This window comes from Pygocentrus nattereri, chromosome 13 (genome assembly GCF_015220715.1).
Source record: "Pygocentrus nattereri isolate fPygNat1 chromosome 13, fPygNat1.pri, whole genome shotgun sequence".
In the NCBI taxonomy this organism is placed as follows: Eukaryota; Metazoa; Chordata; class Actinopteri; order Characiformes; family Serrasalmidae; genus Pygocentrus; species Pygocentrus nattereri.
The window spans coordinates 15,768,549-15,838,115 of NC_051223.1; the positions used below are offsets into that span (position 1 = coordinate 15,768,549).

General features: G+C 38.6%; 1 protein-coding gene across 1 annotated transcript; it reads left to right on the forward strand.

The window, feature by feature from the left end:
• The first annotated feature begins 18,612 nt into the window (after positions 1-18,612).
• Positions 18,613-57,386, forward strand: hectd2 (HECT domain containing 2). Its single transcript, XM_017681939.2, has 21 exons — positions 18,613-19,077; positions 20,315-20,441; positions 25,777-25,915; positions 26,019-26,121; positions 28,793-28,882; positions 29,046-29,110; positions 29,222-29,267; positions 30,312-30,421; positions 32,397-32,545; positions 33,859-33,982; positions 35,382-35,478; positions 37,296-37,403; positions 37,703-37,835; positions 40,544-40,632; positions 43,944-44,102; positions 47,178-47,252; positions 47,425-47,512; positions 48,032-48,138; positions 52,304-52,419; positions 53,421-53,564; positions 55,263-57,386. The coding sequence occupies exons 1-21, from the start codon at positions 19,000-19,002 to the stop codon at positions 55,381-55,383; spliced, it is 2,268 nt and encodes a 755-aa protein (XP_017537428.1). The 5' UTR covers positions 18,613-18,999; the 3' UTR covers positions 55,384-57,386.
• The last annotated feature ends 12,181 nt before the right edge of the window (positions 57,387-69,567 follow it).

Below are 69,567 nucleotides of genomic sequence, written 5' to 3' on the forward strand. Positions count from 1 at the left end.
ATAAAAAAAAGCTTAGAATTCAGGACCAATGCAGGAAAGCAAATATTAGATGGTGGAAAGATGCATTTAGAGATCAAAACAAAGCAGAGGGAGAACTGAGAACAGTTACACTCAATTCAGCTGCTCAGGCTGTGAGAACTGGCTAAGGAGAAGAAGAGCCCTGTGACTGGACCCTCACCACACACACATTCCAGCCAAGTCAGAGCTGACTGGAGCGCAGACTGTCAAAGGGCTCTTTATGCTGCACAAAGGATAAATAAACCGGGTGTCAGAAGTGACAGTTTGCAGATTCTCACTCCGATTTCTCGCTTTATACAGATTCCAATGGGTGTATAGTTCTAAAATTAAGAGAAATAAATCAAATCTATTGAAAAGCATATCATTATTTTTCCATAATGTATTCATCTGTAAATGATCTGAAGCTTTCTCAAACTTGTGCTATATGCTATGTCTGTGTTTTCACCAGAAATCCTTTCTTTCTGCCTCATTACACTTATACACTGTTATAACACCTACTGGTTTCTTAAACATTTACTACCGTTATAATATTACACATACTCTTTATTATTCCACACATATTACTGTTATACCATTAACCTTTACTGCCTTATTTCATATTTACTATTGTTATGACATTGATACTTATTGCCTCTCATACTCTATACCATTAACTTAATGATCTTCATACATATTTAGCACACTTATAGCATTAATCCTTGCTGTTGTATTACATATTTACTACTGTTACAAAATAACACATACTGCCTTATTACATATTTATTACTGTTATGACATAGCTGCTTTACTACTCACACACTCTTATAACATCATTACTGGTTTATAACACATTTACTACTGATTCAACAGTAACCCTTACTTTATTACATATTTATTACTGTTATACCATTACTGTTACTGCCTTATTACACATATAATACTGTTATAACAATAACCTTTACTGCCTTATAACACTTTTACTACTGTTGAAAGATAATCCTTACTGCCTACTTACACATTTACTACTGTTATAACATTAACCTTTACTGCTTTATCATTTTCTAACATAGCTGTAACTGCCACATAACACATTTATTACTGTTAGAATTCTAACTGCACTCACATTTACTGCTCTTATGACATAACCCTTACTGCCTTATAACATATTTACTACTGTTGTAATGTTATTACTTCCATATGACACATACCTGTTATAACAGTAATTCTTGCTGTGTGTTTGTTTGTTTGGACAACAGTGATATGCAGCCACATGTGCACTTATATAATTTGATTTTCATTTACATTCTGAATGGACAGGTTTCATCCACACTGTTCTAATGGCAGAGATTTATTTTACAGTTAATTAAATTCAGTCATTGTGAACTGTGTATTCCACAGCACAATGTATGCTGTAAGTGTTCTAATTATTTGACAATGATGGTGTTTATAACAGGTTAACTGTCCAAAACATCAGCATTTCTATTACATAATTAAACTCTAAGGCCTGTATGAGTCCCTCAGTGAATACAAAGTATTAAGACTAATAATAGAAGGAGCTTCACTCATTAATCCAGCTGCTGTACTTTGGTTAAATGGATCTCAGGACACAAACAGTGCTGTTGTAAACATTTATTTGATGTTTTCAATTTAAAGGGTAAGTGACCTGCTTGCCCATATCCTACATTTTTCTTCTTGTTTGTATTTTCTTTGATTTCATTTTCCAAACTCTTTCCTTGTCTTAGAAAAAAAGAACAAAACACATCAAATCAAAACAGCTATGTTAAGTGTGTGAGAGGTGTTTTTATTCACTATCCAAACCAGCAGTGAGCCTACATGTGTCTGCTAGGATTCTTTTTTATGTAAGACTTTTTGCCTTACAATGTCCTGCAGGTACCTCTTTCCCATAAATATCTTTTAAAAAATACATTTTAAAAATGTATTATTTCAAAAGTATTGTACAACAAGGCCTCAGGCCTCAGGCAATGTACTTGTGTCCATTTCGGGTATTAACTTTTTACGATCATTAAACACTTCAGTCGTCTGCTTCCTATCACCACCACTGTAAACAAACAAGCATTTTACTTTAAACTACTCTAAATTACTTTGTTTACATCTTAACCATTTCATTATGTTTGGACCTTGGACAGCAGGTCTTGGCCACTTGGTTAATCATCAAAACAAACTTAACCAACATCTGATACTGTGATATATATGAATATTGAGTTTTATCAATACCACCCAGAACTACGACATACAGGTGCTTAAGTTAAATGCAATAGTATGAATGTGTGTGTGTCTATTAATCTATCAGAACTGTTTAGCTTTATGTTGCTGCTAATTGATTCTTGGGCAGATGCAGGATCAGTCGTGAGTCAGCTTCCCTACGAGCTTTGCAGAGAGATTTCCCCATTGGATCAAGGTCAGGATTATAAGTCATTCTTTGCTTCTCAGATGCTGTGTTATCAAACAAAGTCAAGGCCCGCTCAGCAGTGGAGAGGACTTTTTGTTGCTATGAGACAATGTGTCCAGCTGAAGTTACGTTTCAGAGCTGACAGGTTATTTATAGAATGTGGAGGGATGGAGAGTTCAAATGAAGAGGCTTAAACAGTGGTGCATGAACATGCTTATGTGGTATGCGAAGAACAATGTCTCTGTGAAAAGGGCTGAAGACAACTGGCCGCAGCAGCGAGGGCATTTCTGCAGCATTGAATCTGATGGCTGTGTGGAGAATGCACATTCCTGTCACTAAGGGGATTTTAGGGCTTGTCTCATTGAAGACTTTGCCGCATGTGTTGACAGGTCTTGGTGTTCTCCTGAAACCCAGTCTGTCAATTGAAGTTCTTATTTATCCCTTTTTATTTAGTTCATTTTCCCATTGGACTGTGTAACATTACTCAACAAACATTTTATTTAGCAACACCAATTTATAAAAGAGTCCATTGCAGATGATTCGTGAAGCACTGTGGACTGTCTTGCTGATCTCTGGAAGCCTTATATGAGTCCTTTCAGGCTGCAGCAGTGTAGCACCACCCACTCACAACCTTTAAAAAAAATCTGTACCTTTTACTCACTACATTTTCAACCCAGACTAATTACTCAACGTATTTCATATTTATCTATCACTTTTTAAATGATCCATTAACATACATATTTAAAAAAGGATATGGGCCCTTTAAACAAAATGTAAGAGTATACACCATGTGGGATTAAGGAGGAGTAAGATGAAGCTGTGTTCGCTCAGATGGTCATGTAAGGTAACAGAGGAAGCAAAGAGGAATCTTAAACTTGCTGTGACCAACATTCTTACTTCATCACCTCCAAACCAGGCCTATGGATGGCTGCTACATCATGAGAAGTCCTCACTCTGTCTGGAAGGCCACAGGCTCTGCTCATGAGTGCTCAGAAATGAACAGAATGATCTGTATGCTTACAATAACATTCAGTATGGGACAGTCCTGTTGAATCATGCACATCTTGCATTAGCAAACTTCCACGGGACCACTGGTGGCCCCAGCTGTGGCTTACCTGAAGGCACGTCACCCCACTGCATCACATTATCTTGTGAAGGAGAGAAAAATAATGAATAATTTTAATTCATAAATGCCAAAATAAACACAATAAGTAACCATTTAAAAATGCGCTGTGTGTATATGCATGCTTTAAAACAAATTATATTCCTGTGATAATCCTTTCATTATCACAGCAAAACACGCTTTGTCAAAATCTTGAGTTATTCATCTCATTATCATGACATAACAAACAATAAGACAACGCATCTTTGAGATGTCACTGCATATAATGCTGTGGTAATGGCATAAATGTCTCAAGATCTCAAAACAAGATCTTATGTTGTGTCTTCTGATGTAATTATGAAATGAATAATTTGAGATCTTGAGAAAACAAATTAAAAATAAACTCGGTTAAAAATTGGGTTATACAATAACATGCAAATCCATGGCCGATTATTTTGATCATTTTTTGTATTGAAAATGATTTTATATTTTAGGAGCAGCTCATGCAGAAGTCTTGGTAGTTCCAAGAAGTCAGAAACTTTTTCATGCAATTGTACATACAGAAAACATTGCTTGCTTTGTGTCTCATATTATTGATAGTAAATATTTTCATTTTTCAAAAACTCCCACATTTAAATCCAAATGTCCAGGATACTAGACACGGAATGTAATATGTTTCCCCATGAAAAACACATCACATATTATTTAGTAGGCAGCAGAAAATGTTTCCTAGTGAATTTAATGTGTGCATTTATAATGTCTGGAGACTGAGGAGGCTAGACACCTGAGAGAATTACAATGAGAACTTTATCCAATTATTAGAATAAATACAAATTGCATTAATACAATAGGTGTTTTTATGTTTGTGAATGTGTTTATTTACCCATTTCCAATCTTCTCTTTGTGGCAGCCCAGTATTACTTGTAGTTATCATTCAACACCTGGTTTAGCTAATCAATACTTCATTAAGTTAAATCCAGTGTGCCATGATGGAATTTAACAAATCAATGCGATGTTTGGAAGTGTCCAGGAGAAATCTGGAACCAAACTTTGTTCTTCAAACTGGGTCATAAAAACAACTTTCATAAAAAACACACTAACTTCTAAGATAAATGTGTTTTGTGTGCCACTGTGTGCTTTTTGCGCTTTTGCACTTTTTGGAGTCAGTTGCAACATTTTTAGCCGCCTTGTCTGGAGATGAGTTTGTGAGTTTTGCAGCTGGGCATTTACATGCACAACTGATTCTGTCAAGACTAACAATCAGTTACATCATTTTCCCATATTTTCCCATATATACACATATCTTTTCTGTCATAACAAAACCTTTTAACTTCATTTTTGTTGTTTTTCAGTTTTTGACACAATTTGAAAATGCCTGTTGCCCTTTACATTGTGAATAAATTTCATGTTGAATTTGAAAAAATAAATGGCCTAAATCACTTGGGAAAATACACTCATCCTCCACTTTATTAGGTACACTAGTAAAAGGTTGGACCCCCTTTTGCCTTCAGAACTGCCTGAATTCTTCGTGGTGTACTTTCAACAAGGTGTTAGAAAACATTCCTCAGAGATTTTGGTTGGTTATTTGAGTTCCTGTTGCCTTTCTATCATCTCGAACCAGTCTGCCCATTCTCCTCTGACCTCTCACATAAACAAGGCATTTTCATCCACACAACTGCCGCTCAGTGGGTATTTCCTCTTTTTCGGACCATTCTCTGTAAACCCTAGAGATGGTTGTGTGTGAAAATCCCAGTAGATCAGCAGTTTCTGAAATACTCAGATCAGCCCGTCTGGCACCAACAACCATGCCACGTTCAAAGTCACTTAAATCACCTTTCTTACCCCATTCTGATGCTCGGTCTGCACTTCAGCAAGTTGTCTTGACCACCTCTACATGCCTAAATGCATTGAGTTGTGGCCTCGTGATTGGCTGATTAGCTATTTGTGTTAACAAACAATTGAGTACCTAATAAAGTGGCTGGTGAGTGTAAGTCTTCATCATCAAACTCTGGTCTTTATCACACACAATTGTTAGTGCATACCATGTCTCAGTCAAATGAGATTTGTGAGGGCCTTAGAAATATTTGCCTATACTCATTCGGCTGGAAGAGGTTCTGAAACAAATTCTAATGAGTTTGGACTTCACCAATGAACTGTCGGGCAGATAATGTACAAATGAGGGAAATTCAACACCGTAGTTACCCTTCCCTGGTGTGATCAACCAATAAAAATGACTCCAAGACTCAGGCATAGAGTATTCTGGGAGATCACAAACCACCCCAGGGTAGCATCTAAGGACCTGCAGGCCAATGTTCATGAGTCCACAAGCAGGTAAATGCTGAATAAGAATAGTATGTGTGAAATTATAGCATGCAGAGAAGCACTACTCTCCCAGAAGCATATTACTGCATGTTTAAAGTTTTCTAAAGACTACTTTAATGAGCCAGATGATTACTGAAAAAATGTTACATGGATGGAAAAGGAAAAACTGGATCTTTATGGGTTGAATGAGAGATAAAATGTTTGGTAAAACTGAATACTGCATTCCAGCATAAGAACCTCATCCTAACTGTGAAATACAGTGGTGGCAGTGCCATGATTTGGGCCTGTTTTACTGCTCAACGGGGTCACACCAGTTCTCAAACTTTTGCCAACAAAAAAGGCAACATGTGTTAAGCTTGACATTTTGACAATAGAAGACCCTGTTGGTGCTGTATAGAACCATTTTCAAAAAGATTCTATATAGACCCATATACATGTTCTCTAGTAATCTGAAAAAACAATTCACCAGGCATTTAAGCATGTAGTGCTTCTATACAGAACTAAAGAACGCTTGAAGCTTAAAGAACCATCCTTTTTAAGAGTGTACATTCACTGTAGAAGACAATATGTTAAAAAATGACATCAAACAAATGGCATCCAAAAAGACACTAATTTTACTGAGCACTATGAAAGATTAAAATGTTATATTTTGCTGTATTTATCTTGATGGGAAGTACAAACAAGAACAATATTAAGCAATCATCTAATTTATAAAATACAAAATTAAGCCCCCTTAATATCTCTATTAAGAGTATAAGATTACATAGAAACTACTGGTAAAAGATCCAGACAAAAATCTACGAAGAAATATTAATAAAAATGAAACTGCTGGAAAAAGATAACATATTAAAAACAGACAAACAAACCAACAACAGCAAAAACATGTGGCCAGAAATTGTTCATGTGAGATTAGGTTAGAAAAAGGTTTTGGACTATGTAACACTTTCTTGTGTGCTGTCAAGCCATGCCATATTTTAAAAAGTGTCATCAAGCTGAGCTGAAGCTGCAATATTGAGAGCATTCAAAATGTGTTCAGTTTCTTCGAAGTGTTTCTCTCAGCCTTCTGTCCCAAGCGGGGAGAAATGCTCCCAAACAGGAAAGAAAAATATCACACTTTTTTCCTGTTTCAGCTCATTAAAAGTGTGGGATGCTTTACTGATCAACATCTGCTGATTTGTTACATCATTTAATCCATTATAGTTTCCCTATCTTTTGTTCTGTGGTATAAACTGTGTCCCATGACTGTGGTTATTTTCTCTTGTCTCACATTAAACTCACACAAGACAGACCCTCGCAGAGCACTCGTCAGTACAAGCACCTCTTTTGCATACCGCAAAAGAGCCAAGAACATGGATGCCTTGCTATCTTGTAAAAAGACAGGCCACTGTGTCCGCACATACCGTACAGTCTAGGCTTACTGAAACAGCATAGCCTGAACAACCCCCAAGGTTGGCTGCGGACAGTCTAACACGCTCACTTTGGAAACACTTTTTGTTTTGTTAATTAAAATGTTATGGTCCGGTTTCAGCATCCAGCAGCGTGGTAATCTGAAGCCATAAACAGATCACACAGTAAAGCTGAGTGTTGAGCCCTGTGGCTAATCTTAATGTCAGGTTGAAAGAGGCAGATATAGCAGGATGGCATCAACAGTGCAGAAATGCCAACACTGTGTGCGCCCTGCTCTCCAGCCCTGGGCACAGAGACACAGGCAGCTATATGCGCTCACTCAGGTAACACATTGGGACTTTTCCTCTGACCGACAAGGAACATGGTATGCTCAGAGCAAGAGGGAGTGGGAAGTGTGAACATATACAATGCATCCTCTAAAAGCAGTTCTTGGCTTGGACCGTTCTGATTCTGTTGGTACTGTTCTATGAAAACATTTAATTGGAGCAGAATTTTTTTTATAAGATTCTTCACACTCATATTTGCCAAAACGCTTCTTTAAAATAACATACATTGAAAAAGTTTGCTGCTGGAGGTGAGTAAACTCCTTAGCCATGCCGGAAAGTCTCTCAGTGAGTGCAGAGCAAACTTCTTAGCATGAAGTAAGATCTCTCAGCAAGTGCCGAGCAAACTCTTTAGCTATGAAGGAAAGTCTCCCAGCGAGCACCAAGCAAACTCCTAAGCTGTGAAGTAAAGTCTCTTGGCTGGCAGCAAGCAGACTCCTTAGGCATGAGTGAAAATCTCTGGGCTAGTGAATTGGCTTTGTGGTTATCACTAGAGACTTCTAGTTTCCTGTAGGCCACCTTTAGATTCCATTAGAAATCCATCAGGTGCATCTGGAATCAGTCCCAGAACACCTGTTAAACCGTTAGACTCCTTTATACTGTGATATCAACCCATCAGGAAAAGACAGAATGCCACTAGTGCAGCGAGCAGACTCTTTAGTTGTGAGGGAAAATAAACTCACGCCATCTCATGATCGGCAGAATTTCCAAAAACACATTCACAAACAATACAAGACAATATAAACAAAATAAACAATACTTGTGTAAAGCATAGGGTGTCCCCAGAACTTTTTTATAGGGATGGCCAGACAGTGCAACTGAAAATTGCGAGGTGGCACAGCAAAACCAAAAGCTGCACCTGAATTACAAGAACTCTATTATGCTGTTGTGGTATATAGACGAGTTGTACACTGTGTTAAACATGAGAGTAAGGAATACTGTGCAGTGATTGTATCAGGGTGGCCATGGCCTCCTTGGCCCTCCCTTAACAGTGCCATTGGAAAAGCGTATCAGAAGCAACTCCCATACATAACCTTTGTATTTATTTGCTTTCTACTTTGTCACTGTGTAGCACTGATGAACGCCTGTTGGCTGAAATGTCTACTCTCTTTTTAACTCCCCGTGCACTTTTTGACATCACAGCCTATTTTTGCAGCCTGTTTGGCACTTTGTTTTGGTGCGTGAGTCATTTTCATGCATTGGCTACATAGACTTGTTTCTTCACTTATAAGCACTGCACTCGAGGTGGAGTTTTCATACCAGGTTTTTAAGTTCTATCAAAAACAACAAAAAAAAGGAAAAATATGAGCTTCCCTTTACCCCAAATGTAGCTGAACAACCATTACGTGTTTGAAGTTTCTTTACATTTGCACTGGAGCTATGAGGCTAATGTCACTAACAAGTAATAGACCAAGTTAGCACTCTGCAAACTGCATGCCTAAATAATCACACACTTGTCTTAAGCTGTGTTGAGTTGTTAAGTAACCACAACTAGATATGCTTATGTGATTTTTGATGCTGTGAAATACTGTTTTCTATAAAAATGGGCTAAAATATGTTGCTAAAAATAGTAGTACGAACCTCCTTGAAGCCTGAATTTTGCCTGTACTTCTGTCAGTTACTATGGAGAATAGTCTGTCACTGTTAAGATTAGTATTGTTACTTAACTGACTGCAACTGAAGTAAATGACTTATCAGGGGCAACTATTAACAAGTGTATATCAATGGCAGATCACAAGCCCATGACATGCATGTAGTGTGGTTTTCTTTGTTGCCGTAAATGTAAGAGGAATTTTACAGCGCAAAATGAAATAATGCAACAGAGAGTTATCAAACAAATGAAACCATGGGTAACTTTTCTGAGTAGAGTTACAACTTTGTTAACCTAAGTTTTGATACTCAAGATGCGACTAATCCTGTGTGCATGCACATGAAAACGTGATGTTTGTGGTGAAAAGCCAATCATATGAACCACGAGGAGCTTATTTATTTTTAAAGAATAACAGTGATATTCTTCACAAACATTATGAAGTCCCAGAAGTTTGGCCCAGATTGGTACTAGAGCTGTTTCTGATTCAAAATCTTGAACCTATACTGACCTAGAGCAGCAAAAGTTGCCATGGTGATGTCCTCAAGAGAATCCATGTGACAAACAAACCTAGTGTCATGCTAATGCTGTACTCAGACACTAGAGCATTTTTAGATCATGTATAGATACTTAAACACTACTCCAGAGTTATGTATTTAGTACCAGGGCTCTTCACTGCCAAATATTCAGGGACAATTTAACCTGAAACCCTTTTAAAGGGGTAGTGTTTTCAAACGAAACACTGAGAAACAAGCTGCAGTAGACTAAAACCCCCAGGCATGTATATTGAGCTGAGATGTTAAATTTGTGTATTGTAACTTTTCTGAGGCATTTGGTTAGATCTGAGCTGTTAAAATGTCTCTGTTCTCCCCAGAATTTACCCTGCTGCTGCTGCCGTCTGCAGTCGCCTCATCAATAAAGATGAGCTCCACTGGCAGTCGCAGGTGGGATGCTTTGGATCATGAATCAGAAGTTTTTTTTTTTGCACTCATTTTCCTCATTCCGTCACTCTGGTACAAGCTAATTGTCCTTTCATTTGCCCTTCAGACTTTATGCCAAAACTCTACAGACTTTTATAGACTTTTTCACACACAGTAAGCTGACACAACTGCCAAAATAATAAAAAAAAAAAAAACAGTTAAACAAGTAAATAAGTAAAAACACTTTTATAATTGTTGATATGCTTATGCATCAATCAGGATCAAAATCCACTGCACCTCAGGTTTTGGAAATACACATTTTCATCTAAACCAATGGCATCAATTCAACTGAGGGACAAAAATCAGCAAGTTCATCAACTTTTCTAACAAACCATCAGAGCCTATGCCAGTGTATTATCCTCTTTGGGGAAGGTTTGGAGTGGTCTTGTTTAACAGGCATGATTTAACATATTTATTGGTTACTGTGGTCTTCCATTGTTTGCTTAACCTAAAAATCTTTCAAACTTCAAGTATGCCTCAGCTTAATCTGCCATCCTGCAAGACATATGGAAGACAAGCGTCTGGTCTGACACCCAGGTGGTGGAACAAACTTCCACTGGCTGTCTGAAAAGCAGAGTCTCTCACTTTTTTTTACATTGTTGGGGCATCAGCCATCTTCTTTGGAGTGGTCTGCTGGGACAGCAGCATGACAAACTCATTAAGAGGGCCAGCTCTGTCCTGGGTAGCCCCCTAGACCCAGTGCAGACGGTGGGAGACAGGAGGATGTTAGCCAGACTAGCATCCATGCTGGAGAACAGCTCCCACCCCATGCATAAGACTCTGGCAGCACTGGGCAGCTCCTTCAGTGACAGGCTGCTTCACCCCAAGTGTGTGAATGAGCGCTTTCGCAGATCCTTCCTTCCTGCTGCTGTTAGACTGTACAACCAGCACTGCTCCCAGTAGCACCCCCTCCACCCCCCACTAGATCTCACACACCAACAGAACATACTGTAATTTTATCACCTTTTCCTGTGTGCAATATAATCAACACTCCATGTGCAATATATTCTTAAAATATCTCTATAGTGTAAATACTATTGAGCTTTCTATTTATAATTGTTTATATTGTTAAGTACCTCATGTGCAATACTCTATGTAAATTTCAGGCAAAATATCCTTACAATGTAAATATCTTAGCTTTTTTATTTATTTATAATTCTTTATTTTTTGTGAAGGATAGTTCATTTTTTTATCTTATCTTTTGTGTTTAGTTCTAATATACATTGTCTAACAAGTACCAAGTAACAAACAAGTAAAACCTTGTAAGTACTTAACAAAGTGAATTACTTGCTTGTTAATTCTCTTCTTGTTACTTCTTCTCTTTTTCTTGAGGACGGTGCTGTCTCTTTAGCTGCTGTAACACTGAAATTTCCCCGTTGTGAGACTAATAAAGGACTGTCTTATTATATCTTATCTTAGAAATGTATTGTATTGCGCTTATGCTACGACTTCATTCTGTATTTTGCATCTTTCTTTCCAAGTTTGAACACTGGCTTTTGTTTCTGGTAGTGTCTTAGCTCAATGGTAGTTTGGACTAAAACCCATCTGTACTTGCTAGGACACATTCTCTGAATGGAGAACAAAGCACTTTTGTGAGTCACTCTGGACAAGAGCATCTGTTAAATGCTGTAAATGTAACCTTGTATTCACTGTTTCATTTCAAACATATTGGGGGTATAGAGCCAATATTATCAGTGTCCAGTTACTTACTGCTCCTACTGTTAATTACATTTACTAACACAAACCTTTTACCATTATACCAAACCTGACCATGACTGTTCCAAATGTTTTTTGGCACTTGTTCATGCGATGTTTCTTCTGAAATCAAAGGTATTAGGAGGGGGTTTGTCCTCCCTTTACTTCAGGCTAAGATCTGATCAAAGATCTAATTAATAGGACTAAGAGCATTAGTGAGATCAAGCACTGATGTTGGATGATTACTTCCTGATCACAAACCACACTCCAACTGAAAATAAAAGCAGAGAGAATCATTTCTGGCCAATTGTCTAGCTTCTTCTAATCCAATAGCATTTTTTACTTTGTTCCTCAGATTTATTTCTCATTTAACAGACAAATGTTCTCATAATATCATAGCAGCATTAAATTCAGAGGCAGAACAAAACATTTCTAAGTTAGGAATCCTAAATGTCTTAATAAAACAATAGCAAATCAGTTAGAATACAGGTTGTATGTGCAGAGCAGTTTTATTAGAGCAAATACAATACTTAATCATCACAAGCAGGGGTCAAATGGGGGCAAATCCACTACCAAATATCAGGAAAAAAAAGAAGTGTCAACTACTTCTTGTTTTCCAACTAATATAAACCAAAACAGCATGTAATTAAAAAAACATGTAAAAGCATGTAAAAGTAAAAAAAATCTTTGCTTTTTCACCTCATTTTATTTTCCATTTTTTGGCATATGTTCATTTTTGAGACATGATTAACTAGTTTTTTGTCATTTCACTCAAGCATCTTAAACAACATGACAGAAAGATCAACCAAAAGTTGTTAGGGGGACCTCCTGGTGGACATGGACAATATGTTGCTATGTCACTTATTAGGTAGTGGTGAGGTATTGGTTGGAGCTCCATCACTCCAAAGAACACAAGTTGCACTGTCCCAAACCTGGAGGGGCTTTACGCCCCTCTAGCTGATGGCTTGGCATTGGGCATGTGCATCTGCTCCAGAGTGTCAATGTGTTTCTATGGAGATTTTACAAGCTGCGTGTGCACGTCTGGGTGCAGCTTAGCTAAATTAAAAAATCAGAAGGTTCATCTGGATCAGTGTTTTCCAGCTCTGGTCCTGGAGAGCTGCCTTCCTGCAGAGTGTAATTCCAACTTGTATCCAATAAGCTGACCCACCCCTTATTTAACTCTAACACAAAGGGAAGAGATTGGCTGGCTACAACAGTGGTTTTAAGGTCTAATCGTGTACCTTAAATAAGTATTTCCCAGTGGAAAAGTAGATGCTTGTATCTTTTTATAAACAATTTTTAAAAAACAGATCCACTTAATAAAAAAGCCTGGCGATGAGATGGGTTGTGTGGAGTCAATACATCTTAGAAAATATAATTTTAGTGGATTCTAGTACAGTTATGTTCCATAACTAAAGGTGACTGAGATGTACCCCTGAGGGTACCACAACAGTGACCCCCCCCCCATCCCACAAGGACACACAAGGACTTACAACAGAAGCTGGATCAAAAAATTCATGATTATTTTTTACAGTTCAGAGCTTTTTTGCACATACTATGCAGTATTTTTATTAGTCTGTTGCACCTGGCCCTAGGGAGTCTGCACCTTCTACCTGATGGGAGCAGCATAAATACATCACAGAAAGGATGGCAGGAATTACCAATGATGTTATCTGCCCTTTGCCATACATATTTATTAAAGTTGTCCAAAGGCGATATGTGCTGCTTGCCAGTGATCTTGCTGGCAGCATTAAAAACTTTGACAAACTGATTTTCTGCCTGACAGTGTTCAGTTTGAACACAGAGTAAAACACATCTAACTATGGTCTCTCTCTCCACCTGCTGGCTGAGTGGGTGTATCAGCTCTAGAGCAGAGTGCACTGTAGAGCTACTGGGAATACTATACTATCCTAAATTAGGGGTAGATGATCAGAAAAGCCCAAGATTGCCCAGAGGAAAGAAAAATAATAAAAGATTCTTTACAGTGGCCGTGATAAGCTCCAACACAAATTTAGCCATTGCATTTACTGTCCAAAATGATCAGCGAACCTCCATGTATCTGTTAAGTTTTTATATAGAATATTCGTGATGGTAAAATTTGTGGTCCATTTAAAAATATATAGATTTTCTTTCGGAACTATTTTGACTTACACGCTTGTGAATGGATTTGAATAAAAATATATTTTAGACCAAAACCCTATTGCAAAGCCACCATAAAACAATGTGTCAGACATCAGGCAGTGAATTCATCACCATTTCATATAATAACTTTCTGTGAGGGAGCCTTCAGAGGCATTAAACTCTTCAGGCATTAAACTCTTCATCTGGTTCCTATCACCACCACTGTGAACAATTCAGACTCAGTAAGTGTCTTTAGAAGGAAGCATTTCACATCAAATCACTCTGACTGTCATTGTTTAACCATTAAAGCTCAACCCATTGCAGACATTTTGAAAAAATAAAGATGTTCCCCTTTAAGGTTTCAGCTGCTCAGACACTTCTCTTCAGAAAAAGAACCCAGGAGTCTGCTGTGTGTCTCCTTCAGGTTTTTTAGTAGAGAGCTCAGTCACACATTGTGCTCACACTTATCTTCAGCTAAATTCTGATTATCCTCTCCTGCATCTTGTGTCTCGTCTGGCTATTCCTGTCGCATGTCTTGTGTAATGCTGTTTCTCCTAAGGAGAATTTTTTTAGAAGCCATCTAAGCCACCATTTCAGTAATAATGTTTTTCTCTGGGTGGAATCGGCTGATTTTTTTTTTTTTGAACAAGCATTAAGCCAATTTATTATTTTTCTTTTTAGCTGATCTATGTTGTAGATTTATGATGCCAATAATGTGAGACAGGTGAGTGCACTGGCACTGTGCATGAATGATACTGCTACACTTACACCAAAATATCATAGCATAATTATGCATGACTCAGTCGCTTGATGTTACTTTCGATGTAGCACTTTATTAGATTTAATATCATTTAAATGGGTAACATATTTTTTTGTTTATGAATTTAAAGCCTTTAGAGGCATTAAACTTAATGAATTAAAAAAATCTGTTTGGCCTATTGAAGATTAAACAATGTTGTATCTATATAGTGATAAAGTGACGCTGGCAAATAGAAAGCGCTGTTGCTAGTGCATGTCATATTTTCACTTAGTCAACACCAGTGGTCTCCAGCCCTGGTCCTGGAGAACTACCTTCCTGCCCCGATCATTACCTACCTCTAACACATCTGATCCAACCGATCAGGGGCTTGGGAAGAGGTTGACCAGCTGGAGCAGGTGTGGCACATTAAGGTTGGAAAGACTAATAAAAATCATTCCATGGCTGAAAACAAACCATAAAAACGCACAGGAACATAGCAATGCATAGTTGCAATGTCTAAATTGCAAATATAACCATTTTATTTATTGGCCAAAATGAACAGTTGACCTAAATGTGTCTTCTGAGTTTTTATATGTGACGTTGATGTTGGTAAAACAATGATAAATCTGTCATGAAGGACTTTGTAAAACAAAAAATAGACCAGAATCTTACTGCAAAACTATCATAAAAAGCTGTAAAAATCATATTTTGCACACTTCTAACCTAAATATGAAAAATACTGCTGTTGATGAGAACTAGTTATCGCTTTTCTATTATCTTACAAAACAACTGTATGAATAATGCTTATTTTTAGCAGACAGAAGGATCTGACAGAAGCTGCAGTGGCAAAAACTCTGATGATGAACTGATGATTTCTCTCTTGGTTTCAATAAACCAAAGCATCTCATTTATTTCCTTTGTTTGCCTTAATTACTCTTCTCACTTCTGTTGCTATCCATGATTCACACTCCTCCCTCTAATCTGCATTTTCCTGTGCGCTGCTCTCATTATTCCTTTGACTCTGATACTGTGTCTATAGGCTTCACTGCTGAGCTGTAGCTTTTCTGCTGTTTATGCAGAGCAGTTTTTTCCAAATAATGTAAAAAGATATGAAATACCAGAAAGAAAGACACCTAAATAACGGATTCAGCACGGTACAGCTGATGTAGCTCTTGGTTTATTGAAATATTTTGCTGTGTGTTTGTCCGATTAAGAAATGCTATCCTACGTTTTTATGTCACTACCAAAACACAGTGTTTTAGTCCGTAGGCGGAGCCTTATTTTAGCCATACGCTTGCATTTTAGAGTAGGAAGTGAGACTGCATCTCTGTCCCTCATAGCCACATGGTGAGCAGTTAGATCCCATTGGTTTGAAGTACAAGTCTGAAAATCAGTGTGGAACAAGAATTTGCATACAGCCACACCTTTTTTCCTCAATCAAGTAAACTCGATGAAAATATTGTGATTTTATGTTTTACGTCTGCTAGTCATGCACTGGCTTCCGTTTTTGAGTTAAGCTCAAAACTGTCACGACTGAAACATTTGGTACTTTTTTATTGTGGAGCTTAAGTACACAATGTCTTTAAAGTAAAAGAGGGACAGAATAACAAATACTGAGAAATTCTGAAATTTCTCAGTTATGCTGCTGATATGCAAACAGTCCAAATTGTATTTTCAACTCTTTGAACAATTCAGACTTTGAACAATTCAATAGAATGAACCACATACATACTGAGCCTTTTAACTGATGTCTCTTGCATGCAGATGTGTTGGTTAGGAGTTCCAGAGGGATTCCTGATGCACAGAATCTCACAACCTCCTCATCAGACTGCCTTTGCTGTATTTGAACTATCTGATGTAATAATAAGTACAGCAATGGTAGCAAAGTATGACAAACTACAACAGTACACTCTCAAAAACATGGTTCTACAAAGGTTTCTTAGTAAAAGAAACTGCATGCTGGTTCTTTGCATTGTGAAATGTTTTTTTCAGACTGGTGGAGAATGTGTTGTATATGGTTCTATATACCACCAAAAAGGGTTCTGCTATTACGATGTTAAGCATTATTCTATATAACAATAGAACTACCATTTTAGTGCTATATAGAGCCATTTTCAAAAGGGTTCCACATAGAACCATATATGTGAAACCATATACCAGATATGAAATGTTCTGTTCTAGAGAAACTTACGGAGTAAGAAATGTTGACAGTGATGATGATAGGAACCAGTGTTTAATGCCCCTAAGAACTCCCTCATAAAAAGTTTTTAGGTGAAATGGTTGTGAAAACATTGTTTCATATAGTATACATTCTTTTACAATAGTTTTGAGAAGGTTTGGGCATAAAACATATTTATAAAGGCAAAACAATTTCCAAAATACTATTTGTAAGGCAAAATGGTCCCGAAAGACAACAGAATTTTTGTATTTATCACTATCTTATCATAAGCAGTATTATCAACATTGCATGTCGTGTTGCAAATAAAGGTGTGTAAGAGTGACGGGTGGTTTTGGACATGATTAAATATATATGATTAAAACGGCTATACTTGTGTTGTAGGTATCATGGCCCCTGGCTCCTATCGCAACCACTGTAAAGAAACCTGAGCCTGTAAGTTTCTGTACAATGAACCACTTCACATCAAACCAATCTGAAATACTCTGTTTACATCTCACTGATTGAATTACTTAGATTTCCCCTTTAGTAGATGTTTATTAATGGTCACACTATTTGACACTTTTAAATCTACTTTTATTTTCATCATTTTAAAGATTTAAAGATCTCTCATTTTAATTTACTTGTTAACCTGTGATGTAATGATAAGTGCTATAATATATTGACTACAAAAATTGTAGATAAATAACCTCTTTCTCCCTCTTATGCAATTGCAGTACTTAAGCTTATTATTTTATTGAATCAAAACTGAGCCCGTGTCGAAGTGTTCTGTGTTGTAGTAGTTTGATAACAATGATAAAGATATATTTTTGCCTATACACCGTGGCCAAATTGTAAAACAATTAAAGGCTGATATGGGTTTAAACCACTGGATGGGAGTGAGGGTGCATCCATACATCCAGTATAACCCATATATGTATAAGAGACATTTTAAGTAATTCAATGAATTTAATTCAAAGGGTATGGGAATATATATATATATATATATATATATATATATATATATATATATATATATGTGTGTGTGTGTGTGTGTGTGTGTGTGTGTATATATACATACATACACACACACACACACACGCACACACACACAAATCTTCGAACAAACCTGTGCTCTTCATAAAATACTACTTTTTGGAAATTAAGTAATTCTTGTGTAACAGATGCTGTGAAAATGTATCAAGTGCTCAAGTATGGCAGTGTTTGTGTCTCAGAGCGTTTCCACGCGAGAGTTTCCCGACCCAGGACCGTTTGCTCTGTGAGTTTGCTCAGGTGTGACAGGTGTTTTGAAGCCCAGGAGATCCAGTGATTCACTGTGACTAACACCACTTTTTTCTAATGCTTTTATCCATATCAATCTATCAGGGGGCCTCATTCAAGTTCGGAGGCACGTGCCCCACCATAAGTTTGATAGATATGTATGTTTTATATTTTTGGTTTTATTGTGTTGTACTACGAGTTTCATGATATGTAGTTGTGGTCATTGAACATTATGAGTCAACCTTATTCTTCTAATTATGGCATGACATCTATGCAAAACCTGTATATTACAATCTAAATCTATGCACTTATAATCATTAGCTACGCCCTTGCAGCACACACACACACACACACACACACACACACACACAGACAGAGGCCAGCCCACTCTCTCACACTCTTACGCAGCCTTAGCAGCTCCATCCTCCTCACCAACATGGCGCCAGCGTGCAGCTGCCTCACACACACTCACTCAAACACACACACACACACACACACACACACACACGGCAGCGCTCCGCTGAGTGTCTGAAGTGAGCGGCGACTCCGAGTCCGCTCTGCTTTCCGCTCTGCTTTCCGCTCTGCTCTCGGTTATTTTCTCACACGGCGCTGGATTTTCGTCTCTGGATGGCGAGAACGTCGTAGAGTTTCTAGTTTCTTCTGGAAAGTCCAAAAACTCACCTGCTAAGCCTGAATCTCCGTCGCCGCGGCTGCGAGCTGTCTGTCTGCCAGCCTGTCTGTCTGCTCCATCTGTTTACTGCTCAGTGCTCTTCAGGACGGAGTTTTCCGCCTTACTTTACCATTAACACGGACTTTTCCTCCACCATCCGAGCCATGTGACTGTGTTTGGAAGAAGAAGGGGTCTTCACCCAGGAGGACATGCGTCTGAAGATGAGCGAGAATAACTATCCGCTAGAAGACAGGGACAGGGACCGACTTCCTCCCATTCTAACCCATGTAAGCCTCGCTCTCCTCGCTCTTGTGCAGACCAGTGTTGTTTAAATGTGACTTTTCACTTCAGACTCTGCTGCTGCTCTTCATCGTATTAGCATTACTTTTATTAGTCAGTCCCATCTGCCCTGTTGAAAACGCTGTAGAAACCCAGTTTTGGTTCTTCAGACGTTCAGCAGGTAGCAACTCACTTACTTGAAAGTTTTTCGCTGGAGTAACAGTGGTTATTCTTTAGTATTGCTCCAAAGAACGTTTTCACCACTTTGTTTTTAAAGTGTGAGGGAACATTGGCAGGTTGAAGAAAAGTCCCTCAGACTCGGTTCTTCACAGATGGGCAAATGAAATGGTTAGAAGTTTCATAGGCGGCTCTGAAGTGGGGATGCACGGTAATATCAGAATCAACATTGAACAGATGTTGATGTTCAGTTATTGTGCTCCCGAAGAGCAGAGCGTGATGGTGAGCTACAGTGCTCAAAATATCTTTTACTGCATTAATGCCACAGAAATAAGTGTTATGTTTTTATAAATGTTTATGTATCAGCAGATATATGCATAAAAATATCACATATCAATGATGGCACACCAAAAACGTTATAACCATATCGGTACATCCTTAGAGTGAAGTAACAACTCGTAGTGTTGCAGTGTACTATACTGAGTCACGTTGCTTTGAGTTTGTAAGTGCACATGCATGGACGTTTTAAGTTCAGCTATCCAGAAATGTTCTAAAAGCATCATAAGACCTGGGTATGTAATACATCACCCTTTAAACTACTGTTATATATTTTTTTTTGCTGCATAAAACTTGTGTTACTGATTAAACCAAAGGGTGGGAACATCTGGCTAACACTTGATTTATTTTGTTATGTAAGACAGCATCCAGAATATCTGCCTCTGATGAGGGCAAGCAAGGGGAAAAAGGTTAAACATTTTTGCTGTTCCACTGTTTTTGCCTCAGGCATTGCTTTGTTTATCTGCCCCAACGGTGATGCTGAGATTAGAGGCCTTTGAATTGATTAAACTACTCCTGGTCACGCTCCACATCCTACTCACAGCGCTACACCGATCTCAGGCTTTGAGGTGGTCCTCTTTGCTGCGGCACACAAAGTAAATTAGAGTTTTCCACCCATTTGCCGTGTTCAAGTTAGAACCCATACTTATCATTTGTGGGGCATGTATTTTTTGTCATAATTCATGTGCATTGTCTCAGCTTTGTTTGAATATGGGTTTGTTCCCCTGACAGAGTTTGGATCGTGGACCGAAGCTACCTTTCTCTTCATATGGAAGCTTCATCTCAACCCTAAACCACAAGAGAGAGTCGGGTAGTCACAGCCTGTCCACTCAGCTCCTCTTACCAGCAGTCCGACAAGGTCAGACCACATGCCACCTGCTGCTGCCTCAGTTTGCTGGTTCAAGATTCATCACTAATAAATTGAGAAGAATGTTGATTTAAGGGCGTTTTCACACTTGAGTCCACACCCAGGACCAATTCTGGGCTCGTTTTGGGGGAGGGACTCAGTATCGCTGGTTTGCTTTCGCACACAAGAACTCCATCTGAAGCGTGGATCGATTGCACAATTCCATACCTCACTTTTCTGCGATGTTTGTTTATATACTAAAAAAAATTGAGAGTTTTTGTGAGTTGTGGCCATTGGCCCTTGAATGCCTTCTTTGCTCCATGTCTTTCCGTCTCCTCTGCTGTCCATAACAGTCTTTTCCTAGATATCATAGAACTTGAAAATGGAAGTGATATGATAAGTCAAAGCAGTTGCATTGCAAAATGAACCAATCATCAACTCTACACCTGGCGCCTGAAGTGGATAGCTTCCACACGTGCAGCAGACCGCACCAGAGAGAACCGGAGATCGGTTCTGTGAAAACAGCTTTCACATTTGACCAAAGGTACCAAACTCAAGAGGTCCAGGGTCTGGAAAAAAATAGTGTGAAAACGCCATAACACTGCAATATTTATATATATATATAATTTTTTATTATTATTTATATAATATAACTGCAATGTTTGATACATTTTCACTGTTTTTTTTTTTTAATTCCACATTCACAAAAGTCTTTTTTTTTTAATTCATTATTCACAAATTCAGAAGTAAAAGTTAGAAGAATCAAACAGAAGGCAAAAAATAAACAAATAAAATGAGATGCCATAATGAGCTGACATCCAGTCAGATCAATGGGCCTCATTCACCAATATCTTCTTCATTTTTTTCTTAAATTTGTTCTTAAGAACGATCCTGAAAAAAATCTACGTCTGGTTCATGAAGTGTTCTTAAACTGTAGAATTGTTCACACCTTTGTGCTTTTGACTGTTTATAGATTCTGTTCTTACCTTAGAAAACACTGGTTAATGTCTTGTGAAAACTGTGTAAGTGGGTTTTAAAAAAAGTCTTAAGAATGTTTGGTGAATGAGGCCCATTTTTTCTATACAGTTTATGCTGTTAGTATTCTTTATAATTTGCCCAAATCTGTCTTTTTTATGATAAATAAAGTTGATGGATACCCATGATGTATTCAGAAACGCACATTGCGATCTAATTTATCACGATAAAGATAGCATATCCTCGTATCGCCCACAGAAGCTCCTACTAGTGGATTCGTAACCTGAAGGTCATCATGACCTTAAATGCATGTGCAATTTTAAAGGTAAAGCTAATTTAGTACAGATTCAAAAATAAAGCTCCTGATTGCATATCAAAGTGATCCCTCTGGCTGCTTTGAATTAATGAACAATTGAGTACTTCAAGCAGATGTGTTTCGCTTTCTTTGTCCTTGAGATCAAAGATGCAGTGGGAGACTTGAGGATCAATGCATCCTGTAGAAGAGCTAGAAGGCTAATCAGGCCCAAGCTGCTCCTTCATGGCTGAGTGAGGAAAGGAGCACTACTGAAGCTACTGCAAGATGTCCTAAATGGCCAGTCACATGTTCCCACTTATCTTCTGATGATTCTGAGCTTTTGATGATGCTGTCCAGTGTTGCTAAAATTGTATGGCATTATTTTTTTCCCCAAATATATAATGATTTTACAGTATCAGGTGATATACAGAGACCACCCTCCCTTTATTCAATTTCCATTCAAATAAGCCTTTAGTTATTCATGTTATTCATTTTTCAGGTGATGTTCTGAGGAGATTAGATTTAAGATAATTACATGAGGTAAGGGGAAAGTCAAAGGAAAGTAAGAGAAAAAACAGAAGTTTACAAAACTTCTGTTCAAGAGTTCAAGTAACTGTTAGTTATGATGTAAGTGTTACTAACAAGACCTGGTAGACCACCAAAACTGCCACCATCAGGTAAACAAGGTTTCCTCTTTGAGTGAGGAGAAAATCAAGCTCCACTCTTGCTTCAGATCTGAAAAAAATCCACAGGCATTTGTCCATCCTTCCACTGTGAGAAGACAGCTCAACACTGTGGGTCTGAAAGAATATCTAGTTGTTAAGAAGCCAGAGAAATACAGAGAAAATAATGTCTGCAAATCAAACAAAGAAGCTGCTGGTGTTCTCAGAACAATGGGCTGACCATCCCAGAGTCCAGACTTCAGCATCATTGGATGTGTTGAAGATTAACTGGATCTTGAAAAGCAGGAAGCGCAACCAACTTGTAAGACTGAACTTTGGATGTCTGAAAAAATATCCCAGATTTCTTTGAAAAACTGATAGCAAACCTCCTGAAAATAATGGAAGCTGGAATAAAGGCAAAAGTTGGACACAGTAAATACTGAAAACATTTATATTACATTTAGTTGCTGGGGTTTCTGTGTTATTTTCTGCTAAATCAGTTTGTTCTGCTTTTTTCCTAAAGCTGACACAATGACACAAGCTTGTACTTAATGACTGGTTTTGCCTGAAATTGAAATAAATGATGGGTGGTCTCTGGCTTTTGTACAGTACAGTACAGTACAGGGGCAGTCGTGGGCTGGAGGTTAGGGAACCAGCCCTGTGACCGGAAGGTTGCTGGTTCCATCCCCTTGGCTGACAGTCCATGACTGAAGTGCCCTTGAGCAAGGCACCTAACCCCCAATTGCTCCCCGGGTGCCGTGGATAGGGCTGCCCACTACTCCAGGCAAGTGTGCTCACTGCCTTCTAGTGTGCATGTACGTGGCTGTTTCACTGCATGGATGGGTTCAATGCAGAGATCTAATTTCACAGTGTGCAAACACGCACAGTGACATGATTGTTAATTCTGTTCTATTCTACTGCATTAATGAAGATAATGAGTGAGTCTTTACAAAGCATGTTTTGATTGGACCTCCATGTTCTCTTCTGTTTCACTTCAAATAACACCAATAGATAGAAAACACATTTCTAAAAGGGAAACTTCTTAAACTTGTGACAAAGGCCTCAGCTAATAGCATGCATTGCAATTGACCAGGTTTTTTGTTATCAGTATTGTTGTGGGTCACTGAGTTCTGTTGTACCTGCTGCCTGTTGTTGTTTCCTCTCAGAACTCTACACTATCTATAGCTGCTGTCCTTTGTGTGCCTTTGATGGTCAAACTAGCAAGGTGAACAAGTCCCATCATGTTATTTTGTTTAATGACAGTGTCTTGAGCTGACATTGATTAGCGGCTACTTCTGAGTGAAGAGGGCAGTTTTTTGTTTTTTAGTTGTGCTGGAGGACGGTGATGCGAACTGATGGCTGTGTTTATTTTTTTCAAATCATGCTTTCAACGTGTGTTTTAAATGACTTAAAATGGGGATAAAAACAGAAGTGGTTATAATTAAGGAAACCATAAGAACATTATTTATGCACTTAAATACTAAAACTAAATCCCAGAATAATAAACCACTCTTAATGTACAAAAATAGATGGAAGTAGATGCATTTATTAATCACAGCAGGTAGCAGACTAATTAAGCAGCACTGATATTAATTGGAAGGTAACTTAAGACAGAAAATCAGCAGTCCAGATTCTGGAGTAAGCATGCTTATTGGCTATTTGAAATGGAATTTTTTTGACACTGAAATAATTCAGTCGGTATCATAAAAGTACTTCTGCACCGAGCCCTGGTGTCAAATATGTTACTTTCCTAAACTGTACTGAAAAATGATGCATTTGAGTTTACTTGATTCATATTCCTACATGAACAAAACATAATACATCAACACGTCTGTGGTCACACGTAACTGAAAGACAAAATTGTGGTCATATAATTTGTTTTATTCATGTGAATCCAGCAGCCTGTTCTTTTTGTAGTGGGATCATTTATCTGCACATGACTCAACCCATGTTATTGGACTATGTCGCAGTCACTGATTAATATTACATGATGTCTTTTGGCCCTTGTGTTTTCTGCAGAATCCTAGCATGTGCAGTTTTCTAATGTTGTGGAGGATTGGGATCTGACGCTTGATGAGCTAGCTTCTGCTGAACTAGAGAAAATGTTTAGTGAATTGGGAAAACACTTAATTGTCACCAGGAGACCAGGATGCACAGAGGATCCTGATAGATGAACCAGCGTCTTGTACAGTGAAAGCCCAGCACTTACACTCCCTCTTTTCCATTTATGTAATGGAAAAACATGTCCAGGATAACTCTCAATTTGTTATAAAAGATGACACATTTTTGAATGCTTTGCAAGATTTTTTTCTGCTGATGTGAGTGTGGGTTATTGTGGATATTGTGAGTATTGTAATACTTTTATAAGATGTTATACATTTTTGAGCATATCATGAATATATCTGTATTTAAGAAACACTGGCCAACTACATGTTTGATTACAAATTTAAGGGTTTAGCCCTTATGAGCATAACAGGCTGTGTTCAATGGGACGTAATGATAAGCAATAAAACGTTGAGGAAAAAAATTGTGGCATGAGATGATATGATAAAGTAGTGGGCATTAAACTGTTTTAGATGCTTAAGTAAATCTAACGTGGATGAATGGATTGATGGATGAATTGATGGACCTTCCACCTTAAATGGAGCAGCAGTTACATTCTTGCACCTGTAAAGGTGCTTAAAGGTAACTTCTGCACCATTTAAGTTGGAACCATGTTAAGCCTATGCTAACTCTAAAATAATAGCAGTTTGTTTATGTCCACTGTCTTGAAAACAAAGCAAAATGAAATGGATTCTCCAGTGGGAGGTGATTGAGGGTCTGCTGCATTTTAATTTGAAACTTGACTAAAACTACTAAAGTTTTCTTTTCCAATGCTGTTATTGAAACCTTAGATAACTGGCAAATACTGATCCACTGAGCACTTCACTTAAGATTATAATCTACCAAAAAGTAGGCTGTGATGCTTAAGCTACTTAAACACCACACTAATACCCCAAGAGAAGAACTAGACAACTAACAGCATCACATCAGAGTGTTATTTGAGGCTTGTTTGGTTTCAGGAGTAATTTTTTCCCTTTTGATATCCAATTCAGCATTTTCTTCTGATATTGGTGCAGTACTGGTACCTGGTATCGAACTGGTGGCATCTCAAAAAAATATAATGGTGCTAATTTTCAGTAGCAATTTTGAAATGTTTTACATTTGCATTATCTGTTCCAACTTATCAAACCTTAGAAAAATGGAAACTGTGATCTTTAATTATTGTGATGTAATATTAAAAATATAACATCAGATATTTGTAATATATATATATATATATATATATATGTATGTATGTATGTATGTATGTATCCCTGTATCCTTACACTGTACACTCTTTTGTTTGTTTGTTTGTTTTTTTGTTTGTCCGCAGTGAGAGAACTCCCCCCAATCTGTCCAGATGTTAGACAGAAGCAGCGGATCTCTATTGACGTTTTGCCTCCGGAAGTTAAAGCTCGCTTTGCCTCAGACCCCATCATACCCATCCGCACCAAAACTGCCAAAGAGTTTCAGTAAGGACCATACTTTCCCTCTGATTACACCCCATTTCATTTTTCTTGCCCTAGTTTACTCACACTAAACCATGCTTCACTGTACTTGTTTGGATGAATCCAGGGAAGACATTGAAAAGGCGACTATCTCAGGTGATTGGAAGCAAGTCCATGATTTCTACTTGACCACATTTGACTCCTTCTTGGAACTCAATGCTGCCTTTAAGGTGTGTTTGATTCAGATAAGTAATCCATAGTTTTTTTTTTCACTAAGCTTTAGTGTTTTTTTGTTTGTTTGTTTTTGGGAAGAGTGTTGTAATAGTCATTTCAGTGGATTTGTTTCACATTGTTTAAAGTCTTTTTCTGGAGTACTTCCATCTAAATCTATGCACATATAAAAGTCAGAAACCACCCTTTTGTTAATTTAATTTCCAGTCGAAAAGAAAGTATAACATCAACTCTATCAGTATTTAATTTGACCACTTTTTATTTACCACCACTTCCAATCTGTCCTACCAGTAAAATCTGCTCCCTAAGCATGGCCTCCGAGGTCTGGTCCTCGATAGTTTCAAGAGGGTTTTTCACATATCTCCATTCGAGAAATGTAATGGGGCTAGCAGTGCCAGTCTGATAATACAGAGGCCCACTCTGGGATGTCGCCCAATCAAATGGGGATAGAATATTTATTATGCCACATTTTTTATGATAATGAAATGTGATTGTTTTCTGTGAATTGTGTCACTGCATTATGGCAAATCAAAATCTACCAAGCGCTGTGTTATTTCACTGCTTAGCAACCGTTGGAATTCGCCATTGCCTTATTGGTTCATGATCACTGCCCGTTGTGACCGTAAGTAAGGTCCTTGATAGATTTGGAAGGGTTTTATGCAATTCAGTGTGGTAAAAGCAAAAATCTACCCAATGAGCAATGAGGTCTCAGACGACCTCGTAATTTGGTGCTAGACTGATTTGGTTCCTTTCATAAGGAATGGACCAAAGGAAACACCCCAGAATGACTTGGAAAAATGTCTGGTTCCATTGACTTGCATTAAAAGTACATTAGGTTTTTTTCCTTCTCCTGCAAAGTTATCATTTTGGAGATACAAGGGTTTTTTCTGACAACAGTTATATGCTAACATACAACATAGCTATGTATATAAAATGTGGCAGTTGATTAGTATTGAGTAATTAACAGATTATGCTTGTAAAATGCAAACACTGCAATTTGTTATTATTTGGAGTGCTCTTAATGTTGATAGCTAAAGGAGCATGATTAAGCTTAGGTCTAGTAGTTGCTTAGTTTAGGCTACAAGCCCCTTAGTTGGCTATAGTAGTGATTAGAAATTAAGTTTTGCTCTCCTTACAGAAAGCATGAGAAAGTTTACTCTGAACTTGCAAACTGATGGCAAAGTATCATGAAATGTAATTAAGAAATTGACATACATTTGTCTGTGTTTTGTCTGGTTAACTGCATGAGTGGGCTATGTTTTCTGTTAGCTGGGTTTTGGTAGAGACAGTCTTTTATTTTATCAGTTATCTCAGTGAGAACTGAGAAAAAGAAAGAAAAATGTATAAGCAGAAAGAGAAAGAGAAATCAATGTAAAACTTTCACCTGATTCATTAACAATTTCACCATGGATTTTTAGCTGAAAATAATCAACAGACATATAAATAAATAGTTATATGACTAAGTAAATAAACTTAAGCAGGGTAACTGGAGGCAAATCAGTTTATGGAGCAGTAATAGCAGTTTATGGAAGAATGGAGCGATGCAAAAGGAACAAATGAAAAGTTGCATTACAGTTATGAATGGGTAAAAAAGAGCAATGAATTGGTTAAAAAAAGAAAAACACAGCTGACAGTTGAGAAACTGAACGTAATACTCATATTTGGGTTAGCTTATACAGTATGAGATTGAAGTCACTTTTCTGTCTGTCACCACCAGATAAACAGTACTTAAAGCTGTCATCTATGAGAGAGAGGAGAACATCAAGCTCTACTCTTGCTTCAGATCTGATAATACCCACAAGTGTTTCTGTCCATCCTTTCACTGTGAGATATATAAGCCGTTATTCAGAAAAGGAAAGCAAGGATAAGTCTGAATTTGTAATTGGTTCATAAGAAGCAGAAAATAGAACCAAAATGTAAGACTGAACTTTGGAGGTGTGAAAAATATCCCTGCAGATTTCTTTGAAAAACTGGAAAGGAAACTCTAATAAATGGTGGACTTACTAAATACTGAAAAGCTTGATATTATGTTTAGTAGTTGAAGCTTCTGTGTAATTGTCTGTGAAATATATATGCTTTCTCCTTTCTTGGCATTGAAAAGTAAATACCTGCTAATCAATGACTGTTTTGAAATGAAATCCATGAAAGGGTGGTCTCTGAGTTTTTTACAGTACTGGTGAAGTTTTATTCATTGATTTATACTGCTGTACTGTACATAGAAATACAACATGGCCTTAACAGAAAATATTCTTCGGAGTAGGTCCAGTACATGCCCTTTGAATTGCACTAATGTTTTTTTAATGAGAGCTGCTGGAATTTGAACCGTTGTGAAACAGTAACGGTGAAAATTGGGAAAAGGGGAAAACCAAACGTTACTTTTTGGTCTCCAGATGAATGAATGAGCTCATTCAGAGAGCAGTAAAACAAAGAACACCTGCGTATAGTTACTGTAGTGGTGAACTACTTAGCGTCCGCTTCATCATTTATTTCAACATTCAAAGCAGCTGAAAAAAAGACCATGCTAGAAGTAATTATGCTCTTTTGGCTTTGAGAAAGTTTTAATACTTCTGTAGCAGCAAGACTTTTCAGATTCAGTATTTGAGGCAAAGTAAATGATTGCTGAATATATTGGTAGGTTATGAGACTGACTTTCTATTTTATCGTCCACAGAAGGAAGCAAATGCTCCATACAACACTATTGAAGACTCAGGAATAAACACCAAATTTGTCAATGCTGTTTATGATGCCTTACTTCACACGGTGCGTAAACAGATGGCCTTACGCAAAAACTAAATAAATAAAGAGTCATGTCTCTTGTTATAAGAACACAGAGAGCCATTGTGTGTTTTTGTTGTTGATATTTACTTCATTACTTCAAGAATGTTGAACTGGACAGAGTGTTTTGAATGTTTTTAATTCACAGCCCCCAGACACTCAGAAATCGGTCCTGAAGGGAATCATTAATAGCTTATTAAGGGAGTGGAAGGGGTGAGTGCTGTTTTGTTTTCGCTCACTGAACCTTTTAAAGAGGACATTAAACCTGCAGAAAGCAGTGTTTTAATGGGAAAGTTTGCATGTTTGAAACTTTATGTCTTTCAGGCCGAGGACAAAAGATGACCTGAGGGCTTATTTCATTCTTGTACAGGTATTTATTTATTTATTTATTACTTTGTAGCACCCGTTTTGTTTTCTCATTCTCTGACATAATGCTTGCTTATATAAGCTTTGTTTATGACCAATAAACTATATGTTATACATCAACATAATGATCTAGCCCAAGTGAGTTGGTCAGTAAGGCCAAAAGCACACTATGAGCAGAAAGCTGTCTCCGTTACATAACCTAAGGACATGTGGTACTTTTCAGTAATGGCTGTAATTTTCTCTCTTTAAATCGAGACCGTTATCTGCACACACTTATAGATGTACATATGTGCAGCACAATCGGGCTAATCTGGATTAAACTTGGCCTTTGTGAAAACGGCGCTGAGCGGGAGGCGAGGCGAGTCGAGGCTAGGCAGGAAACTCTTGATCTCCTCTCTCACCACATGGCCCATTGACTCCAGCCATAGCTGCAGTCAGAGTGGCTGCAGATATATTATGAGCTAAGTGTTTACTTCACACATGACCAGCATAGACTGGTTTTGGGTTGTCCAAATATGGCCACAGCCATTGGGCTTCACCTCTGGGGAAAGACTGGCAAGACGTAGAGAGTGTGTCTTTAAACAGTTGTTGATTTGCTGGGTCTTGGATCCGTTTTAGGATGTTGTGTTTTGATTTGGTCCATTCATGAGCTCATTTTTTTGAAGTGGAATGGGATTGAATGTTATGGTTATGAGAGCTGATCGTTTTCATATTCTGAGGTCGGTCTGCTCCGAAATGAGCTTCTGATGTTAGTCGTCCTCGGGCTGTTGATGGGTGTCCTGACCTACATATCTCTTGAAGACAGGGTGAAATCGAAAGGCAGCGGCAATTATTGGGCTGATGCGTCTGCCGCTGATGTGAGTCAGCCTCTGGTATTATTTGCCTTTCTCTGAGCTGGAGGAACCGATGAGGTCATGCTGGAGTGGGGATGGCTGGTTTCCGCTCAAATGCCACTTTTTATTAAAAGCCAGACTTCTTCCTCCACTCCCGGACGAAAAGTTATATTTCCTTTTTGAAGTGCATTGAAAAAGGCTCCTCTTTGTTGCAGAACCCTCAGTACACCAGCACAGCCACATATGTCATCTATGCACATTTACTGAGGCAAATCGCGGCGCTGGCTGAAGCAGACCACCATTTCCTGATGCACTGGTTTAAGAAGTGAGTCTGAAACGTTCCCTTCTGTCACCACCATTCGCAGTCCAACCTGCTTAAGGAAGCAATTCGCGAAGTAAAACCATAACTACAGCAAAGCCTCTATTATAAGGGAATCTTTTACAGGACTGTTTACATTTACTTGCATAATCAACTCCAGTAGCTATTTCAGGTAATTAAACGTGATTACATGCAATGATGTTAATAGAAGGCCTTTACAGTTCTTTTCAGTTCTTATTTTAATTTATGTGGAAATGTGTAGATGGCAGTTGGTTGGTGTTCATTTGAGTGGGTATGCTGGAACAGCAACAGGAACTGTTGGCTTATTATTCACTTCTTAAGTTGTTATTTAGTAACTGATGTTTAAGTTGTGCAGTCCTGAGAGAAAGGAAAGTGTGGGCCTTAGGGCTGGCCTGAATAGCATTTTACAAGCGTTGAATAATTGTTGGTGTTTCCAAACTGTATTTGCAATTCCTCTCTCAAACCCAATAATATTTACATTTCATACTTCAGCTTCCATCACAAATGAAATAACTTCAGTAATGAACCTAAATCTCATTCAGGATTGTTTTTTCAGTGTACACTGAATTTGTACTAATGCTAATTTTAGTGTTTTATACTAGATTTATGTTGTTGTCTTACACAAATCAGCTAACCCGATTAGCTAGCCCACTATCTCTGTTTATCTGCGTCTCCCTGCAGCTAGTGATGAGTGAGTGAGCACAAGCTCAGCTTCATCACTTGAATGTCATTCAAACATCAAAACTATAGCCAAACAAACTCATGTTTCTCTTTGAATGTTGTTTGCTATTTAGTATTTTTCAGTGGAAAGTAGCTAAATCATGATACCTAGATGACATTTTGTGCTAATTAGCATGTTTGTGATGTCATCACGTCATATTTGCGTTCTGCCCAGTGTCAGATGGTGTCCGCTATTTACATCTAGTTGCTTCTCTCCTGCCCTATATATGCTCAGATATACTGTATTTTAATGCAACAGATTTCCTAATAAAGCTGTTCTCATTTATAATTTTTCAGGATGAGTATGAAAAAGTGATTGAAACACAGCCCATTAAGACTACATGCTAACCAACAGTCACTTCAAAGCCGTTTCTAAGCTTCTGCTCTTCACTAAAAAAAAAATCTTGTAAAAAAATTTTATAACTGCAATGTTATTTGACAAAATCACCATACACTTCATTAAAAGACCACGGCTGTGCTGTGCTTTCAGCTATTTTTACATGTAAACTGATCACTCAGAGAGAATGTTAAAAGCGGCAGAATATTTTTCTATTTTTTTCTGAGAAACCACAAGTTGTTCCATTTTCATTGTGACGGTGAGTGATAAGACAGTGCTTACAGTGAAAAAGATCAAATTAAGTTGTTTAAATTAAAACAAAGGCAGGGCAAGCCACCCAGATTAGTGTTTGGTCTTTGGCAGCACTGTTTGAACATGCACAGCTCATTCACGTCTATGTCAGCTGCTGTGCGGACAGAATGTGCTGCTCCGCCTCTCTGCCAATCGCTGAACAGAGCAAATGCAGAAAGAAGTGTGCCTCTCGCTTACAGGGCAGTACTGGAGACTCTCTTCTATGGAAAGTAAATATGTTTTGCCCAAAAAGCTTCTAAAAGGATCCAAAAACTCGCTAAATCTAGCAATGAGTGAGTATATATGATCATTTATAGCCAACTATCACATCCGTTGTTAAGTAATTGCCATTTTTGTCCAGGTTTTTTTTTATAGAAACAGTGGGAGAAAATTTGGAATCCACAGTAGTGTTCTAGAATTAGGGTTAACAAAAGACAAGTACCAACATAACAAATGAATACTTGAGTAGGCTTTGAGAATTATTTGTGCCAGCCCTTGTGGGCCCACATTCAGGCCCGTAGAGTTTAAGAGGTTAATTTCACATGAAAATAAGGCCTTTGCTTTTCAGTGCTGTATTGGTATGTTTGACTGAGGAGACATGTCATCTCTCAGACTATCTCAGAAGCGTTTTAAGCAGCTGGTGGAACGCCTACAGTTTTTCATCACCACACGGCTGTTCCCTGCCAAACCAGAGGAGCTGCCGCCCATGGCCAAGTGCTCATGGTGGATCCCGTCTGCCACTAAAGTCCTCTCGCTGCTCAGTGAGTATGAAAGCCTGCGAGTAAGCACTGAAGAAGATACTTAATGTTAAGAAGCTGATTCTGCTATAACTGTGTTAACCCCTTTAGACTTCGGACTTATTGTCCAGTATCTATTCTGAGTAATCACAGTGAACCTGATATATAGTTTATTAGGCACACCTATCTTGTACCTACACTCACTGGCCATTTTATAGGTGCCACGTACCATATTGCTGATCTTTATAGGTGTGGAGTTATGGAATGTGAACAGGCCCACCTCTGCCCTGTCTGTGAATTGAAAGGGACCACTTCTTACTGGATATTACCGGGAGTCGATCATTCAACAGTACCACCAACATGTTAGTGTGTGATGTAATGCATCAGTGCTGCTGGGTTTTTGTGACACTGCAGTTCACTGCTGGGTTGAAAAATGTCCACTAATGAACAATGTCAGCCAACAGTGGCCCCGTAGTCCGAGACTAACCGCTCATGAAGGGATACGGCATGATAAATACAGACTGTGCATGGAAAAAAGAGCTATAGCCTCAGAGTGTACACCTACACACAAGGTGGCTGTCAAACTCTGCTGCAACAGAAGAGCCACAGTCAGTAATTGTACATCTACAGTTACAAAGTGTACCTACAGTCCTATGCATAAGTCAGAGACCACCCTTTATTTATAGAATTTCCAGTCACTTTGCATTTCCCTTTGCATTTTAAAGCTTCTATTTTTATTTCTGTAAGACTTGCGTTTTTTTTTTTTTTCTCAGAGAAATTTGCAGGGATATTTTTCCTCATCACCACAGTTTATTGTTTAGAGGAGTGTTGCATTATCTGCTCCATACCATCCCGGTAATCCCACACACATTTTTGACAGGTCTGGAAACAAGAGTGGTTTTCAGATCTGAAACAAGATTGGAGCTTGATTTTCCTTCTCTTAAAGATAAATACTTTACTGTTTATCTGGTGCTGACAGCTTTGGTGGTCTCCCAGCTCTTAGATGGTTGTTAAGAGTCCCGTTTTTTTTCTATATCTTTTAATAATTTTTTGAACTTGACTTTGCTCTTTCTTATGCAAGTGGATTAACTGTTGTCTAATCTCCTCATGAATATCATTTAATAAAAAGTTGGACTTAACTAGCTGTTTTGACTGGAAATGAAATAGGTGAAGTGTGGTTTCTGTTTTTGGTCAGTGCTCCTGGAATAATGACCACCTATTCTGGCTACATACCTAATACCTAATAAACGGTCAATGCAATCTTAGTTATAGAGGGTTTAAGGAGTTAAGAATAATCAATTGCAGTGTCTTTTTGTCTTTTCTTTCTCTCCCCTCAGATGCTGCAAACAGCATTTCTTCTCCTCCCATCATCCCCTTCTCCGATTTCTATAATCTCACACTGGACCACATCGACTTCATGGAAGACTACCAGACGTGGCAAGCACATGGAAATTCCAACAGGTGTGGCACGAAAATATAATTCTGACCGAGCGCCTTTCTGCACAATTTTCTCTCTGCCCACATGCACCCGAGCTCTTTCCGCTTGAGGTGTTTTCTTTAGTCTTTAGTCTAAAACACTTGTGGAAAATAGCGAGAATAGGAGCTCCCTCTTGTGTTTACCTTCAGCACTTGGGGAGACAAAATAAGATCAGCACACATTGGTATCTTTTGGAGAGCAACTAAAATGTAGTCTCCCCACCTGCAGTGGCATTTTGAGCTGACCAGTACTTTAAGTCCTTTCAGTACTTGAGCACTGGACAGTGGACCAAATTATTTTTTTCCACATATGGTCTCACAGGTCTGAGATCACATTGAAAATCAGGGTTTTTTTCCAATTGATTTCTGAATATTAACACCAGAATGTTTTAGAATTTTGCATTTTCCTGTAAATAAGCCATTAAACATTGGAATGAATGCAATACAAAATAACAAGAATATCTTGCTTTCAGGTAAGTATTTCATATCCACCCATCCATCCATCCATTTTCTAAGCCGCTTCTCTGTCAGGGTCGCGGGGGGATGTTGGAGCCTATCCCAGCAGTCTTCGGGCGGAAGGCAGGATACACCCTGGACAGGTCGCCAGTCCATCGCAGGGCAGACAGACAAACACAGACAGTCACTCACACACAGGGGCAATTTATCATGTCCAATTGGCCTGACTGCATGTCTGTGGGAGGAAACCCACACAGAGAACATGCAAACTCCACACAGAAAGGACCCTGGCCACCCGGCCGGGGAATCGAACCCAGGCCCTCCTCACCGTGAGGCGACAGTGCTACCCACCACGCCACCGTGCCGTCCTAGTATTTGATATCTTTTGAGCTAATTTGAAGACAAAAGTTTTGGTCCTGGATTTCTCTTTGATGCCCCCAGCCATTACAGTGGTTTCCATCACCAACACATCTGATTTAGCAGAGCGAAGTATTGTTTGAACCAAACTAGGTTTTGCATGATCACAACAAATAATACTGGGCTTCCTCATGGAGAGGTTTGGAGATAAAGTGTTTGCTTAACTAACATACATAAAAACACTATTTGTTGCATTAGTGTTGTTTACTTATTGCATTCATTTTCATTTATTGTAATACTGTAAACCAACAATGCCCAGATAAAGGACTTTTAAATAGATGCCTATAAATAGTTCCCTTAGGTGCCTAAAACGCTCGCACATCTGATTAAAAGATGGTTTTAGGGAATTGTTCTAAAGAAATCTTTTTAGTATCTTGGTTTGTGGTATAAGAGGAACTCCATAGCATATTGGGCCTTTTCATTATTGTAGCCCTAAAAACAAAAACTTTATGCAAACTCCACTGTTGCTTGCAGAACAGATTTTTGGTCTGACCTTCTGCTGTCTGTGCAGGTTCACGTTCTGCCAGTTCCCCTTCATCCTGTCAACAGTGGTGAAGAAGGCCGTCATCCAGAGGGACTCTGAGCAGCAGATGATCAGCATGGCCAGGGTGAGTATTTGCCTGCCACTGTCTGCTGTTCTTCTGTAGTTAGCTATGTTGTGGAGCTGCCAGAATGTGCACGGAACATTACTGTGGAAACTAAGGATTAAGCCTGTTTGGTCCGTAAGGGCCTCATGGGATTTGATGCTTGCTCTATGGCCGTCTATATGACTGTCCTGAGACTGTAGTGTTTATCTAAGCCCTCTGTGCTTGGAGGTTCCTCAGTAAAGTGCTATGATTCTCAAAAACCACAAGTTTTCAGCTGCTCTAAAAAAAAGTCCCACGAGGCTACTGAAAGCAATGGTACAAATCCATTAATCATAGATGGAATAACCCAATCTGTCATTATTAAAAAAAAAACAAAAAACAAAAAAAAAGCAATCTATCAAGTTAAGCAGGAGGGAATGTGTACACCAGTTCCATTACTAAAATTGCTATATTTCAGCTTTCTTACTTCCTTTTGGCAATAATTAGACACATAATGTGTTGATGTAATATTTTATTCATGTGGAACTGAGGTTTTTAGCGTTACATGGAAAGTCTTCTGACAACAGTCTTGTGCAGGGTGGAGCTGCATAAGTGCGACTTTTTTTTTTTGGTGGAATCCTCCCAGGCTCCCTCCCAAACATATGTGACCAGAGAGCGTAGGCTAAACAGACACGTGGCTGTCTGATGGAAGACAGTTCAGTCTGGCAGGAGTGTTTTCAGCCATCTCCTTAAGAGCACCAAGGGAATGAACACACTCTCCTGTGTTCTCCTCATCATGGCCTCATGGAAGCATTGTAAAACCAAAGGTTATTTACTGATGATATTTCATAAGGGTAGAGTAGCCTATTCCTGTGCTCAAGGAGAAGTATTGATTGTTTAATGAAATAATGACTGAAGCTGGATTACTTCAGTAGAGTTCTACAGAGAACTACAGTTCTCTATAAAACTGAGTGGAACTTCTTAGTACACTCAACATATGTTCGCATGGGGAATTAAGTTTGTTGGTGCTCGTCTTATCTTTTTTAGAGACATTTTGCCTGATATATAATGCTAAAGCTTGTAGGTGAGAGGCATGAACACCAGTGACGAAATCCAAATAACAAAACAAACTAACAAAGTATAATGAAATGATATCCAAAAAACTGATTAGATTACTTTCCTTACATCTACACTCAAATAGACATTATTGTGGTTTGAAAATACTGAGACAAGTGCACATCTCTAAAATTGCTCTTATGTAAGATTTTTTTATTGAAATTGAAAGAAGTGTTATTACTAAGTCGGGATGAAAACAAACATACTAAAATATAGTGTCTGTGCGCTGTCAGAGGTAATGGGATGGATCTGGCAGGATGTTTTTTAGACAGCTTCATACGTCTTGATGTATTAACATTACACGACTCAATAAGAAGCTCCATCTCAATGTTTAGGTCTCAAATGTAAAATATATATAATATAGTGTTGTTCATTCACGTTGAAGTTATAAAGTGTTTAAGGCTGAACTGATTTGGTACAACGGGGTACAATAGAAGACAGCCAATCAGAACAGGGCTCATTTAACATTAGTTAAAGTAACAAAAAAGCATGATATGTCATGTGAAAATGTATAATGACTGTTTTGATATATAAAACCACACAAGTCATAAATGAAGCTTGGGAAAATTAAATGCAAGAGTAATGTCGGATGCAAGTCTTTTAACATTGAAATTTCACTGCCATTCATGGGAAGCATACATTTAACAGTATATTAAGTGTGCCACGGTGTAGCATAATGTAAACAAGGCTGCAACATGTGAACACCTGACTGACTAAACAATTGGCTTCTATTTCTGCTACAGCAAACCCTGGTGGACAAGGTTTCTCGCAGACAGAGGGTGGATATGAGTCTGCTCTTTCTCAACATTAAAGTGAGGCGTCTGCAGCTGGTCAGTGACTCACTGGATGAGGTAATAGCACTCACTCCAAGTATGTGAACACAGCAACATGGACAGCGCCTGTCTGTTCCTTTCAGTTGTTACCACTAAGTTCTAAAGTACTGAGAAATATTTACAGAACTGTAAGACTTATGTAGTGGTTCTTTTACTTTATTCAAAGCAGTACCGTAATCAACATTTTATTTTCCAAGACTGAGAGAGGGTACTTTTGGCCAAGAGCAAGTATAGTCTGGTCTGGAAAGTTCTAAGTCTGGCTATGGCTTAATTTGGAAAAACGGCCCCACCATAAATGTGTTCTCTTTTTTTAATAGCTTTCGAGAAAGAGAGCAGACTTGAAGAAAAAGCTGAAAGTGACGTTTGTTGGGGAAGCAGGCTTGGACATGGGCGGACTCACAAAGGAGTGGTTTCTTCTCCTGATTCGACAGATTTTTCACACCGACTACGGTGAGACATGCAGGACAAACAGTTTTTGGTCTCAGTGGCCCTCTGCCAAACTCGTGCTTAGGACAAATGCCTCTGCACATGTGCTTAACCATGATTTGTGTTCATTGAGAAAGCTGAGAGAACTATAGTTCAACCACAGAAGCATTACTCATTACTCTTTTCTTATCCTGCGTAACAGATTGGCATACTATAAAACCACAGAGATTCCATTTCCTCTAGTTTTGCCGCATTGTATTCCTGATGGGGAATGTCTACGGCAGAGATTCAAACCGCACAACTGACTCAGCTTGGACCTGAACACTTATGACTCGTGACTTGATTCAGGCTTGAATATGATGACAATAAAATTTTAAGAAGACGTCATACCTGTTTTTTTTTCTGCTTAATCACTTCAGTACTAAGGTGCAAAGCCTTCAGATAGCTTGCCATCTAGAGAGACTTTATTCGAAAATTTTACTTTATGTTACTTCTGATTCTACTCATTTTATGAAGTTGCTCAGTGTAGCAGCAGCCACGGCCTTAGACACTCCACTCACACTAACATGGAGCATTGGACACCTACAGTAATCCAATCCACCAAAATGATCAGGATTTTGTCAGTTCTGTTCTGATTTGCTGTAACATTATGTTGGACAAGCTGTACGCAAGTGAAACAGCCCTTTCCTATCAAAGTAGGTAGTTCTCGGTCACATTAAGCATCAAATTGCACCAGATAGGAGAAAGCCTGGCTTGTGAGTCTATTGTGGTAGAAGCAGCACTGAGAATAATACCAAGTGAAAAGATAGACCTCTGAGGATGCTTCATCATTTTGTACTTGTTTTGTTTAGTAAAGGAATGAAGCCATTGAATGCTGTTTTTGCTGGTTTTGAACATTGTCTCAATGGCATTCTGCGGTTAGCTGATGAGTTTGTTATATGATAGTGTTCAAGTAGTCTTTACATGTAGCTTTGCTTTCATGTAGTGATTAATTGCTACTCAGTTAAATGTGCAGAAGGTTTTTGCTGCCTGCAACATGTATGTATTAAGGGGAGTGTCCAAGCTCTTTACAATTTAGTCTGATTTTCAGTTGTGGATGCCAAGATGCGACTGTAAAATAACTGTCTGTGCATCTGGATGGATCTCAATTTTAATGTCTATAGACTACATTAAACTTTTTTGCCTATATTTTCCATTAACATTTAGTGTTATTGTAGTTGAATTTGAATGTAGTTTACACATCTGAATACAGTATGCTTATTAAGCCTTTAGGCCTGTTTCACTATCTAATTTGAGCAGTTCTAACTTAAAAGTGGACATTTGAAGCTTTTAATAGACATTCTGGTAATACTTTTTTACTTGTAGTAATACAGTTAATTCTTTAGTAAATCCTTAAACTTAACACTTTGCATCTTAACATTAAAATTTTGCATTATGGAAAATGCAGAGCCTTTATAAAATTCTGACAGACATTTTATGAAGCAGTTCAGAATTTTAAAGAGAGAATCATGATCCTTCAAAGAATCAATCTGTCCCACCTCTAGTAGCAATGTTCATATTCATAATTCTGTGAATCCAGTGACATATGGATGTCCCTTACTTGGACATGTCACCGACTTTAGTCCTCATAGTGCTCTCCACATGCTCAGAGGTCTATGAGAACACTCTTCCAATGTGTTGCTTTTTGGAATTGTTTTAGCCAGCTCCAATTTTTAAAAATTGCTTTAATTGCTTTAGCCAGCTCCACTTTAAAGTGTGCGAGCTACAGCGTTTAATGCATAATTACCCAAATGCCAAGGAAATTTATTTTCCATAGATTTTTCAAAAATGTTTGTCCAGTTTGTTATACATTTCCATATAAGCATGACATATATGTACATAATAAAATGTACACTGTTACTATTATTTAAATTGCAAATGTGCATATATTTTAATATAGTGCCATGTGTATACATTGGCATATGTTAAAATATTCAAAAATGACACATTTAGATATATGCACCACATATATTTCAAAAACATCACATATTTTGCACATATATTTACAGACAGATATATTTCCTGTTTATTCAAATCAAAGCCCAGTAATCTAGTCATCACAAACGCACACACACAAATATTGTTATTGTGTAAATTTAATGTATTTTACTACACATTTCATTCAGAATAGAGTCCCTTTTGGAACAAACCATTTTTACTCCCCCCCCCCCCCTCAAAAAAAGCTCTTTTGCGTTGTGTCAAAATATCATGATGAATGGACCAGTAGAAATCCAAATGACTTATAACTGAGTCTTGATGTGTAAACTAACTTTGAAAGTTAAGATTGTTTTTCCTGCTCTTTGCCGATACAAAGTTTTGTTCCAGCAGCAAGAATACGTCGACTTTCTTACCTCAACATAAAATGCAGCCTTCAACATGTTTTCAGTTTGTACATCAAACAGCCTCCTTGGTTCATTTTATGAAACTTGAAATGTACTGGCAACTTGCACAAATTGTGATGTCACATGTTTTGACCTCTAATTAGTGGCTTTTATGATTATTATATTGACTTGAAACTGAATTTAAGTTTCTGTGCTTTTTAGCTTTGAAGCTTTTGGCTCATTTTGACACTGTACTGTTCAGCAATGGCACTAATTGCAGTCTGGAATCAGCCACTGGTACCTAATTCCTTATTTCACTGTAGAGTTAAATCTTTATGCAGCTTTGCTATGTGTTGTACCTTTCATTTACAGGCATGTTCACATATGTGAAGGATTCTCAGTGTCACTGGTTCAGCAGCTGGAAGTGTGACAACTGCTCAGAGTTTCGTCTGGTTGGAGCTGTATCCTTTAATGTGCCCATAAGTGGCTGCACGCAGCTGATTAGAGCCTTAAATAGCCCATAAACACACTGTCCGCTTACACTTACAGAAAACCGTTTATTTGTGGAGCCTGTAAAGAGATTGTCTTTCAACACAGGAAAGGAGGGATGCTTATTTTACAGTATCAGTCCACTGCTTGAGTCACTGCTGAGGCAGAGCAACATATGATGTTTTTCTGTCTGATCAGTGCTGTTTTCACATCACAAAGCCTTTAATGTTACATGGTGAAAGACTACAATTCTAATTCTATTTGGAATCGTTTCAAATGGATAACACCAATTTATCTACAAATACATGCTGTAAAAATGATTTGCAGATACATTCCATAAAAATTATGAAAAACTTTTAGATGTGTTCAGAAAAAAAAAATTTTTAGGTATTGGTGAATACACAAATAGTGAATTTGTGCACATGGTAATCCAGTACATAAGTGGATGTACTTACATTATACGTAAGTAGAAATAAATGCTGCCACTGCAACTAAATGGAATATGACCATGTTTCATTTAAAGGCATGTTGAAATCCCAATTTAACACCTAGTTTTAAACCAAGCCTTATTTTTGGTTAGTAATGTAAAAGAAGATATTGGAAAAAGTACCATTAAGGAATCAGCGTCAAAGTGTCAGTATCAGAGTTTTGGCCCCTGTGAAGCTTGGCCCAGCCTTCTTGCCACCCACATTAAACAAAGTAAGACAGTCAGTTGTCATCAGTGAAGCAGTTACCGCTGAAAAGTTCTGCCACTTTGTGTGAATGGTTTTCAAACCTGCCATCAGGGCCGTTACCAAGCTGTTATGATCAGATGCAGCGCTCAGTGATCACTGTGTCCCACAGTGGAGTGAATGCTGCTTAAAAGCTTAATATTGTTCTTGTTCCTTTTGCTTAATGAAGCAACTGACTTGATCATGAAGCAGCTGATTTGAAAGCACCTAAATCAAAGTCTTCATTTTAGTTTTTACAGTTTTTTCACTTCATTTTTCACATAACATAATGGAAAAAGGATGGAATCACTTTCAGTTTTTCTAGAGTGAAACTATTTTAAAATGTGGTTAACTGGTTAATAAATAATTTTGTTATTTTTCATAGAATTATGACCATGTTAATCATTTGCGCAGCACACCTCAGCAGTGCTGCTCTGTAGGCCATACGAGTGTAAGATAAGGAGAATATCATGCATTAGTACTTACTAACATTTACTAAATCCTGCTAATGCTAAAGCAGATTAGCTTGTTACCCTGTCAGATATTATTCACTCATAATGTTACCATTAGCAGTTTGCCTCCCCTATAAAATTGCTCGTTTTGACATGGCCACCCCATTATAAAGGTTCTGTTTATGGCCTTGGTATTGGTATCAAAAAATCTTAAACACTGCCAAGCCCTGGAAGTGATCAAATCTCGAGGCAGAATGTCTGTGAAATACATGTTGTTGTCTAGTTTAAAACTGAATTATATGAGTTAATATTATAGAGAAAGTCATTAATAACATTTAATTGCTGGCGTTCACGCCATGAAATATCCTTTAATGCTGCACACTCATCACTGATGAGTGGCTGTGTGGCTTTGGCACTGCAGTTCATGCAGTGCTCTGTCCGAGGTAGAATTGGAGACACAGTGGCAGCCAAACTCTGCCATGTCCTGCCATTACCCCTCTAATCGTCCCCTCTGGCTCTGGCAGCCCAGCCTGGGCCATTAAAGGCTGCCAGTGCAGCTCTCCTCTGCTCCAAAAAGCCTTGCATGCCCTTCTTCCATCAGCCATGAAGTGGATGTGTTACATCAGCTGGGGATATTGAAAGAAAAGTCTCTTTTGCTTTGTCTTGATCTAGAGCTGGTCTCGATGTTCCAGCTATCACAGAAGATTTTCTCTCTGTCCGCTAAACTCCAGCCTAACCCTCACAACCTCTCTTTTTCCACTGCTCTCTCTTCTCTCTGTGTGCATATGCAGAGCACATGGAGCCGTGCTGTCAGCTGCAGCTGTAAGCACTTAAAGAGCAGCCTCTTCACATTCTCCTCTAAATGTATTATACACCTGTTGGCCGTTCTTTCCCCACATCAGAGAATGCCGCTATAGCATCAGGATATTGTGTAATCCACCAAGTAGATAATTTTTTCCCTACACACAATAGATTCACTGAGTTACAGTGTTAAAGGGAAATTCCATCAATCTTTCAAAAATTTTGCATAATTTGGTTCAATAAGATGTAAACAAAGCCATTCATAGTGGTTTGATGTGAAATGCAAATAAGTAAGAATGGTTCACAGTGGTGGAACCAGATGACTGAAGAATTTAATGCCTCTAAAATCTCCTGCACAGAAAACTGCTACACATAATAGTTCTGAATACATCGTCTTATGATTGAGATGTTATTTTATGATAGATTTGTGAAACATACATATGGCAGCTTAGAAGACGTGTAGGTTCACAGGTGGTTTTGGATAATAAAGATTTGTGTTGTAGACATCGGGACCCCTGGTGGAAACCTGATTCAGCAAGTTTCTCCACAATCAAACCGTTGTATTGGAATCTGCAGAAATTTTGAAAAATCTGTGGAATTCCCCTTTAAAAGGCGCAGTAGTGACACAAAAGAGTCATCAGAAATTGAAAACTGACGGCACTCTCATATAGGGCCTGCTAGTATATTTGTTGGCCAATGAAACCACTAAATATTAAGATATTTATTGATATCAGCAAAAATATTGCTTACAAAGCACTGTTATTATTTTGAAGTTGCTTGTATTATAACACAGTGAACACACATCACTATCATGGAAACATGACTCGTGTTTTTACCACACACTCAGTAAGTGAAGTTGCCGGTCACAGCAATACAGACTGAACACAAAACACCATAATGTTATAAAAAAGCACAAAAAACATGTCAAATAAATCCAGATCTAACCTTTAGCATTAGGATATGTTCTAACTAGACATGCATAATACGATCATAATTGTTCTTGCAACATCTCTGAAGCAGTTAATTCAAAGTGGGCTATTTTTGCAGCTTAGTTTCCTTATATGGGCTATATGGGGAGTGATTGGTACATTTTTTGACAGATGAGGACCAACAACCATATTTGACACTGCACAACTGATATCTGACAATCACATCAGTTGGTAAAGCACTGTTTAACTAAACATAGCAGAGTCATTTTTAGCACGCTACAATCAGTATTGGTGATGAAGCATTTATATCAGTCTGGGATGGGTCTGATGAGTGTGTAGGTTTGTGTGTACAGACTTAGTGCAGTTGCACTTTCTTAACCCTGTGTGATAGCTAATGGGCCTGGCTGTGTATAACAGCATCACCCTGGACATCCGATTCCCTCCCTGCGTCTATAAGAAGCTGCTGACCCCTCCCATCATGCCGTGTGACCCCGACGCCCCTGTCGGCATGGCGACCCTCACCCTGGACGACCTGCAGCAGATCATGCCTGTATGTACACAAGCTGTGACACGTCGTTCTGCTTAGCACTGTGTCTGCTCTCATTAAGGCCAGCCTGTAGCATCTCAAACACACACCCACCCTCATTATTCACACATTACAATGACAGCTAGACCCCTGAGACTCCCTCCTCCACTGCAATATCTCACACTGTCACGCAAAGTAGTATCTGGAGTTTTAACCTCTTGTTTTGTTGACATTCATTGTTTCCCAGAGACCACAGCGCTGTCTCATAATAATTTTGAAAACTGTAGTTGAATAATAATTGAAGCTTTAATGCTTCCTTTTGCTAAAAAGTAGATGTGAAACAATGTTTAATATGTTAAATGAGCTCTCTGGTAAATGGGCCCTATCGGCCTTATTAGAATCATTTAATAACCTTATGTGGTATACAGACCATAAATGACTATAAAACACTGTTATGTTGCCAAAAAAACAGAAGAAATGTGGAATATTTAGGATGGTAATGCTATTTAGCATTAATATGATCGTCGCATGATAGTAAAGCAGAGAAACACCCTGAGTCATCAGCATTTAAAATAGCACCTGCCGTATTGTTTCAGCTCGCCGCCCTGTGTGGCTGTGCCACTAAGCAGAGCAGCAGTGTGAGATTAATATGCGTCGGCTCCAGATGGTGCATTGTTGCTCAGCCTCACAGGACAGCGATGAAAAACGTCTGCTTTTGAAAATGCAGTGTAAAACGCTGGCGATAAATTGCTGCCGAATCCTCTTTCCTGTAAAAATCACATGATGAACATTAATATTTCATTGCTCACTGTTCCACACAGCTGTAAAGTTAAAATGTTGTACAGCACCAGTCAGTTTGGACATGATTAACTGAATATACATTTTTATTATGTAAAAAGCTCACAAAAGAATGGAAGAAATAAGAAAAAAAATGTGGCATTATGTTTAGTTGTTGAGGCCTCTTTGTAATTTTCTGTTAAATGTTTTTTTTTTCTTTTTTCTCTTTAAACCTTTACTTAATGTCCATTTACCTAAATAAATGAAGGGTGGTATCTGATTTGCAGGGTACTGTCTATGGACCATTCTACCAAATTAATTTAAACTGCAGTGTCATAGTAGAAGAAAATAACAAATAAATCATTAAAAAAACAGTGACGCATTTAGACTTAGATAATTACAAGGATTATCTTATGATCTATTTAAACCCAAGGTATTGATTAAGATAGTAATAAGCTAAATATATTTAAAATGATCACTTCTAGGGTCCTGAACGCTAACCCTTAAATTTCAACGTACTTTTTTCATTTAAATGGAAAGTTTTACATTTATAATGGGTTTAATATTCAAATTAAAAGCTTTCTTCAAAAAACGCTGTCACACATTTTCTGTCACTACCAAAACACAGAGTTCATAGGTGGTTATTTTAGCCACAGCCCTGTATTTTAGAGCAGTAAATGAGACTGCATCCCTGTCCATCACAGCCACACGGTGAGCAGTTAGATCCCATTGTTTTGAAGTAAATGCGTCCTCAAACTGAAAATCACTGTGCAACATTGTTTTGTGTTATATTGAAATAATTCAGATTTTATGTGCATTCAGCTTTTCCAAGCTGCATTTAATAGTCACTTACTGATTAGTGTTTTTTTGTGTTCCGCTCAAAATTGTCATTCCTGAAACAGTCACTACTGAACTATCTGACTGACTATCGAATACTCCATATTGTCACTACTAAAAATATATATATATATATATATTTATATGTGTATATATATATATATATATATATATATATATATATAATTTTTTTTTATAAAATAAGCATGATTATAAGTATACGGTCCAACCTAGTTTAAAGTCTCAAAATGTTTCAAATTCAGAATTTGAGCCAGTGATTCAAATATATACATTTGTTTTCATAACTGCATAAATCCTACATATTATTTAATTGTTTTCATGTATTCATTATTGTCCTGAATAATGTGAAAAATTGTAAAAATAAGAAAAGCCCTTCTATAACTGTGTTCAAACTTTTGACTTGTATGATATTGTGTGCTCTGTAAACTCATTGGTCTTTCCAAAATGTAACATCTTGCAACAGTAGTAAATAATTGCCATTAATCTGAGGAATAACAAATGAAGCATGTATAATACCATAATTCCATGAATAGAAATGACATAATTAGGTTGTGGAGTCCCAAAGTGGGGATCAGCTTACTTTCCTTCTGTAATTAGGATCTTCCCTCAGTTGTGATGTTTCAATGTCCACTAGAGGGTGCCGTAACATTAACTATAATATGGTCTTGCTCTTTGAAACAACATTCATGCAACAAGTGATCAAATGGATACAGCATGCTACTAATATGCTTTACGAATGTTACATATTTGCATATGTGTAAAAGTTTCTTGACATGGAAGACTGTGCACCGTTTTTCTTCATTTCCAGTGGTTTCTGTCGAGTCAGGCTTAAGTGGACCAGATGTTCCATTTTAAAGGAGACTTCTGGCTTCCTCCACACTTATATAACCCACTGCCTCTGGGCGTTGTTTGCTCCCTTGTTTGAAACTTTTTCCACAAAGTAATGTGGAGCTGGAACCACTATAACTACTGAAGGTTATTTAACGAGTGAGAGAGAGAGAGAACACATATTGCTGCAGCTTACGTCAAACATCGCAGCCCGCCGCTTGTTTTTTCCTCTCGGTCTTTAGTTATAAAGGCATTTTATTGGTAGCGCTGAGGTGTGGATTAAAATGACTCCAGCTTATTTCCATTAGTATGAAGTGTTTCTCTCTGTCGTAAAATGGTGAATAGAGTTATTATTCAGAATGGATATGGGTTTAGTTTCACCTAAAAATTCTCACATTTTCCTAATAAGTTGAATCCCATATGAATAGATGATTAGTAACAGTTGCAGATGTGAATGCATCTGCTGCCCATACTTTTTCCTAGCGCTCAATGTGTTGTTAATAATGAAGTACACGGTTGATTTGGCCCTTCTTATTAGAGGGATTTTATCTGTATTTATGCATTTTTTCAGTGATGTGCTGTTTGCAGGGTGCCTCTTTACTTTGAGCTGATATCAATGGTTCATTTGTATTTCAGGATCTTGCTCATGGCCTTGGGGAGCTGCTCAGTTATGAGGGAAACGTTGAAGAGGACTTCTATACAACCTTTCAGGTGTGCAGCTCACACACAAATATGCCTCTGTGCAGGGCACATTACTGAAGAAGTGTGGCTATTTTGGATTGTGCTGCAGTATCAGTACGAAAGATTCTGAGTTGCTTTTTGGGCTGAGTGATTTGTTGAGGGAAGGTGAGAGCAGAGATTCATGCTGCTGCCATCTTTCTAGGTTTTCCAAGAAGAACTTGGAATAGTCAAGTCATATAACCTGAAACCAGGAGGAGATAAGATCCCTGTCACTAACCAGAACAGAAAAGGTATGCTCTCAGCCTAGCCGCCAACACACTGATCACAAATACATTCACTGATAATGTTAGCCAGGTATTAACACCTTGTTGAGGCTGATATCTGTTTATGAAATGTAGTGAAGCTGTAACTTCAACAAACATGTAAAGATCATTGATTCATTTTACTTGGATAAATCAAATAGACCGTAGTAGCTAAGTGTAACAAAAACCATGTAGACTCATTGTTTTAGCAGCTGTCAGGGAGGGGCATGGAACCTTCTCTCTTCACTGTGTGGGGAGCAGTGGTGTTATCCACAGTGTTGTCCATTTCATTGGCCCCCCACAAGTGATTATACATGTGTACAAGCACAAATGTAGCACCATGTTGTCAGTTATAGTCATCTGCTGTGATTCGGACCAATATTGGACCAATAACAATAATCAGTTCTTCCCTATTTACCAGAAAATAATTCACCAGCTGCTTGTGGTGTTCCACCCTAATATACACCCCTAAAAGTTGTCTTGTTGCATATTTCTGTCCCTGTGCAGAGTATGTCCAGCTATACATTGATTTCCTGCTGAATAAGTCCATCTACAGGCAGTTTGCAGCCTTCTATCATGGCTTTCACAGTGTGTGTGCCTCCAATGCCCTGATGGTGAGTTTCTCCTCGATCTGTAATTCTAAATTTACTTCCAAACAAGAGAACCTTGAATGCATTGATCCCCTAAAGGAATGCAGTGCTTTGCAAGCATCAGAGACTGTTATTCATTTGTTTAATTTCCAGTCAGAATGGCCAGTAAACACAAGTTACTCTTTTATTCAGGAAGTTAGAAAGAAGATAATCCAAAAAGAGGAAATAAGTGAAAAACAGAGTTTCCAATACTGGATTTCAAAGAATTGTTTAATAATATAGAGAACCCATAACAACCATTCAAGACCTGGTAGGCCACTAAAATTGTCATCGTCAGATAAAAAGTACTTAAAGCTTTACTTCAGTTGTGAAGAAATCTACATGTTTCTGTCTGTTTTCCACTTTGAGAAGAAAGTAACAGTGTGGGTTATTTGGATTGTGAGAATCAAAAAAAGGAAACAACTTCTAAGACTGAACTTTGAGAGTGTGGAAAAACATCCGTACCTCCCAAAAACAAAGGAAGCTGTACTAAAGAGCAGCCATGCTACATAACAAAAAAATGTGACATTGTTTTGGGTTGTTGAGGCCTCTGTGTAATTTTCTATTAAACATAAATTTCCTGCTTTCTTCCTAAAGCTGAAAATGGGAAAACTTGGACTTATTGGCTTGGACTGGAAAGTAAATAAATGAAGGGGGATGCTGACTTTTGCATAGTACTTTAGTTTAAAAAAAAGCCAGAGTTACTAACAAACAAACAGCCACCAAGCAAACGACATCATGCTAGTTGGTAGCCATCATCGTTCACCGTTAGCCACATTAGCATGTTTGGTGGCACTATTACTTAAAGTTGGTACGGTAGTTCTCACTGTCCTGCAAGTGAGAGTTTGACTGTTGAACATTGAGGTCAGTGCAATGTAAAAAGTTCCAGCGGTTGCTGTGAGACAGAAAGGGTGTCAGTGGTGAGGAAGGGGCAACACTGGCTGCGGTGTGAATTGTGTCCTCTGTGTGGGTGTGTGTGTGTGGGTGTGTGTGTGTAAAGGTTGTGCTCAGTCTGCCCTGCCTCCCACCTCTCTTGGCTGGGCTGTGTAAATGGGGGCGTTATGTGCTCAGCATGCATACGGTTTCCAGGCTTTTGAGCCAAGAGGAAAGAATATGCAGCCGAGGCCTGTAGAATTAACACATGCGGATGGATGCAAAGAAAAAGCCAACCCCCATGTCCAGCCTTGCATTTTAATTAGAGGCTTCACAAAAAAGCCTTTTTCATGCAGATTTTCCACAGTTTATGACTTGTATGGCTCTTAACATGCACTCACTATTTCAGCTGTTAACATTTGGGTTTGGTTTAATGAACTGCCAGATCGAAATTTGGGTCAGTGCTACACACTGATAGGCAGCCAATACTGTTCCGCTACCTTAAGTGGAAAATGTGTAAGCACAGAGATGTTAACAGTAGCTTTCTATCACTCGGCATTAACCAAGCCTTGCCTTGGAAATTTCTTTTTGTGCGCATGTCAGCACCTGTTCATGCACAGACAAAACAGCACCTGCAGAAAAGCTGGTTGCTTGTTTAATTATATTGCACCACTGACACATTAAGAGTGTTCATCACAGGTTGGTTCCATAAGCATTGATCCTTATGTTCCCATTTCTAGTAGTGCTATCACAATCAATTACAGTAGTGATTGAATTATCTATTAATAAGTCAGATTATTTGCATTCTAGTCTATGTACAGTGTACTAGGCAAATGTCAGAGACGGTCCTTTATTTATTTTTCAGTAAAAAGAGCCATAAAGTATGTTAATCATTTTCAGTAGATAGACCACCAAGCTCCACTCTTACTTTATATCACAGATTAAAACTCTTGCTTCCGATCAAAAATGCACATTCTTTCACTGTGAGAACACATCTCAATGCATTGAACAACCAACATCTAAGACTGAAATTTGGAGGTGTTCCTGCAGATTTCAGTGAATAAACTGAAAGTAAATCTCCCAAAAAACAGGAATTGCAATAAGGACAAAAGCATGGACACACAATACTGATCATGTCGCTAATATATTTAGTAGCTTTAGAAACATCTCATCAGTTTCCTGTTAAATACACATTTACTGTTTTTTCCCTCATGCTAAGAAATGAATCACTTGTACAGAGTGGCCATTTTTATCTAGAAACTAAAAAATAACTGACTAGACTTTAGTTACAGAATAATGCAATAAGGGCAGTCGTGGGCTGGAGGTTAGGGATCCAGCCTTGTGACCGGAAGGTCGCCGGTTCGATCCCCAGAGCCGACAGCACATGACTGAGGTGTCCTTGAGCAAGACACCTAACCCCCAACTGCTCCCTGGGCGCTGCGGATTGGACTGCCCACCGCTCTGGGCAAGTGTGCTCACTGCCCCCTAGTGTGTGTGCCCCCTAGTGTGTGTGCCCCCTAGTGTGTGTGCCCCCTAGTGTGTGTGCCCCCTAGTGTGTGTGCCCCCTAGTGTGTATGTGGTGTTTCACTTCATGGATGGGTTAAATGTGGAGGTGAAATTTCCCCGCTGTGGGACTAATAAGGGTCACTTAATTAATAAGGATTACAATAAGGGGTTCTAAATGGCTTAATAACCATTGACCAAATACTCAAAAAAGTGATATAAAATCCATGTGCGCCTCCATAAGGCTCTCTTTCTCACGGTATGACCAGTAGTAGAATTTAAAACCTGCATTATCATTATGCAAATAATCACTGTCGCCTCATCAAGATGGTACATGTAATCCAGTACATGACAGCCCCAATTACAAGTGAGTATATTTATTACCTTAGGTATCTGTTCCTGTTTTCTTTGTCTATTACGTCTGTGCACTAGCATGTGGGAAAGGACTTGGAGCTGTATGTTGCTCTTTGTTTGCTGTCCGCACTTTAAGAGGTTTGGAGAAAAGCTAAAATTGCGTGCGTGTTTATCTTGGCAACACCAGACTGAAAATTACACTTCCCAATATGGAGCGCTTCTTGTGAAGGCTTGCTCTTCCAAACACACAGCTAACCAAAAAGAGAGGGAGAGAGAGAGGCAGTTGTGCAGTTTTCCTAATCAAGTTATAGAATTTCCTGACTTTTGCTAGACTGTTCTGAGTCAGTGTTTATCTCGCAGTTCACTGAACTGCAGTATCACCAGTTGCTTCTTGTTCGGCTGGGTGTGGTGGTTGAGAGTTGGTGGCAGCCTCTCGTATGTACACATATGTACACAGCTGCTCAGTCCATATGGTCATGCTGGTTGAAGTGAGGGAAAAGTAAGCATTCAGACTGTGTGACCTACTTTCAGTGAATGCCACTGGGTTTAAGCCCACCTCCTGCTCTCTTGGTTATGCAACAGTTGTCTCCGTCCCCACAGGCTTATGTAAGAGGTTCGGGAACGCTAATAACTCTCTGGTGTTGGGAGGGCTTGTGCAGGGGGTTGGATGTGACTGATGATATTACACCATCGCACCTTTTACAACTCTCTCTTTAAGCGTTATCATATCCAGCACCAGTATTGCCTTCAAATCAGTGTTGCAGCAGTCGACTGCAGACAAGAAGCACTCCAGGGTGTGGTAGTGTTTGAAAGGTTGATAAGATGTATGCACCAATACAGTGGTATGAGCTAGTCAAGGAGCAATACGTTCCAGAGTCATGAGTCATTGTCTGTCCTAAGTCTGAACATTTGGCAGAAATGAAATGGACCAGTGGAATAGTAGGAAAAACCACGTCAAATTAAAATGGTAGACATGTTTACTCACCTCTTCTAGCAGTGGCACTGTAGTCCTAGTCCAGAGAGTGAGATTTTTAAAGAAAACCATCTTATGGTGATGTATCTTGAAGGTGGGTGGATCTGTTTGAAAGGGTTAGTGCAGAGGGACGCTGACAGTACTGCTAGGAAGCCTTGACATCAGTGCATTTCTCTATTGCCATGAATTGTAGAGTGTATTTGCACGATGTGTGCTGGGCATTGTAGTGAGAGAACACTGATGAGCAAAAATGATGCAAAACTGATATAATATTGTGCATTTTGTAATGTAATGAGGCTAAGGGATAATGCTAACAGGACAAATAACATGCTAACATGCTAAATGAATTTTGGTTAGCTTACATTGGTGCTAATGTTGCAAATGACTTAATGCTAATCAGTATCAGTACTGTAAACAGTGTAGTTATTCTGGTTTGTTTTCTCGTAGCTGTTGAGGCCAGAAGAGGTTGAAATCCTGGTCTGTGGGAGTCCCAATCTGGACATGAGCTCTCTCCAAAGGGTGGCACAGTATGAAGGCTACAGCAAGACTGACCCCACTGTCCGGTAACAATTGTGCCATCATATCTGAGAATTACACAAATAGTGGTTCTTTGCCAAACCTTTTTTAGATAGTTAAAGTAAAGGCCTACATAATACTGACCAAAGTCATTTACTTTTGTCAAATTACCTGATTTTGATTCATCAAAACATCCACAGGGACATCCACTGGAGCTGTAATTGATCCAGACGCTCACAGCATAGAGTAAAAACAAATAATAGCTGGTGAGACGTTCATTTGCAAAGTGTAGTCTTCTGTGGTATCAGTAATGCAAAGACCAGTATCACAAGTTTAAACTGAGACATTACATGTACATAACTGCAATGTCCACCATATATCTAAAAATATATAATGTATTTGCACTCTTTCTTTAAGATAAGATGGTTTAAAGCGGTGTTCCTGAGCCCTGGTCCTGAAGGCCCACTGCCCTGCGCTTTTTAGCCTTTTCCCTGTTCCTAACACACCTGATCCAACAAATCAGCCGATTCACAACTGAAAAACACTAAGGTGTGCTGGACAGTGGGGCTCTAGGACGAAGCTTGAGAAAAATTGCTCTAAAGGAAACTAAGCATATGGTTTAAAGTGATAGTTCATCCAAAATTTATGTTTATATAGTTTTTCTTTTCCCCCAAATGAAGTCAGTTGTCCAATATTTGTTTGGTGTCTGAAGTTTGCTTCTTTAGTTTTACACTGGAATTATGAGGCTACTGTTATGTTCAAGCACTGGACGTCAGTGGCCTCTTCACCACTGTAGATCCAGATGTTTTAAAGGGGCCGTACTGTGACATTCCTTCTGTTTTGAACTGTCACTCGCCTGTGCTCAGAACTGTCCAGCCCTGCAGTATTACTAGTAGCTGTAGTGCAAAATTACAACATCAAACTTTGGACACTAAATAAGTTTTGGCTGCTTGGCTATGATTGGAGTAAGAGTTGGAGATTGGAGTTGTGTAAATTAGATTTTTTCACTGAACTATTAATTTAAAGAATATATTATTTGGCAATACAGTGCATTCTGGGACGTGGTTCTGGCCTTTCCTCTGGAGCTGCAGAAGAGGCTTCTGCACTTCACCACAGGAAGTGATCGTGTTCCAGTGGGAGGGATGGCAGACCTCAACTTCAAAATCTCCAAGATTGACGTCTCCACAGACTGGTAATTAACCCTGAGTCAGCTTATTTAGATACAGTGGGTTGCAAAAGTATTCAGCCCCCTTGAACTTTTCAACCTTTTGCCACATTTCAGGCTTCAAACATAAAGATATGAAATTGACATTTTTTGTGAAGAGTCAACAACAAGTGGGACACAATCGTGAAGTGGAACGAAATTTGTTGGATATTTTAAACTTTTTTTAGAAATAAAAAACTGAAAAGTGGGGCGTGCAATATTATTCAGCCTCCTTGCTTTAATACTTTGTAGCGCCACCTTTTGCTGTGATTACAGCTGCAAGTGGCTTGGGGTACGTCTCTGTCAGTCTTGCACATCGAGAGACTGAAATTTTTGCCCATTCTTCCTTGCAAAACAGCTCGAGCTCAGTGAAGTTGGATGGAGAGCGTTTGTGAACAGCAGTTTTCAGCTCTTTCCACAGATTCTCGATTGGATTCAGGTCTGGACTTTGACTTGGCCATTCTAACACCTGGATACGTTTATTTGTGAACCATTCCATTGTAGATGTTGCTTTATGTTTTGGATCATTGTCTTGTTGGAAGATAAATCTCCGTCCCAGTCTCAGGTCTTTTGCAGACTCCAACAGGTTTTCTTCCAGAATGGTCCTGTATTTGGCTCCATCCATCTTCCCATCAATATTAACCATCTTCCCTGTCCCTGCTGAAGAAAAGCAGGCCCAAACCATGATGCTGCCACCACCATGTTTGACAGTGGGGATGGTGTGTTCAGGGTGATGAGCTGTATTGCTTTTACGCCAAACATAAGTTCGATTTTGGTTTCATCTGACCAGAGCACCTTCTTCCACATGTTTAGTGTGTCTCCCAGGTGGCTTGTGGCAAACATTAAATGAGACTTTTTATGGATATCTTTGAGAAATGGCTTTTTCTTGCCACTCTTCCATAAAGCCCAGATTTGTGCAGTGTACCACTGATCGTTGTCCTATGGACAAAGTCTCCCACCTCAGCTGTAGATCTCTGCAGTTCATCCAGAGTGATCATGGGCCTCTTGGCTGCATCTATGATCAGTCTTCTCCTTGTTTGAGCTGAAAGTTTAGAGGGACGGCCATCTTGGTAGATTTGCAGTGGTCTGATGCTCCTTCCATTTCAATATGATCGCTTGCACAGTGCTCCTTGAGATGTTTAAAGCTTGGGAAATCTTTTTCTATCCAAATCCAGCTTTAAACCTCTCCACAACAGTATCTCGGACCTGCCTGGTGTGTTCCTTGGTCTTCATGATGCTCTCTGCGCTTTAAACAGAACTCTGAGACTATCACAGAGCAGATGCATTTATACGGAGACTTGATTACACACAGGTGGATTCTATTTATCATCATCAGTCATTTAGGTCAACATTGGATCATTCAGAGATCCTCACTGAACTTCTGGAGTGAGTTTGCTGCACTGAAAGTAAAGGGGCCGAATAATATTGCACGCCCCACTTTTCAGTTTTTTATTTCTAAAAAAAGTTTAAAATATCCAATAAATTTCGTTCCACTTCACGATTGTGTCCCACTTGTTGTTGATTCTTCACAAAAAATTACAATTTCATATCTTTATGTTTGAAGCCTGAAATGTGGCAAAAGGTTGAAAAGTTCAAGGGGGCTGAATACTTTTGCAACCCACTGTATGTGGTTTTAGATTAACTGTAAGCTTCAAATCACATTAACTGCTCATTGCCTTTGTGCAGGTTGCCCGTGTCGCATACGTGCTTCAACCAGATCTGCCTGCCTCCCTACAAGAGCAAGAAGGAACTAAGGCAAAAGTTAACCATTGCCATTTCAAATGCTGAGGGCTTTGGCTTGGAGTAAACTGTAATGGTCCAGTGGAAAAGATCATTTCTTTCATTTCTATGAATCAGAATCTGAACCTTTTCATTTGCCAAGTATAAGCAGTTTGTCTTGGTGCAGGTGTTAACATAATTTCCAATAAAATATAGTAGAAATACATATTTTCACATAAATTTTCTTTATTTTTATTGAAAGTTACGTTTATAGCTGCACTGAGACCCAAGACTTGTACACTTTGGGTCATTTTCAACTACATGGGTGGTTGATAGATTCTGATTGTGATTGAAGTCTTTGAGGTATAGTAGCTATTTTTTTGTGTAAGGAAAGCACATTAGGCCACACTAGATTTATGAATTCCACACTACAGCTAGGCCTGTCACAATTATTACATAATCATATGATTGCAGTTGTTTGAGCTGACCTCAGTTATTTTCCACACTTGTTAGCATTTACAGTCATATGTTTACAACAACCATCAGCTGGGTGAGGCAAATGCATGTAAATAAAGGAAATCAGAAAGCATATTTATTGAGCCACATCATTGGTCTTAGAGAAAAATATGTTTTAAGTTCCGATTTGTGCTATAACACCTATAGAGGGCAGCAGTGAGTAATGTTTGTTTATTTGAGCTTGAGCTGTTTCTGTCATCAGTTGGGTACTACTAAATGTTGGCCGCTAGCCTGATGGCTAATCGGCCAGTTTGGCCACTTTGGGCATGTGCTTTTAATAGTCGCAATCATTGAAAGGACGATTAAATTGTTAATTAAAATTATGTATTTGGGATTTAATCATCACTAAAATGTTAATTGTGACAAGCCTAACTGTAGCTAGATTTGAGGTTTTACTAGCATTTAGCCATTAGATATGGCTGTGGTGTGATAGGATGTGTTGTGCTGTGTATGTAATTGTTACTAGGTACTTTTTGTCATGAACCAGGATTCTAGGAAGAATCCAGTTAATCTATACTGCATACCTAGAGGGTTTCGGGTATCGGACTCATATGCATATTTGACTGCATTATGTACATCATAGACCAAACCTTGTGTTATATTAGACTATTTCATTTCAGTATGAATGACACAGAATATCAGCATTTGATATGTTTAAGACTTAAAGCAGAAGCCTTCTTGGTAATGATGGAGAACTATGTAAATGGTTTGTGAGAGCAAACTTCAGTTTTACAACTTCGAGACTGGCTGGCAAGGGAAACGTCTACTAGTGTAATCCCACAGTGAAGAGGCTGAAAATAGGCCAGAGAGAGGCTTGCTGTGTGTGAAAATAGCTTGGCAAACAGTCTGTCACTAGCACTCGGAGTGTTTAAAGTGACAGTACTCCATCTCCCTGGCCACACTGTCTGGCTGGTAACTTGAAGCCTTTTTGTCAGGCTGTAATTGAGTCTAAATATTCCTCCGCTATTCCAATGTAGGGATGTTAAAGCTGTTAATGTTTCTGGAATTGTTTTAGAAATCGCTTGTGTTCAGAAATGGTTTTGTTATGTATATAATAGTGCAATGTGTTGACGACCCTTTCTTAACCTCTGAAAGGAAAACAACCATGCTAACGTGTGATTTTGTGGCCGTTACAGTGACCATTGTGATGACTAGCCATGATGAGGGCTGTTAGTTTGTACTAGATTTGTGTTAAGAAGAGATTGGATACTGTTGGGATTAATTTATTGTGACTGTCTCATAACTGGTTTTGTATCATTTCTTAACTTGTTATGTCAAAAAAGAACTAATGAAAATCCAAGTGATGGAATTAGTGATGGCAGTTTGTACTGTCAAACTATCAAACTGTCTGAAGTTGAGCGATCTTGCTAGTCAGAGAACCTCTCTTGCCTCTTCTCCTGAGTGGCTGAACTTTGGTCGCGTCATATAAACTGTTTTTATCACAACTGTCAATCACATTCTTGCAAGCGTTCACTTTATTGCTTAATGTCTTGTATGAGTGAATACAAATGTATTTGCCATGTATTTATTTCAACTTTGCTCATTCTCAGTGATTAAAGTTTTACAGCAACACTGTTTAATTTTTGATAATCATTCATTGTAATAAACACTTTTTACTGACACTTGAGCCTTGAGTACACAGTGCTGTTACACAAAGAATTTGAAAGTCAAATGAGCCATGTTTGCTCAGAGACAGCACGCGGTCGACTTTGGGCTGCTGCCAATTTTTACTGTGTAACTCATTGTCTTATTGTCCATTGTAAGAATAACAGTGCAGAGATAGACTAAAACTTACTTTTTATACAGATAGCCATTTCTTCAGTAATTGAGAAATGGCAGTTAACAGGAATGATGGACGACAATTTGAGGTCTGGAAGACCAGGAAAACAACTGCTCATAGGCAGATCAATACCCCCACCCTCACAACTACAAAACACCTGCAGGACAATTTAGCAGACTCTGGAGTGGAATATTTACAACTATTAACCTTCATGGAAGAGTCATCAGAAGACTTTTCCATGAGAAAACATTTCCTGCAACCTCACTACAAAATTCAGAAATCTGCAAAGGAACATCTAAACAAACCTGATGCATTTTGGAAACAAGTCTTGTGTACTGATGAAGGTAAAATAGAACTTTTTGGTCACAGACTAATAAAATGATGCAGAATTTCATGAAAAGAACACCAGCTGTTAAGCACAGGGGTGGGTTGATCATGGTTTGGGCTTGTGTTGCAGTCAGTGGTACATGGAACATTTTCTCGGTAGAGGAAAAAAAGGATTAAATTTAATGCAAGAAAATTCAGGTAGCAAGCATCACCCATCTGGAAAAAAACAAAAACTGAAGATGAAAAGAGCATGGCTTCTACAACAGGATAATGGTCCTAAACACACCTCAAAATCTACAATGGAGTACCTCAAGTGGTGCAAGTTAGAGGATTTGCCATGGCCTCACAACTTAAACATCAAAAATCTGTGGATAGACCTCAAAAGATCAGCCCAAGAATCTCACTGAACTAGAACTGACCTAATGAGCAAAATCTAAAAAAAGGATGGAAAGCTGATGATAAGAAGTGTTTACCAACTGTGATATTGCCAAATAGGAGTATTACTGACCATACAGGGTGCCCAAACTTGTACTTTGTTTTTTTTTTTTCTCTTTTATTTTGAAACTGATGGAAAAAATATATATATATATATATATTAAAGGAATGTGCCATCTTTAACTCAGTAGTCATGTTGAGTGTTTTCTGAATTTATATCACATTTACAGTGTGTTATTCATTGTACCGTGCTACCATATGCTTGCTATCTAGTACATCTATGAAATATACATTTCAGCGGTATTCTGTAGTATTTAAAGGTACAGAGTCCAAAATGGCTTCAAAAACTAAAACTTTTAAGTTACAGGCCTTTAAGTTCCTAGAATTTCTCAAAACAAACATTTTAACCACTTGCCACCAGCTCCACTTCATTGTGAGAACATTTAATTATATACAGACCAATAGAAACTAATTGGAATCTGATCATGTTACTGTACATTCTTGGGACAGAATTTTTCTTTTCTTTTGTGAAGTTACATTTTTTTCAAAAATACAGGCAGGATAAGATGATTGTTTAATAAGACAAATTTTTCACTCAAACTCGTAAATAGGTTTAGACTTTAAGAGAACACTGTTCTCCAGTAAATGATGACCTGACCTGTTTTAATGCCTGAAAAGATGCAAAACATTTACAGTGTTACAAGCCAATTTCTGAAATGGCGAAAGAAGCACTTGAATCATTGACATTACTAATGTAAATCTGTATCACCTCTGCCGCGTTAACGATTCATACACAGCTGGTGCTGTTCTCGGCTCCTTTACTGAGGCTCTCAAAGTGATGATCCAGCCACTGGGCATCCAAAGCCCTGTCTATATTTACATTAGGCCTGGAGCCTTTTTTTGGACGTGTCTTAGGTTCCGTGATGCCGATGGGTCGGCCAGGCCTCATGGTAAGCACAATGACCTTCACAGCAGTCCAGCGGCACTGCAGCTCCTCTTATTACACACCACTGTCCACAGCTGATGGTGAAACCAGGTCAAGAAAAAAAGAGAAGTAGGGTTGTGGGATTGGAACAAGGCATTTGTTTTTATTTTGGGCAGTCTGTTATGATTTTATGACATAAATGTAATCCACCAGGTCTATTAACACCCTGTGTTCATTCATTAAGCCAACAAAGTGCAAAGTGTAAAGAGCAAATCCATTATGTTACTTTTGCAAGATGCTTTAAAAAAGACTTTGGCTAGTAAAGATTGAAAAAAAAAAATTTAGCCATCAGCCAATTTGACTTTAAAGAAATGGTAATTGGGCGTAAACGTCCTGATCAGTGCACTCTTAGAATAAAAAGAACCATAGTCACTCATGTCATGTCCTTGAGAGTAAGCACAGCCATTTTGTTTGACACTACAGTCATGGTGTAACAGTCCATGCACGCGAATGTGTAGACCATTGGATCAGCAGGCATTAGGTGAATGAATGGTGGACAGAGTAGCCATTCGCCATGCATGTGGCCCCTGCTACCTATCCGTGTGCAGCTGCAGAGGAGCCAGGCTGAGCTGGCTGCCGGACAGGCAGTGGAGAGGGTTTAAATGGCCACAGCTGTGCTGAAACGCTGTGGTGATGGTGATACGTCAAAGGATGATTCATGTGATAAGCTGGGTGAACATGTGCTCTCTGTGAGCCTGGGTTAAGGATCATGCTTTTAGCCTAATACAATTTTGAGAAGAAAAAATTGTGACCCATTGAAGTGATCTGGATGTGATCTATTTTTTTGTCATAATAAATGAAAGCTTATTTTTCAAAAAGGCACAGAACATTTTTTTTTTCATTTTTATGTTTGCTGAACAAATGAGCTGAATTCTATTGTTCTTGTGATGGACTTTGTTATGAGTAAAGAGCACAGAAGGATCTCCTCACATTCTGACAAAAGACAAACTTTTATTGATCAGTGACTGCAGAGCCGTCAAGACCCTGAGTCAGCATTACACTTCCACCACCATGCTTCACAGTTTAAATGAGTTTCATTGTAAAAAAACACTGCAGGGGTTGTGTGTTTTTTTTTTTGGTTTAAACTGAAAATCTATGTGAAAGTTACTATGACTGTTTGAATATGATATGAATATACAATTCATGATTTTAATGTGCTGAGCTTCCCTAATTTGAAATCTGATGACTCACCCTGAGGTTCCTCATCACTTTGTAGGGTGTTCACATTTAAGGAGAGCAGTAACAGAACTGAATCCTCTGTCTGTAAACTATATACCTGCCCTGTGAGCTGATTCTAGTGGGGAATTCTGCCAATTTTTTCATTTAGAAATGGTGAAGATGCAAACAAAGTCAGAGTGGTTTGATGTAAAAAGCTCTGTTCTAGAGAAACTTATTAAGTCAGTATTGTTTACTGTGGTGGTGATAGGAACCAGACGTCTGAACAGTTTAATGCCTGTAAAAAACAGAACCTTAAATATGGTTGTTTAGGTGACTGAATCACTGTTTTTGCCTGAGAGGTACATGTAAGCATTATAAGACAAAGTATTACCAAGAAAACTTATATTTTTTTGTATTTCTCACCATTTAACAATTATAGCGTATCAGCAATGTAGGGTCACTGGAAGTTTCTGATAGTAATTAAACTGTCCATATTTGTATGTATATGGTATATTTGTATATGGCACCACTGTAAAGACAGTCTGAGTTGTTAAGTTTCTTTACTGTCTGCCATTTTACATCATACATGAATGACTATTTTATTTACATCCAATGAATTTAATTATTATGCTAGAGAGATGTTATTTTTTCATTTACTAATATGACTTAAATGAAGCTCAGAGTAAATTTTGAAGAGCATTCATGTAGAAATCCAAATACATTCTTACATCTGTATGAGATCAGATTACCATTATCAAAATGTTCAGTATTATTATACTTTCTATTTATCTACTCTGTACTGAGTGCCCCAGTGTTACACCTAAATCCCCAATACCAATGAAGTTGGGACGTTGTGTAAAACATAAATGAAAACAGAATACAATGTTTGGGAACTGAGGACACTAATTGTTGAAGCTTTGTAGGTGGAATTCTTTCCCATTCTTGCCTGATGTACTTCAGTTGCTCAACAGTCCGGAGTCTCCATTGTCATATTTTGCGCTTCATAATAATAATCCACACATTCTCAATGGGAGACAGGTCTGGACTGCAGGCAGGCCAGTCTAGTACCCGCACTCTTTTACTACGAAGCCACGCTGTTGTAACACGTGCAGAATGTGGCTTGGCATTGTCTTGCTGAAATAAGCAGGGACGTCCCTGAAAAACACGTTGCTTGGATGGCAGCATATGTTGCTCCAAAACCTGTATGTACCTTTCAGCATTAATGGTGCCTTCACAGATGTGCAAGTTACCCACGCCATGGGCACTAACACACCCCCATACCATCAGACATGCTGGCTTTTGAACTTTGCGCTGATAACAATCTGGACAGTCCTTTTCCTCTTTGGCCCGGAGGACACAACATCCATGATTTCCAAAAACAATTTGAAGTGTGGACTCGTCAGACCACAGGACATTTTTCCACTTTGCGTCAGTCCATCTCAGATGAGCTCGGGCCCAGAGAAGCCGGCAGTGTTTCTGGGTGTTGTTGATATGTGGCTTTCGCTTTGCTTGGCAGAGTTTTAACTTGCACTTGTAGATGGAGCAACGAACTGTGTTCACTGACAGTGGTTTTCTGAAGTGCTCCTGAGCCCATGTGGTAATATCCATTACAGAATGATGACGGTTTTTAATGCAGTGCCTCCTGAGGGATCGAAGGTCATGGGCATTCAATGTTGGTTTTCTGCCTTGCCGCTTACTTGCAGAGATTTCTCCAGATTCTCTGAATCTGTTGATGATTTTATGGACTGTAGATGATGAAATCCCTAAATTCCTTGCAATTGCATGTTAAAAAACATTATTCTTAAACTGTTGCTCACACAGTTGTTCACAAAGTGGTGACCCTCACCGCATCCTTGCTTGTGAACGACTGAGCCTTTCAGGGATGCTCCCTTTATACCCAATCATGACACTCACCTGTTTCCAATGAACCTGTTCCCCTGTGGAATGTTCCAAACAGGTGTTTTTTGAGCATTCCTCAACTTATTCAGCCTTTTGTTGCCCCTGTCCCAACCTGTTTGGAACGTGTTGCAGGCATCATATTATAAATGAGTGAATATTTGCAAAAAAATATAAAGTTTATCCGTTTGAATATTAAATATCTTGTCTTTGTAGTGTATTCAATTGAATAAAGATTGAAAAGGATTTGCAAATCATTGTATTCTGTTTTTATTTATGTTTTACACAACGTCCCAGCTTCATTGGAATTGGGGTTGTATATACACTATATTGCCACAAGTATTTGCTTCTCTGCCTTCATATGTATATAAACTTGAGTAAGATCCCATTCTTAATCCTTAGGGTTTAATATGATGTCAGCCGACCCTTTGCAGCTATAACACCTTCAACTTCTGAGAAGGCTTTCCACAAGGTTTAGGAGTGTTTATGGGAATTTTTGACCTTTCTTCCAGAAGAGCATTTATGAGGTTAGTCACTGATGTTTGACGAGAAGGCCTGGCTTGCAGTCTCTGCTCTAATTCATCCCAAAGGTGTTCTATTGGATTGAGGATTGAGGTCAGGACTCAGGACTGTGCAGGCCAGTCAGGTTGTTTCGCACCAAACTCGCTCATCCATGTCTTTATGGACCTTGCTTTGTGCACTGGTGCACAGTCATGTTGAATAAGAAAGGGGCTGTTCCCAAACTGTTCCCACAAAGTTGTGAGCCTGAAATTGTCCAAAATCTCCTGGTCTGCTGAAGCATTAAGAGATCCTTTCACTGGAACTAAGAAGCCAAGCCCAACTCCTGAAAAACAGCTCCACACCATAATCCCCCCTCCACCAAACTTTACACTTGACATAATGCAGTCAAACAAGTACCGTTCTCCTGGCAACCACCAAATCCAGACTTGACCATTGGATTCCCAGATGGAGAAGCATGATTTGTCACTCTAGAGAACACGTCTTCACTGTTCTAGAGTCCAGTGGCGGTGGTTTATACCACTGCATTCGGTGCTTTGCATTGCGCTTGGTGATGTAAGGCTTGGATGCAACTGATCGGCCTTGGAAACCCATTGTATGAAGCTCTCTACACTGTTCTTGAGCTAATCTGAAGGCCACATGAACTTTGGAGGACTGTAGCAATTGACTCTGCAGAAAGTTGGCGACTTCTGTGTACTATGCGCCTGATCCCGCTCTGTCATTTTATTTATGCCACAGCGTACTCTCTCTCTCTATATATATATATATATATTAATATATATATATATATATATATATATATATATATATGAAGCCTCACAGTAATTTGCTGTGTTATATCAGAAAACATCTTAGCATGAGAGTCAGTCACAGGTATAGAAAAGTCTATGAGATGAAATGAGGTCAAACATACCCTTTTTTCCACTAGAATTCCAGTAATGGGTCCAAAACATTTTCTAAATTAGATAGACCTAATTTAAGCATCATCCAGAGAGCCATGTGAGATATATTTTGATTAAAGTCAGGCATAGTGACAGAATAATGAATGGAAACAGTTGCTATTATGTTAGGGCTCCCAGTAGCTCAGTTAAGGCTTGACTCTTGATAGACTTTTCCCATGACAGTTGCCGTCAGCCCAATGGGTTATGTAATGAATCAAAACTCATTCAATTCATAAACAATTAACCTGTAAATAGTCTTTAACAAGTTTGCAGTCTGGCCTTTTTTGGAGTTAGTGGATTTCACTGCCTACTTTGATGGCAATTCATACAGAGTTAATCCCCACGTGCAGGGTGCCAGGACACGTTGCTGGGCCTCCTGCTCCAAATATTCAGTGCCTCTGCTTTAAGAGGGGCACGTTAGACATCCCAGCATGCACTGCTGTGTGGCCTGGTTATGTCCACTTTGCACAGCCTGGCGAGAGAGCTGACTTCAGCACGCTGCTGTTCTGTGATTCACTGTGTTGGAGATAGAAGCTCAGCCTTTTTAGAAGAGATTCAATTTAGCTCATTACCACAGGAGGTAGCCCTATTCTTTATCTCTGAAAGTAGTTGGCAGGCTGAGAGAGCTTTAGTTAAAAGCCATCAGTTATTTGGACAGAAAAGGTGCCCCTAGTTCACATATTTAGTAGGGTTTTCAGCTGTGCTCTGTGCTCAGGGTTGGCTTTGAGGCTAAGATGTCCTCTGGCCTCATCATAAGTACAATTCTCAGTGGAGTTCTTTGGGCTGACTCAGCAAGATGCTGCAAGTGAGGCCTATAAACCATGTCCTAAAATTCAGCAAGCACAAATGTACATGAATGATACATCACTATTTGTCGCAAGACAACCTTTGAGCAAGACTTCATTTCTTTTTAAATTAAGTATCTTATATGGATCATTCTACTAATTTGGTTCAAAGTAAGGGGGGTGGGGTGCTGGAGCATATCCCAGCTGTCATCGGGCGGAAGGCAGGATATACCCTGGACAGGTCGCCAGTCCATCACAGGGCAGACAGACAGACATAGTCACTCACACACTCCCTTGGTTCAAAGTAAGGTTTTTTTCAAAACAAATTTTAGACTTTTAACTGACTGGACCAGAATTCTTTCATTTTGAGTGACCTTATACCATAATTATGTTTATTTTGTTAAAACACATGATTGAACATTCCATAACACCACCACAACTCTACAAATGTTTCAGTAGTGACAATTTAGCTCATTTTGAGCAGAACTTAAAAAAACTAGCAGTACATGACTAACACACATAACTGTGGCATGGTGGAGGAGGGAGAGACAGTGAACCGATCCATTTTGACAGAAAAAGGCTCTTTTAATTCGATGCCTTAGCAACGTAATCACCCAAATGGGTAAACGGACCCTGTCTCCCACACAGCACACGAGGGAATGACATCAACAACAATACAACACACGCACACGGCAGGTGACAACTTATACAGTACAACTACATAAACCGGTAAGGGAGGACTCAAGCTACATAACACACATAACCAAACACATAACTAATAAATACATGCGCCAACATTACACATAACAGGAACCAATACCGGAGCCGCAGGGGCTCATGGGAAGTAGCACCGTCCCCCTTTGGGCCGACGCTACATAACTTTGACCAGTTGTACGCACAGAAAATCATAAGTTTCCTTAAAACCCCCAAAGGTTTCCCTATAGGCAGCAAATATGTTCCAGCATTGACAATCGTTAGTGTTACACACTGGTTTTCAGAGTTTAAGTTGTATTTACTTAATGGGCTCTTTACTGCTCACCTTACAGTCATGATGGGCAGGGATGCAGTCTCACTTCCTGCTTTAAATTGCAGGGGTGTGGCTCCACCTCTGGAGTAAAACTGTTTAGCCGCGTTTCAAAGCCTAAGGTGCAGCCAAGGTAGTGCAGGTCCTTGGTAGGACTGTCCTTTGAAGACTCCTCCTTAGCATCCTATCGGTCACACAAATGTAACAGTGTTAACGAGGCTGTGTGGTGATGTTGCCAGAGTGGCGCGAAACTCATGAGGGAACTACTGAGAGAAAATGGAGAAAAATCATGTTTGCTGTTTTTTCATTTCATCATGGAAATGGAGGAGATGTTTTTATGTAGTAAGATAAACTACACACATACAAAAACTTCTAAATAAAATACGATATACAGATGAATACTCAATTAGTGATTAATAATTAATCAGTGATTTAACACTCTATAAGGTAACAAAGACAAATTCAGTATGTGAATAACTTACATTTTAAAACAAACTCTCCTCCAATAGCTTTGTTTCCCATCTTCATGGTGCCATTTTGCGCAGAAAGCTGTGGGAAACCGAAGGCCTGGAAGGATACATCTGATGTGTCCTTGAAATCACTCCAAACGGAGGCTGCATTTCTAGCCTGTATACGAAGGATCCTTCACATTGAAATGGCCTTTTGTGATGTTGTGGCCGAGATATGCAGCCTACCTTGGCTGCAGCCTAGGCTTCGGAATGCAGTCTTCATGTTTTAGTAGTGACATGAAAATGTTGACACACATTTTAAATAAAGGCTTTATTTAAAAATTAAACTGATAAGTCTAAATCTTTCAACTTTGAAAGAAATCAAAAAGATCTCAAAAAGATCAACATTGAAAAATATACACACACACACACACATTTTCCAAGCCGCTTCTCCCTCAGGGTTGCGGGGGGATGGTGGAGCCGTCATTGGGTGGAAGGCATATACAAAAACATAGCCTATGAATTGTGATTTTGTATATATTTGGCTTATTACTGTCCCATTTTTACTGTGGGACTGCAGTTTGAACTTTTTTGGTACAATGGTCCACATACTTATAGACTGTTATGATCATGAAACACTCATTAAATCTAAAAAAATGAAAACAATGTGCTACATGTAGTTCTAGATACTGCTTACATTGATTAGACCAAAGGCTGTTCTTGCTGTGTAAGATTATAAATCTTTATTTTTAAACTATTCATCAAAAAAGGAAAAGAAAATCAGTACTGTCCAAAAGTAACAGCCCCTTAATTTGCTTCATTTCCAGTCAAAACACCTGTTAAATTAACTCTAACCCAGCACTATGAACCCAGCATGAAGCAACCATTTAAAGGTTAGAGATGTCGGGTCAGATATAGGGGAGCTTTTAAAACCTTGTTATATGCACAGACTCAGAAAGAAGATCTAGGCTCGCTGTTCTAAAATGCAAAATCAACATTATACAGTTGAAGATATGATGACAAGAACGGATCATTCACTTACATCCTTGGAAGAAATGTCCTTCACTCTTTGAATCCTTTTTCAGTGCACACACAATCATCAGATTCTGCTGCTCAGAGAAGAAAGCACAACCAACATTATAAAATGTTCTTCTGCACATTGCATGCAGTTACAGGTACTCTCATCCCAGATCTTACATAGTGCAGATTTAAATATAGCTTATTTATTTTTTCAGGAGCTTTATATGAGGAGATTAGATTTAAGATACTTACATAAGCAGGGGAAAATGAAAGAAAAAAACAGGAGTTTCCAAAATTGAAGTTCCTAAAATGACAGAACGATATAGAGAAAAGGGGATCCTTTTCAAGACCTTGCAGTCCACCAAAACTGTCACCATCACTACTTTTTAGAGATAGGAGAAAATCAAACTCCGCTCCTGCTTCAGATCTGAAAATAAAAATACATCCCCAGAGCCAGACCTCAACATTATTGATCAGAAACATCACAGAACTGTTTGGGAATATTTGGATTGTTGAAAGCAAAATATATAACCAACTTCTAAGACTGAAATATCCCTGGAGATTTCTTTGAAAAACTGAAAGTTAGACTCCCGAAAGGACTGAAAGGACTGTAATAAAGGGAGAGTTTGGAACCACTAAATACTAAAAAAAACATATTTAGTTGTCATTTTCTTAAGTGGTCCCTGACCTCTGCATTGTGCTGTAAATTAGAACTAATTCAGCATGAGAAGTATGATCCATAAACCATGGCGATATCACTCTCTCCCACAGGACATTTTCTAGGTAGGAACACAATCATCCACAAAAAAAAGTGCTGGCAAAAGATGAACAAAAAAAAGTGGAAAAACCTGACTTTGCACTAGAAACTTGAGAGAAATATGAGAGCAATATGAGAGAAACTTTCCAGTGGGGTTCAAAGACAAAAATCCATATATCCAGTTTCATTTTCCATGAAAACACAGGGGTTATAATTAGTGCAAGACTTGTATATAGTAATTCATGTAACCCAGTTTTGCCAAGACAACTGTAGGTTTATATCCCAGTTATAATGCTGGATGAGGGGGATGAGCACATGTAAAGGTGTTTAAATTTATAATTTCTTCATACTGTAGGTTCTTTAGAATGCTTGGTTCTTGCTTGCAGTTTCTAACAACCAGCAAGTATGAACCAAGCATTCTAAAGGACCTTCTGTTCATATACTGCTAAAAGTATTTTTAAAAAGTCAACCAATCATCGGGTGGGTGGTGAGAACTGTGATTATATTTACTTTTTCTTTCATTTTATGGTCTCAGGCAAAGTGCAAAGCTGCCTCATTACTATCTCATAAATCTCTTTTATCCTCAAGAAAGTATCTGGAGGTATTTACCTCCAGACCTTGAATTCAAATCCTTTCTCGAATTTTGTAACTACTAATTGTTAATGTCAAAGAGGAGCAGCCGAAAGAAGCAGAAGAATGTCAAAGAACCAGGTTGCTCACCTCCAGCCTTGGGAAATGAAGGTGAGTTGAGTACAATACTCATTACATTAGAATACTACAATACATTTTATGCTTTATCATGTACACACATTTGCATGGAATTGTTGATTTACCAGAAAGAGAACAGCATCCACCATCCTGTGATCAACTGTTAGGCCCACTGTGGTAGTGTTCCTAATGCTACTGCTGCTCCTGCACCAATTCTTTATATACTTCATGCAAGCTCAAAAAGCAAGGGGAAGGATCTGCAGTGACCTTTCCATCAACCCACAGTGTGATTTCAAATAATGCCCTGTTTATTTTATTCCCTGGTTACATTCATGGGCACCTTCATCAACTCTTCAGTCTTTATAGCTATTCTGAATGTAGCTATACACTATACCTTTACTACAAAGTCACCACATGTGAATCAAAAGAAAAATTATAATTATGACTTTTAATATGTTTAATATAATAGTATGATGAATTGTGCTTAGTATGAACAGGGACATGAACAAACAAAACAATCGTGAACATCAGTCAAATGCTAGATACAGCATTTCTCTTTGAATATGAGGCATGACATTAACACCAATCACTGCAGCTTCAGTAACAGCAATACAGCTGCCAGCAACATGTCAGTGAGGCACGTAGTCTAGCCAGTCAACTAAGTCTTTTTTGGTCTGCACTGGATGTGCAGTCATAGTGAACAGATCACCCCATATTCTCTCTGCCTCTATATTTAGGGAGGTCTCGGCAGCCCTTTACTGGCACATGCCTGTTGCTGCAGGAAAGGTCAGTGTCTGTGAATATGTGGTGCAGCCTTAGCAAGGTGAGGCACATGAGAGGCACATGACTCCATATCTACTTTCCATACACTGACCACTCTTATGCATTTATGTACATTATGAACTGCGTTTTCTTTTTAGCAGGAAAGTTCATTAACTCTAAATACCCTATATTGCATCGAGGTTTGCGGGC

What these genes read in the sequence shown, in the direction of transcription:
- hectd2 (XM_017681939.2), top strand. Translation starts at nt 19,000, where the DNA reads ATGCGTCTGAAGATGAGCGAGAATAACTATCCGCTAGAAGACAGGGAC. An exon ending in CTGATGCACTGGTTTAAGAA is followed by an intron (nt 30,422 to 32,396) that starts GTGAGTCTGAAA and finishes GTCATCTCTCAG; the next exon opens with ACTATCTCAGAAGCGTTTTA. An exon ending in ACCTGCAGCAGATCATGCCT is followed by an intron (nt 44,103 to 47,177) that starts GTATGTACACAA and finishes TTTGTATTTCAG; the next exon opens with GATCTTGCTCATGGCCTTGG.